This window comes from Salvelinus sp. IW2-2015, linkage group LG35 (assembly GCF_002910315.2).
Source record: "Salvelinus sp. IW2-2015 linkage group LG35, ASM291031v2, whole genome shotgun sequence".
NCBI classification, from domain to species: domain Eukaryota; kingdom Metazoa; phylum Chordata; class Actinopteri; order Salmoniformes; family Salmonidae; genus Salvelinus; species Salvelinus sp. IW2-2015.
Window position 1 is genome coordinate 15,202,910 of NC_036874.1, and position 72,089 is coordinate 15,274,998.

At 41.3% G+C, this 72,089-nt stretch overlaps 4 protein-coding genes and 1 long non-coding RNA gene across 6 annotated transcripts; all 5 read right to left on the reverse strand.

Moving 5' to 3' along the window:
* Window positions 1–1,373: 1,373 nt before the first annotated feature.
* On the reverse strand, window positions 1,374–9,714 carry LOC111958880 (protein OSCP1). The gene is made up of 10 exons (XM_023980196.2): window positions 9,516–9,714; window positions 7,871–8,025; window positions 7,001–7,168; window positions 6,829–6,909; window positions 6,187–6,290; window positions 5,453–5,581; window positions 5,133–5,202; window positions 4,678–4,817; window positions 2,560–2,623; window positions 1,374–2,180 (listed from the first exon to the last, which is right to left on the reverse strand). The coding sequence occupies exons 1-10, from the start codon at window positions 9,625–9,627 to the stop codon at window positions 2,055–2,057; spliced, it is 1,149 nt and encodes a 382-aa protein (XP_023835964.1). The 5' UTR covers window positions 9,628–9,714; the 3' UTR covers window positions 1,374–2,054.
* A 202-nt stretch (window positions 9,715–9,916) lies between these two features.
* LOC139023734 (PLAC8-like protein 1) lies at window positions 9,917–11,550 on the reverse strand. Its single transcript, XM_070437469.1, has 4 exons — window positions 11,461–11,550; window positions 10,764–10,911; window positions 10,483–10,619; window positions 9,917–10,222 (listed from the first exon to the last, which is right to left on the reverse strand). The coding sequence occupies exons 2-4, from the start codon at window positions 10,873–10,875 to the stop codon at window positions 10,124–10,126; spliced, it is 348 nt and encodes a 115-aa protein (XP_070293570.1). The 5' UTR covers window positions 10,876–10,911; window positions 11,461–11,550; the 3' UTR covers window positions 9,917–10,123.
* A 425-nt stretch (window positions 11,551–11,975) lies between these two features.
* Window positions 11,976–16,393, reverse strand: LOC111958881 (small ribosomal subunit protein uS15m). Its single transcript, XM_023980197.2, has 8 exons — window positions 16,110–16,393; window positions 14,760–14,825; window positions 14,603–14,678; window positions 14,323–14,371; window positions 14,043–14,127; window positions 13,878–13,936; window positions 13,007–13,198; window positions 11,976–12,501 (listed from the first exon to the last, which is right to left on the reverse strand). Exons 1-8 carry the CDS (start codon window positions 16,282–16,284, stop codon window positions 12,391–12,393), a joined length of 813 nt encoding a protein of 270 aa, XP_023835965.1. The 5' UTR covers window positions 16,285–16,393; the 3' UTR covers window positions 11,976–12,390.
* Window positions 16,394–42,995: 26,602 nt separating this feature from the next.
* csf3r (colony stimulating factor 3 receptor) lies at window positions 42,996–54,243 on the reverse strand. 2 transcript variants are annotated; one of them, XM_023980484.2, is made up of 17 exons: window positions 54,094–54,243; window positions 50,659–50,793; window positions 50,207–50,285; window positions 49,516–49,899; window positions 48,512–48,641; window positions 48,012–48,178; window positions 47,591–47,754; window positions 47,274–47,424; window positions 46,902–46,984; window positions 46,580–46,787; window positions 45,866–46,054; window positions 45,431–45,532; window positions 44,908–45,054; window positions 44,372–44,512; window positions 44,084–44,180; window positions 43,914–43,995; window positions 42,996–43,754 (listed from the first exon to the last, which is right to left on the reverse strand). In XM_023980484.2, the coding sequence occupies exons 3-17, from the start codon at window positions 50,271–50,273 to the stop codon at window positions 43,251–43,253; spliced, it is 2,616 nt and encodes an 871-aa protein (XP_023836252.1). In that variant the 5' UTR covers window positions 50,274–50,285; window positions 50,659–50,793; window positions 54,094–54,243; the 3' UTR covers window positions 42,996–43,250. The 2 variants fall into 2 exon arrangements, with proteins under 2 accessions (XP_023836252.1, XP_023836254.1); XM_023980486.2 differs by lacking the exons at window positions 50,659–50,793; window positions 54,094–54,243 and adding an exon at window positions 50,449–50,613.
* Window positions 54,244–61,393: 7,150 nt separating this feature from the next.
* LOC111959201 (uncharacterized) lies at window positions 61,394–62,311 on the reverse strand. Its single transcript, XR_011474848.1, has 3 exons — window positions 62,204–62,311; window positions 62,069–62,127; window positions 61,394–61,968 (listed from the first exon to the last, which is right to left on the reverse strand). It is a non-coding gene; the product is annotated as an uncharacterized lncRNA (long non-coding RNA).
* Window positions 62,312–72,089: the final 9,778 nt, after the last annotated feature.

Consider the following 72,089-nt stretch of genomic DNA (forward strand, 5'->3'; position numbering starts at 1 on the left):
AATAAATAATTCCATAAATATACATCTTGGACCATCTGTCATATTGCATCAAAGAATCAGCTGCTTCGATACATTATTGTGGTTACATTAGTGTTGTGTCACACTTAATCCATGAATCTATTACCATCCCATTTGATGGTGACATATTGCAATAATTCACATATAATATATTTACAAATAATTTGTCTTCCTTTATTTGAAGACACTAAAGGTCACCCTAAACATACTGTATATATTTATCCCATACCAAAACAAAAATCAAGGTACAGTAGAAATTTCTCAAAATATGTTTTAGGATCCATGTTTTTGAATTACAATGACAAGTGCACTTGGGTTTCTTTCATTTCCACCAGTCTCTTTAGGTCAAGGGTGTCAAAATAAATCCCTGGAAAGTCGTATGCTTGCTGTTTTTTGTAATTCATGACAAATTACGGCCTAGAGAACTAGATGAGAGGACGAAAACCCGCAGACACAAGGCGCTCCAGGAATGAGTTTGACACCCTCTAGTTTAGGTCCTGTTCATTACTCAGTCAGAGTAAATCAGATTAGGAAAGCCAGCAAAAATGTAAATACTCTATTACAGCAGATATGTGAGAGAAAACATCATGCCGTGATAACAAATGAAAGAGGAACTTACTATTTTCCTGGAAGGAAAAGTAACAAGAAATATTGTTTAAAATGTGACATCCACGGAATGTCAACTTTAAATACATTGATTGAAGCGGGATCAGCAGAGCAGAAATCATTAATTGAAGTGGAACAAATGTCCCAACGACTCCATTTGACGTTTCAGTGCGACCAACTAGTACAGTTGTACAGAACTGTTGTATCTGTAACTTTTAAAAACTCTTGAGATTACCACCATAATAGCACAAAACACAATCAACGGCCAGTTTATTAGGTACACCACCCTGTTCACAAAAACGGATCGCTCTTACAGACAGTGAGTCATGTGGCCTGCTATGTAAAGCAGACAGACAGGATTCAAGGGATTGAGTTACTGTTCGATTGAATGGGCAAAATGAGTGACCTAAGCAACTTTGAGCGTGGTATGATCATCGGTGCCAGGTGCGCTGTATCCAGTATCTCAGAAACGGCCGCCCTCCTGGGATTTTCATGCACGACAGTGTCTAGGGATTACCGAGAATGGTGCAACAAACTAAAAACAGCAGTCCTGTGGGTGAAAAACAGCTCGTTGATGAGAGGGGGTCGAAGGAGAATGGCAAGAATCGTGCAAGGTAACAGGCGGGCCGAAAAAACAGACAAATAACAGCAGTACAACAGTGATGTGCCGAACGGCATCTCTGTGCACAACGCATAACTCGTCGATCCTTGTCACGGATGGGCTATTGCAGCAGACGATAACACCGGGTTCCAACCCTATCAGCTAAAAACAAGAAGAAGCGGCTCCAGTGGGCACGCGATCACCAACACTGGACAATTGMGGAGTGGAAAAACATTGYCTGGTCTGACGAATCCCAGATCCTGCTGCGTCATGCTGATGGCAGTCAGGATTTGGCATAAGCAGCACAAGTCCATGGCCCCATCCTGCCTGGTGTCAACAGTAAAGGGTGGTGGCGGTGGTGTAATGGTGTTGAGAATATTTTCCTGGCACAGGTTAGGTCCCTTGATACCATTTGATCAACGTTTGAATGCCACAGCGCAACTAAACATTGTTGCTGACCAGGTGCATCCCTTCATGGCTACTGGGGGGTCCAACCTGGTACAAGATGGGTGTACCTAATAAACTGGCCAATGAGTGTATATTCAAGCTTATGAAGTTTCCACACTCTGTTTTTTGCAAAATGCACAGTCGGTCCTTGCTGAACAAATGAATTGACCTGCTCACGTCACATCAGCATCGAAAACCTTGAAAGACAAACAAAGATGAGGTTGGTGTTGTGTGTGCTTTTGTTAAACAGCTGCCATGTTTGCAGAGTGGGACAGACAGCACAGCAGAGCAGACAAGACACTGTCCTACAGTAGAACACACTGTTCCTAACCAACTCAGCCTTGAGCCCAGCCCTCGGATTCTGGTCACCATGGTAACACTGTCACAGCCCGTCCATCATGGCCAGAAGGTCATCCCCTTTACTGTTGGAACTCGATGAGCACGGCTCACCAGCCTCCTCCGTGAAGTCCCCCATGATCTTAGCCAGCTCCGCATTGGCTTGCTGGTTCTGAAAAAGAAGGCAAGCCACCAATGGCAGATCTGAAAGGTCTCGAATGGGGAGGGGCTTACGTTTGATTAMGGTACATCTTGTTAGACTGGCCCATCCTGATCGTAGTGCATCTCAGATAACCTACAATCCTTAGCCTGTCAATTACAGAAGCTATTCTGTAAGTGCTAAGAGATGACTGCACGGGTGGAGTAAGTCTCCTGTGACAGGTTTTCATGGGGGACCTGGTTACGGTTACACCACAGCATGTACAGTAGGACAGTCTCAATCTATGAAATGCTTCCATATTATCCCTTCAAGTTACATAAAAGCATGTTACATGGTTGAATATTTATCTAGCCTCTGTGACAGAAATAATATAGGTTAGAATGAACTTTACCTTAGTCGCTTGTATTTTTATGACATCATATGAAAACTCGTCTGGTCTCGATATCAAGGCCTCCCTGAGAAGAAGACAAATCCACATTATTGTTAAAGGCCCAGTGCCGTAAAAAACAAGATTTTTCTGTGTTTTATACACTATATGACCAAAAGTACGTGGACACCTGCTCATCTAACAACTCATTCCAAAATCATGGGCATGAATATGGAGTTTGTCCCCCGTTTGCTGCTAAAAACAGTCTTATGGGAAGGCTTTCCACTAGATGTTGGAACATTGCAGCGGGGCACTGAAGTCGGGCACCGATGTTGGGCGATTAGTCCTGGCTCGCAGCCGGCGTTCCAATTCATCACAAAGGTGTTCGATGGGGTTGACATCAGGACTCTGTGCAGACCAGTCAAGTTCTTCCACACCGATCTCGACAAACAATTTCTGTATGGACCTCGCTTTGTGCAAGGGGGCATTGTCATGCTGAAACAGGAAAGGGCCTTCCCTAAACTGTTRCCACAAAGTTGGAAGCACAGAAGCGTATAGAATGTCATTGTATGCTGTAGCATTAAGAATTCCCTTCACTGGTACTAAGGGGCCAAGCCCGAAGGAAAAACAGCCCCAGACTATTATTCCTCCTCCACCAAACTTTACAATTTGCACTATGCATTGGGACAGGTAGCGTTCTACTGCCAGCCGCCAAACCCAAATTCGTCCGTCAGACTGACAGATTGTGAAGCGTGACTCATCACGGCAAGGAACGCGTTTCCACTACTCCAGAGTCCAATGGCGGTGAGCTTTACATCACTCCAGCTGACGCTTGGCATTGCGCATGGTGATCTTAGGCTTGTGTGCAGCTGCTTGGCCAAGGAACCCCATTTCATGAAGCTCCCGAAGAACAGTTATTGTGCTGACAGGTGGCATCCCTATGACGGTGCCACATTAAAAGTCACTGAGCTCTTCAGTAAGGCCAGTCTACTGCCAATGTTTGTCTATGGAGATTGCATAGAGTGTGTGCTCAATTTTGTACACCTGTCAGCAACGGGGGTGGCCGAAATAGCCAAATCCACAAATTTTAAGGGCGTCCACATACATTAGTATATATTTCCACACAATGAGGTTGGAATAATACTGTGAAAATGACGATAATGCCCTTTTAGTGTAAGAGCCATTTTAAAAGACTGCCTGAAATATCAGCCTGTTTTGGCGGGATGGAGTTTTGGCTTGCCTGGTGACATCAAGCAGTAAATTAGTTAATAGACCACTAAGAAAGCCAATTCAAAACCTCTCTGCCAATAACAGCTAGTTTTCAGTTTCCCCTCCCCACTCAGACCACTCCCAGACAGTCCTAGCAACATTCTTGGTTGAGAATTTGCTCTGCTAAGAAGCTAGTTTTGTTTCTTTCTGACCATTTTTATTGGAAACAATCATAGTAAGGTACTTAATTGTACCTTTAATTAAAAGGTACTTAATTGTAATTGAAACTATTTGATAATGAGATGAAAACGGCTGCACTGGACCTTTAACGCTGATACTGATTCTTAACACTGACAGTGATTTTTAACACTAGTCTAACTTAACATAATTCAAAAATCAGGTTCAGTTCGTTTCATCATGTTGTGAGGAGTACCAATTTCGTGATATCCAATTCGTAGGTACAGTCTTGTCCCATCACTGCAACTCCCATACGGACTCGGGAGAGGCGAAGGTCGAGAGCCATGCGTCCTCCGAAACACRACCTGCCAAGACGCACTGCTTCTTGACACACTACTCGCTTAACCTGGAAGCCAGCCGCACCAATGTGTCAGAGGAAACACTGTACACCTAGCGACCGTGTCATCGTGCGTGCGCAAGGCCCACCACAGGAGTCGCTAGAGCGCGATGGGACAAAGACAACCCGGACTGTCAAACCCTCCCTTAACCCGGACGACGCTGGGACAATGGGTCTCCCGGTCATAGCCAGCTGCGACATAGCCCAGTATCGAACCCGGATCTGTAGTGATGCCGCTAGCACTGCCTGAGACCACTGCGTCACTTGGGAGGCCCGGTACTGTTGTAATTCCATATTTAATTTATCCACAATGACACAAAAATACAACAAAAAAATGCTCATAACATAAGAGGACTTACTCTTCTTCCTCATCTGTGGCAAAGAGGTTGACTCGGAAGCCACTGTCTGCATTTCCTGGTTTCTGGACTTCCATACCCCCCATTAACCTGGCCAACATGTTCAGCTCCTCTTTTGCCAGGGGGTTTGGAGCTGTGTTGACCTGTATTTAACAACGCATTAATTGCATGATTTAGCTGTTTAGTGCATTTTTCATTAAATTTAAGGCTGGTTTCCATTACATTTAAGGCTTAATTACAGATGACGCTTAGTCTGACTTGGACAGATTGATTAGGCTATAGTAAGGACAATGATGAAATAACACAGATATCAACACTATTTCGACCCTCTGTCAAAAATATTATATTATAGGACATACGGTAAAATGACATTTATGAGCAAAAATGCAAGGCCTTGCAGGATACATGCCTGTAAGAAAAAAAATACAGCGTAGTGGTTAAGCATAATTTCAACTCACCAACTTTTTCTGTGCAGAGTTTTTGGACGTCCCTGACATGTGTGTTTCTACCGGACGGCTTACACTGTACCTGTGGGTAAACAGAAGCCAAGCACTTGACAAGCTGAAATACAATGTAGCATCACGGGGGAGGCAAATAAACCTGTCACTGTGTAAATTACTAAACAATTTGCAGTGACTTTTAGTTACCATGTTGATTTAGGCCTACAGTGTATGACCATTGATCACAGTAGAGGAAATAGTAGAGAATTTAGTAGTCTCAGTGGGGGGTAAGTCCAGGAAGGCCAATGGTTGTCAATACAGTGTGGAGCAGCACATACATGTTGGTGCCCAGCTTGATGACCCTTTCTCCAAACATCTCAAAGGAACCCTCGCGGAGAACACCGGTGTAGTTCCCACCGTTGCGGAACTGCAGTCTCTTCACCTCTTCGCCATTGCAGCTGAACATTCTGATGGTAACAAACACACACACACAAAATATTCATCAAAAACACTTTTAACATCATATGATCCAACCAATAATTTCCTAAAGATAATTTGCAACTTCTCCTGTTTCCCAGAAGACACTTCTAACAATGCAAAGACGTTTAGCTAAGCGGTTGCAATGTACTTGTAACAGAGTGGTCACTAGTCTGATATCATCTGTCTAYACTTTCACATTGTTCAATCTCAAGTTCGCMACGTGAGCTTAAGTTCCTGAGACACAAWAAATGAGTTGTAAGCACGGCTGCACTCAATCCCTTGGCAAATACAACTGTGCTAAAAGTAAGCTTTTCTAAATTTAGACAGCTGCTCGTTCAACAACCTCAGTAATGCAATTAGTTGCAGATATGCTGGTCTAAATTAAGCCGGCAGCATCAGCGAAAGGAAAGCAAATTGATGCCATCAAAGAGCACAAAACAGCAAGCAAAATAAAAATAATTTTAAATAATGGATACAGCCATATTCAATGCATGTAATAAAATTTAGATTTAGCTCTATTGCAACAAACATGGCTTGGTTGGATTCGTGAGATTCCATGTTATTTGGGCATGGACAATTATAGCGGTGGTACCTGATAAGTCCTGGGATGTGTGTTCCGTGGGGCACAGGACCCGAGATCGGGAGGACAAAACGTCCGTTGGAATTCTGCACTTTGTCTTTGAGGAAGATGGACACCTGCAAATACAGATGAGCAAAACGTAGTGTTAATTGTGTAACACTTTGTATAATCTCTTGTGGACAGACTACTAAAACATAAATKATACTGTAGATCGGTCCTGATACAACAGGATGCGTGAGATAACGAGCAGCATTAGTTCCGGTGCTTTGGACAAATCAAGATTTCGCAGGTGTTAGCATCTGACCAATTACGCAAGACTTTAGTTCTGGGTTAACCGAGATTACACTGTGTATAATTCATTATKATGGGGTTATAATGCATTGTAAAGGGATAGTTCACCCAAATTCCAAAATTAAATACTGGCTTSCTTACTTTGTAAGCAGTCTACGGACAAGTTATGACAGCAATTCATGCTTTGGTTTAGCTTCCCTGGCACRGTTTTCAAATGCTAACGTTTTAGCATTTGACAAAGTTATGGTACTATTAACATTTTTAATCTCTGAAACCCATCAAAAGATGACACACTCCCCCTTCCCAACACACCCATCATCTGTCGAAAAAGTTAGACAAACTTCTGCGAGATCATGAACTCACCCTTATGTGCATGTCTTGAAAAAAGATGAGGAGCGTTTGCCGGATGAGCTGAAATTCACCACTAGACAAGGGTGTGTACATCTATAAATAAGAGCACAAAACATGCAATGAATAAGAGATCCTACTGAACACTTAGCTGAGGTTTGGGCAATTGAAGGGAAGTTTATTGTACCTCTATGAGCTGTCTGTATGTCTCGTCAACCTGGCTGAGAACGCTTGGGGTGTCCTTCACAAAATCCTTGATGGCATCCATATGGTTGAAGGACACAAGGAGGATATCTTTGGCCCGCGGGCAGAGGAGCACCTGGTACTTGAAGGCCATTGTCATCAAGTCATACAGCTGTGGGTATGAACAACAGTCATATAGATGATGATGGGTTATTGTTATGCTCAAAAATACCTGCTGCCAGTTCATAACGTACACCAGATGGAGCCATCAGCATATTTGAACAAACTAGGATCATGCTCTGCAGGTGGATTTATACAACATTTAGACTTATAAATCAGGATTAATACTTCAAAWTGCTGAAGATATTCTGTTTGATAGCCTATATAAAAGCACTTTTTAAACACAACAGATAGAACTCTTCAAAATAGTCAAGCAATGATGGTGCAATAAATGATGAAAGCTTTGAAAATTATAGGTCTACATGGGGTTTTAAGTGACTTGGGCAATTTCCCCAAGTACCTAGAATGAAGAGTATTAAAGGGTCACTGGGTAAAGCGGATGTGATTCTGAGAATGTGATAAAAGTGGTAACGTCATCATGACAGCTTCTCAGCTGACTCCAAAACGAGGTGAATGATAGTTATATAGAAGTTGTTAGATAAATCCCTTTCTCAGAAAGGGGATAACAACTCGATGGCCTTTCACTTCCAATAAAGGGTCCTTTTAATCAGGGATGAAACGGAAGGAAACAGAGGGATTACACATCCTTGTCCAATAAGGAACACCYATTTTTGTTTTCTGTTGCAAAACCTTTTGAAATGTTTTGGTACAGCGTGCCCTGAACATGAACCAGGTGACACGATTCCATCCATACCTTGTCCATGCTGGCCTGGTTGAGTCTCATGATGGAGGCGTGGGCCAGTCGGTCAAACACGGTCCTGAGGGCCTTCTTGGAGTACAGCTCCTGTGGCTTGAACAGCTCCTCCAAAAACTTTTTATTGAACATGGTGGTGATGATGTCATTCATAACTGGCAGAGTGAGGGCACAGGACACAAGGTTGAGGTCAGGTCACAAGTAGGGGACTGGAATAATGACGGTCTGTAAAGTTAAACTCATCAAGATGACATCATCAACATAAACATTGGGAGGTCTTTCCAACTTAAAGATATTTGATTTTTTTGTTCCACAAACAACTAAATCTGCTAAAACTGTTATTATTGGCTCTTTCTAATGTAGCCGTGCAAATTGGAAAGAGCCCATGATATAACGCAGTCTTGATAGAACTGGGCCCATATTCAACAAGTGTCTCAGTAAGAGTACGGATCTAGGATCAGGTCCCATTGTCCATTAATTATAATATAAAAGGCTAAACTGATCCTGGATCAGCACTCCTACTCAGAAGTATTATGAATTTGAGCCCTGGATTTAACTGTTGATGTTTGTAGCTGTGAAGGCGTCCCCTTGTTTATGATTATTACAACTGGGGTGTATTCATTACGGAAACCGTTAAAGAGCAAAACAGAAACAAACTGAGCAATCAGAACGAAATGGGGAGGGACCTACCTGAATTATCCAATAGAAACTGGGTGGGTGTAATTTGTGGAACGTTCCAATAGGAATCTGTTCGAAAAACTTCGTAAAGTACAAGGATGCCAACAAARTAGCATGATCAGTTCACCTAGCTAACTAGTTGTTGAAAAACGTAATTAAATAGCCCACTTCCTACCCTATCCTATTCTGCCGCTTTACAACTTTGTATGCGTTGTTTGTTGGCAACCGTGTTATTTACGAAGTTTTTGTAACAGATTCCTGTTGGAACGWTCCACAAATTATACCCACTCATAGAAACTCTCGTTTGCGTTTTCAGTTAGGAGTAAACGGTCTCTGTTGCATAACGTTTTGCAACAAACGAAATGTTTTGCAACAGAATCGGCGTAATGATTACACCCCTGGCAAAGTCTACCTTTAAAATCAAGAAGTTCCGTGCTCAAAGGACTCTACCTTTAAGCAAGCAGATATGCATTCTATAGGCAAGGCTTAACGTCCACCTATTCCCAATTGCCCTAAGAAAGCAACAGCCTGTTAAACCATCAGCAGCATTATCAGCTTTCAAAGTTATTTGAAACCSGATTTCTCTTCTTAATGAAGCCCATGGCTGAAATCTCTACAATCTTGGAGGCAGAGTGAATGAATATCTCTGGGCAAAGATTTCATCACGATTATTGCATTTGTAGAACACTCTGTTGGTTTCCTTGAAGGCCTCAAAGCAGAGCATGTAGGCCTAGTGATGCATTGCATGAAAAATATCAAAATACCTCTCCTTCTGTCATCCTCTATCCAATCAGCTACAAGTACAATGAAGAATTTGCAGGTTAAAACACAGGCAGGGAGACAAATGAAGGTTCTCCAATTTATGGCAACCAGTTTGTGGACATGACAAGGTCAGTGATTCACCTGTAGCTAGTTGAATTCTAGCCTAATACAGCCAGACAGTTATGCTAGCTAACTATAATGTTACCTTTCTTGGCTTTGTCAGCGGGAATATTCTGAGCTCTTAGGCGTTGATCCAAKATGTAGAGCATTTCTCCACCGAGATTAATAAAAAGCAGGGGTAGCGTCCTCGAGGACATATTTGTCGTATTGTGCTGGATAACTAACGTTAGCTAGCGAAATGTCCCTTCTGCTTTGTTTAAGCGTATGTAAGCTTCCACTTGGTTGCCAGGTCACAAAGAAAAAGGACCAATCAGGTAGCACGTAAGCTAACGTGCAAATATGTTTTATGTTTTGTGCAAATCAAAAATTGAAACGTTTTTGTGATGGCTCAACCGTTTATGTTCATTTATACCTCAGTGTTATGAACGTCCCTGAGACACTGGGACAGCAGCCTGTAAATCATCCTGAAAAAGGACCCAAATGCCATTGAAAAAACATAACTTTATTGTACATGTTATGTTCATTCATGGTGCTATGAATTCTTTAAGCAGTACTGTTTGAGGGTAGGGGTCAAATTTAAACAATACAAAAGTAAAAATGTACATAGTATAACAATGACAATTTGTATCAACAATATGTGACATGAGGTTAATTTAACTTCCACTTGAAAATGTCTTCAAATGACTGTACAAGTCAAACGTCCCCATTTCTGATGCGAATTTCACGGGCCATCCTGCAGGTCTCAAAGAATCCACAGCAACAGGTCATCAATGCATCATTGCATATTGTCCCCTGTAACAAAATATGATATTCAAATATGATGAGAATATTTGACAGTTCAAGTTCCTCAAACTAGGGAAAATCATGAGGCTAATTTATTTGTCAGTATGTGTACTGATGAAACGGTCCCTTCCTGTCTTTCATAATAAAAGGGTGAGACTGGCTGGGACAGGAATGAGTTGCAGTTCTCCCTAGTGGGCTTTAAAATGACATATTCAATGCATGAATGCATCACTATCCCTAATTTCTTTAGGCTCCTAAGGGTAATATACCTGAATCCCATAGGTCAATCTCATGTGGGTCCTCATGGCTGTCATGCCTCCTGGAACACAGGCCAGGCACACGTTCTCACCGTACTTGTTAGCTGTGTAGCAACTTAATGCTAGTGGGCAGATGAAGCCCAAGGCACCTGTATGACAACATTTTACCTTATTGTAAAATCCAGAAAATAGGAAACACTTTTTACTTGAAACACTTGACAACCATTAAACCCTATGGTATGGTACGAGGTAGGCCTACTTAGTAAGGTCTTATTATTTGTCTCAATACTCACAGACTAGGATGTCACTGCAGCAGGAGCACAGCCCAGTGCTCCACTTGCCCGTCTGCACATTTGTCCCATAAGAGCCTGCTCCTGGCTGGTGGGTGATGACTGGGTTTGACATGTCAATCAAATGGGGTCAGCTTCAGTCACCTAAAAACTAACCACATCCAACAGTTAGCACAGTGGTTGAAGTTTGATAATTTGCCCAATAAAGTAATAAAACAAAACTAGCAGCATGTTATTCCTTCGGGATAATTGCTCATAGGAAAGTTAAAATAAAAGTTCCATACACTGGTACTCAATTCTTTTATTTTGGTACTCAAGTTTATACACAGGTCCATTCATACCCTGAACCACCATCTTACGTCATATACTACAACCCTCTCATGTATTGCAATAGGTTTTAATATAATTACATATGTAAAATGGGATATTGTTGTATTGCCATTTCATTAAACAAAGACTAATAATAACTGTTGTATAACTGTCATGTATCATCAAAAGGACAAGACATGGTGTTCAATCTCTAAGAAACCACTTCAAATACTTTGTATACTCTAGTAAAGAAATATGCCAAATGTCATACATGTACATCACTTTCAACTGTTCCTCAGAAACATTTTAGGTAGTTGTTTATTGATAAGTAGTTACTCTATTGTAGCTTTTTCTACATATGTGAGAACAGAGGAAAGAGCATGTCACTTACCTATCTTTTCTGCAGCTCTGAACCTCTCCTGATCTGAGTCGATACACTTTAACAGGAAGCTACTAAAGCTGTGAACAAGCTCTGGTTACACACTCCTACTATGTTTCTCAAGACAACTCTCAACAGCAGTGAAAACACCAAATTCACAGTAGGACAGTTAAGCTGTTTAATGACCTCACCATTCCGCAGTATTATAGATTTCCAGGTCAATTCACAGGTGACAGATCATGAGTATAACATTGGTTTAACATATGAGGTCGATAAACACCCAATATCTGATGTTCTGTCAGTTCTCGTAAACACGATTGCAAGCTATGTTCAGGAAAGTCATCATATGATTAATCTTACACTTCAGTTTCAACCATAGGGCGTAATGTTCTTTTTTCTCATATCTTTCATTTGCATTTTAATCAGCATCAAGTAGAAGTGTTTTATCTCTTTCAATTGGGGTAGTTACATATCACCATACACAAGTGACTATATGTGATAAAAGTGAAAAAAAGAGAGCTAACAAATAGATTATACAATACATTTTATTAAATTATTAATTGTGGGTATATTTGACACTCTCAGGTCACATACGCGGAACACATAGACATTGCCCACACCGAAACCACATATCTGCGCCACTGCATTTATTTGTCCAAATGTGGTTTGATGATGCATCTACTTGCAGAAGGGACAAGAAGAATGAAGACTTGGTGTACTACAAACAATAAGTTATTCATGTTTCTTATTACAGTATAACAATACATGGGAAAATTCATTTTACATGGCCTGGTGGCATGGGTGGGTGGAGATTTCTCCTTAGGACATATTGAATGGTCGAAAAGGAGCAAACCCCGCTCACTGGGCCATGCAAAATGAATTTGTCCATTGAGAGCAAGACTGAATGCATAGAGTAAGACAGACATTGGATACTGTAGCAGTTTATTGGGTTCCTGTAGCTGCTGTCCTGGCTGGTTCTGCCAGCGTGGGGGGAGGGGTCTGCTTAATTTTCTTCCTTTGCTCCAGTTTCTGTTTCTGCACCTCTTTGAAGACCTAAGAAAGGACAAAATCAGATAAACCTACAGCAGAACGCCCAACAACAATGACAACAACAACCAAATTATAAATGTCTTCATTTGGGGCAGCAAAAAGCCTAGTGGTTAGAGCGTTGGACTAGTAACCGAAAGGTTGCAAGATCGAATCCCCGAGCTGACAAGATAAAAATCTGTAATTCTGCCCCTGAACAAGGCAGTTAACCCACTGTTCCTACGCCGTCGTTGAAAATAAGAATTTGTTCTTAACTGACTTGCCTAGTTAAATAAAGGTAAAATAAAAAATAACAATAAATCTTTGCTTTGACTTTTAGATTAAGTCATGCATTAGACTAATGGTAAAAGCCATGGTTCAACAGCCTGCATACAGCAGAAATATTAACAAGAAAATTGMTAGTCTGGTCCCAGATCTGTTTGTGCCGTCTTGCCAACCATACAGYACAAACCACTCTGGGACCAAGCTAGAAAATTGCACTAAGTAAAGTGAATGGAGTTTTGTTGTGTACCTTTATGCACAGGGCCTTCTTGGCCARCCAGCGTCGGGTGGCATGTCTGTAGTACTCYGGGGGGAAAGTGTAGGTGATGCCCAGCTGCTGGCAGACATGTTCAAAGGCGTCGTAGCGCGTTACCCTGAGGTGCTTGAGCAGCTTCTTCCTGCGGTCAATGGCCATGAGCATCCATCGCTTGTTCGCTTTGTCCTGATACAAAGATGGGGGGCCAAAACACAGAGTCACAGGTCAAATGGAGAAAAAATAAGCTTAAAAGATAACAATATTTAAGGCTTGATTCAATCCATAGMGCTGAAGAGCAGCACTGTAGGGCGATTGAAATGTAAAGGTAATATCTCATTGAGCTGACCAATGCAGCGTTCACCGTGAATGAAGTCTCCGCAAGAATATTRCCTTTAAATTTATATTGTGCTGTAACGCAGCTCTTCATGGCTACAGATTGAAACGAACCCCTAGTCTGGGAACATGTCTTTTACATAATAGAGGAGTTTTTTTTCTAATTAAAAATAGCATAGTGATTTTGAGACTGTCAAACTGTCTAAAAGTGAGATACAGTATAGTGACAGACTATACTTAACATTTTAGCTGTGCTAAAGGATAGTTATATTTTGCAATATGTCTGCAAAAATGTTGGATACAATGTTACGTGTATACGTTGTGACAGTGTAAATTCCCAGCATGCAGCAGCGCCACTACTACTCTGTCAAATATCATGGTGGGTGTATGCACAACACAGGAAATCCTGTTGACAAACCCCACACCAGACAGGGAGGGGATAGGAAATTGTGGAAATAATATGCATTCACGTCACTGTTACTATAGGGACTTAAAATTACACAGTCTTGCATTTACCCTTCGCCCATATCACCTTTGTATGTTTGTGCAGGTGCTCCTGGTAGTTTCGGATTTTGGAGGTCAAAATGGCCACTAAAAGGTCAAGAAAGGGGTTAAGAAATGAACAAACGATTACTGAAATAAGGTGGTTCTCAGAGGAAAAGCACGGTTGTTCACTAGGTCCAAAACAGGAACCTACCCTTGACTTCTGTAGAGTTGCGGTCAGCTTCATCCCTCTGGACTTTTGCAATCAGCTGTTCCGTTTTCAATTTCAACTTCTCGCTCTGGTGACACAGAACATGGTGTTTTGATTATGCAATATCCAGCATAGGTATAGAAAAATGGTCGTATCATAATGTAAACTATAGCAACTAACAGAGGTATACACAAACTGTAGTTACTCTATTGTAGTTATTCTTATGAGCACAAAGAGAAAGACTAGATGAATAGAATGTAGTAACAAGGTGAAAAGAACATACATGGCTTGCTAGTTCCAGTGTCAGAAGTCTTTTGACCAGGTCATCAGCTCTGTAAACGCATAATAACAGATCAGCATTAGGAAGAGATGTACTGTATAGTAGAGCTATAGTACAAAGGCAGAGTAGGCCTATATATTGTACAAATAAAGAATAACAATTTTAAACAACATCATCTCAATGCTGTAGTTGTTTGGACATGGGAGAGTTGAACATACATGAGCCATGTCTGCATGACATAAAATACATTTAATTTAAGTTTGGACAAATTAAATGTACATACGTTTGAGCGAGTGGAACAGCGGCATATTCCATTTTCAGCATTGTCGGAGGAAGATCACTCAACTGACTGTTCATCACTGATGRAAAAAAAACTTAGACAGTAAATATCAAACATCCAAGTGGTCTTAGATCAAATAGTTGACCTTGGTCCTCCATACCTGGCTTCTTCTTTCTTACGACACGGGTATAGTTTCTCACAGACTGAATGGTGAAASTCCCAATACCTGGTAAGAATGAAACAAATTATCATACAATACATAATTACTCTTAGACCATTGCTTTATGAACCATAGGATGGTGCCAGATTTATGCCTGCAACTACACTGAGTGCACAAAACATTTTGTGCACTCCACCACCCCAAGAACATCCAGACAACTTGGCACAACTGTGAGAAGCATTGGACTCAACAATGGCCAACATTCCTGTGGAACACTTTTCAACACGGTCTATGCACTGACGAATTGAGGCTATTCTGAGGGAAAAGGGATGGGGGGGGTGCAACTCAATATTAGGAAGGTGTTCTTAATGTTTTGTACACTCAGTCTATGTGCCTGCATGAGAAAGCGTCTGTAAGCATGTTCACCAGCAACATGGTTTGTAGTAAGAGTTGGGATATCTTACTGTGAACTGTAGTGCTGAGATAATAGAAACAAGAGCTGAGTGTCATGTTCTGCATACATGATCAAGAGTGGTGGAGTGAGAAAAGCTGCTGCAGACACATTGCAGGGGGCCTGTGGGGAAAATAACTCTCTGGTTCCCACATCCTTTTCATAAAAAACACTTACTAGCAGACTGACTGATTAAATGATGAGAAATGTATTAGTCATATGTCTGGGTTAAAATGGCATTACCTTCGCACCAGTCTGGTTAAAAAATATTCCTTTCATTTCAGCTGTTTAGATAGGTAGCTACTAGCTATAGTTATCACTACATTAGTATACAATAAGGATATATTTTTATGTAATGTATTTTTATAATGAAACCATATAGCTAGCCTAGTTAGTACACAGGATGATAAGGACAGTGAAGTGGTGAATTGATGTCCCTATACAAATAGAAAGCCTGTGTCACGGTGTACACAAAGAGAATAACTCGTGTACCTGTCTATCATGTTTGCTGTTGTTGTGATTAGCTATCTGTGCACTAGATATCCTAGCTAATTGCTGCAGTGCCCTCTCCTGGCCTACCCAAGGAAGAATTCTACTCACTACATGAYCAATGGAAAAGCACATTTTTACGAGGTGTTCTGATGATGATAAGTGGGGTTTCACACACAATCTACCTATTCCGTATTTTTCAGTAATGGTTCATTGATTCTTGCTCGGCGTGTGCAGCTAGCTAAGTTAGTTGACATGCATACGAGCAAGTGCAGAAAAWGAACAGCCGCGCGCATCGACAAGACGTTTCATTGTTGCATTGACTTATACGGCCTCCTTAGCTAACTAACATATCGCAAGCACACATGTCTACTCTGTGAAATTAGGAGTATAAATATATATTTATTTACCYGTCAATGCAGTCTCACTGTTGCTGTGTGAAGGCCCTGTGATGACAGAGGTGAATGCCCCATGTTTCAATTGGAGAGACGCACAGGTTCCTTTCAGCCTGGATAAAACACCACATTCTCGCAGAACGACAGATGTCGATTTAAAAACACTTCTTAAAGCCATGCTTGATAACATGGCTGATTCAGAGATGATTTAATATATGTCAGSTATTAATGKTCAAAATGTAACGAGTAAACAGCATTCGTCCCTCAMATGAGGATCGCCATTTTGATTAGACATAACTAATCAGACGGAGAAGTCAATTCAGGAAATGAGAAGGATGCTTGAATAATCGTACCGGTATGTTCAAAAAAGACTCTAGCGTTATTATCCTTGGTATTTACAGTATTTATTTTATTAACGTGAACGAGTTACATTTTTACAGAATCCTTTTTTTATGAAAGAGTGAAAAATAGTAAACTGTATAGGGCCAATACCAATACATTAAAGGTATTGCACACTCAGCCTATTTCCCAAGTAACAATACCCTTTGAATGACCAAAACATCAACCATAATATTTTCATGCTATTAAAATGCTCAGAATTTAAGAAATTGTACCTTTTCTCTCATCTCAAACTAGCAGGAAGCCTGAAAAAAATAAGTTGAGTAGGCAGGGAGCAGAGCCGGGTTGCCATGTCTGCAGTTTTCAGGTATTTGGGCTACATTGAAAACTATGCTGCTGGTGAAAATGTATTGGTCGCGGGTGTAGGTTTTTGAGCTAATTCTAAATTGCACTGCGGCCACCATGGCATCTCTTTACATATGTGTTTTTATTAATTTCACACTGCTACTGCGGACTATCAGGCAGGCTGTTGCTGAGTGAGAGGGAGCCGAAGGGGTGTGTGTTTTGAGCACATTCATTGGTGTTGAGAGAGCGATATACAGCAGGCAGACATGACAAGTGATGTGAGAACATCTAACCAATTAACTAGCACTAGCTAGCTACATACTTTTCAATCATAATTATTGTTCGCCTCATTCRTTGTATCCTGACCGCCCCCCCAGTCCTACACTCTTATAAATAAATGTTATTTGGGGTTCAAATGTAACCTTTTGCTTATTTGGACGAGATTAAAGAACCCTTTACTAAAAAGGTGCAATATACCAGTGAAGGCAAAGAACCAAACTCTGAAATGACAGCCAACTAGCTCCCGTTTAATTTGTTTTAGCTGTTTTGCATCGACATATCTATATTAATGATGCCGTTGTATGATTTCGCCTGGTTATAAAAATGGCTAGCTGACGTCCAACATGTTAACTCTATGGCAGGAGGGAGATCGAATTCGCATTTTGCAACATTGTTGCCGAGGTCKGAGTGTCAAACAACAAGGTTCATACAAACCTGTGCTGTTGCAAACTAAATGYTAGTTAGAAGCAATAGGAAATAATGTGTTGAAAAGCGTAAACTCTTAGGGTGCGTTCGTAAATTCACTCTGGCTATCTACTCCGATTTCAGAGCACTCTCATCTGAGTTTGCCGGAGTGAAGAATAACTGATTAATTTACAAACGCGCACCACACGTTGAATATGACCGTTATCAGTAAACTCCGTGAAAAAAAACACCATTCATTTGTTGCCAGCAGCACATTTAGTCACCAACGCCCTAGATAACATGAAAACAGCCAAACCAGCTCTGCTAGTGCGAGTAAAATGGTCAGAGTGAGGTGCTCTCTCGTTCTGTATGGAAGTAGCTAGCAAGATAGCCAACTTTAGCCAGTTAGCTTGGATGCTTAACTGCCGTTGTGAGGTCAGAACGCTCGTATTAACACTACTCCTGGCCAGAACTTCCAGTGTGCGCTTTGAACTGTCCGATAACAAAATGCTCTGAATTAACGAACATACAATCAATCTGACAACGCTCTGAATTTATAAACAGCCAAAGTGCACTCTGAGCCCACTCAGCACGTGATGTCCATGAACGGCGAATTTTCGGCTATATCAGGTCCGTCTGTCATGGAAATTATTTAGGCCAAAATTGTCTTCCCAAAAACKGTGCTATATTTAGTCCGTCCGTTTTGCTCCAAATATAGCCGAAGGTCAGCCGGTTCAACTTGCACTCATTGAAATGCATGAGATACACGAATACAATTATACAATATTGCATAGAGTATACATTWGATTTWWWWWAAAATTATATACACAATATAGTAAAATATATWKATWTWTWTTTWTTWWATCTAAGAGCTTGTAARATGWTCTGATATAGACAATGACTGAAAATTACCTGTAATTTCAAATCCWTAGTCTACAATTTCATAAYGGAATTTATTACAATTTATAACCGTCATGCCTAAAACTCGGAGGTGCAGAACGAGAAGCAAGTCATTCACCTGCCGTTTGTTCCTCAAGACGGACAAGCGGATAATTTTWAATTTCTGAAAACGTTTGTAATGTTTAAGGTTGTTATATTAATKATCAGTTTATGTTCATGTCGCAATTTTTTTTTTTGTTATAGGCTAACGTTAGCAACACTGCCTGGATACTTGCATGTTAGCTAGCTAGATAGTACAAGGCGGGAAAGCAAGGTTAACAGATTTGATGGTTGTAACGTAAACTGTACATCGCCTTGGTCCGTACAATTGCCCTTATTTTGGCGCCCCAAAAACGTAATACTTCCAGATGAACTGTAATGTCAATACCATTGTAAAGCACAATTTCTCCCCTTTMCAAAATAATCAATTACATGACCYAACCGCTGCCCATTTCTGCATAATTCAAGCAGGCAATGAGCCCCGTCGGGTCTTTTTACAAATGGCGGGTGGGGAAGGAGAGATTTTGTGTGGGAAAATTGTTTTTTTTCACTCTATCTGTCCAACTTATCACCTTATCGCCTCTAAAATGTAAATAAAACACTATAAAGAGTTTATATAATGTGTCATTATGTAACGGATGTGAAATGGCTAGCTAGTTAACGGTGGTGTGCGCTAATAGCCTTTCAATCGGTGACGTCACTTGCTCTGAGACCTTGAMGTAGTGGTTCCCCTTGCTCTGCAAGGGCCGCGGCTTTTGTGGAGCGATGGGTAACGATGCTTCGTGGGTGACTGTTGTTGATGTGTGCAGAGGGTCCCTGGTTCGCGCCCGGGGCGAGGGGACGGACTAAAGTTATACCGTTACATTGATGCTGTTGACCCGGATCACTGGTTGCTGCGGAAAAAGGAGGAGGTCGAAAGGGGGGTGAGTGTAACGGATGTGAAATGGCTAGCTAGTTAGCGGTGGTGCGCGCTAATAGCCTTTCAATCGGTGACGTCACTTGCTCTGAGACCTTGAAGTAGTGGTTCCCCTTGCTCTGCAAGGGCCGCGGCTTTTGTGGAGCGATGGGTAACGATGCTTCGTGGGTGACTGTTGTGTCTGTGTGCAGAGGGTCCCTGGTTCGGCGCCCGGGTCGGGGCGAGGGGACGGACTAAAGTTAAACTGTTACAATTACATACCTATTTGAAGGTTTGTGTCGAATTTTWATCGGGTTTTTAGGGCGGTGCTAAAGTGATCTTAGAAGTAAACAGCGGCTTTGAGAAGGATGATCGCATGCAATGATGACGCAAAAAATTACTAGGTATCCCACCCTTACCCCCTTCACTGTCCATTTCTTGTTTTTAAACGATGAGAGACGTGCTACACCTGGTGGAGAGAGATTGTAAGACAGAAATAGTTGCTTTATGCGTGCTGTACGTTAAGACATGACACGTCACGATGTAACGGAGGGTCCTTTTTTTTCAACTTTTCTCCAATACTATAGAGCCATTACCATGTCGATCAACGCTTGAATAGAAACCTAGTTCACACCCCCGATTTTGAAGTCAACATNTTTTTCAACTTTTCTCCAATACTATAGAGCCATTACCATGTCGATCAACGCTTGAATAGAAACCTAGTTCACACCCCCGATTTTGAAGTCAACATAGTCGCTACAGTCCCATTAGTTTTCTTTGTAGCCTTGTTTGAATGTTGCGGTTGCGCACATTTGTACGGAATGGGGTGAGTTTACGTTACTAACTGTTAGCTAGTTTACTGTATCGGTCTAACTAACTACGGGTAGCTATGTTTTCTAGTAACGGGTGTGGAGTCATTGTTTTTTTTGACAGGAAAATTGTATTAAAAAAATTGCTGGCTAACGTTAGAGTCTAACATCAACGTTACTCTCGCTCTGGGTACCTGCAAATGCTAGCTAGCTAGTTAGGCGTGAAGCTGGTTCGTTTGCTAACTAACTAGTATGGGTTAACTAACATTTAGAAGTTTGTCAAGTTTGTTTTTTCATATTTATCTTGCTGCTTTTAATCTAGATAASGGCAATCTATGGTAATTTCCTACACCACCTACTGCTGGGTGTAAGGCCAGTGTAACGGGTAAATTCATATTAGATCTAACGTTAATTTGCTTCACTAATGTCAAAAAGAGAGAGCAGGCCAGTAGTTGTTCAAGTGACAGAACAAACATAATAGGGTTTTGATGTGCATGCATGATTTACTGTATGTTTCATGTGCTTAAATGCTTGTTGCAGGACTATCCAGAAGTTCACCTAGGCGGTCCCAAAAAAGGCAGAAAAGCCGGTCTTGTTCTCCCTCTACCCCAGCCCAGGATGAATTTAATGGGGACACGCCTAGACGGTGTAAGAGAAACTGAAGAGTCGGTGTGAAATGTCAAACCTTTCACAGGGTAGAATAGATGGGATTTTCCTTATTGTATCAGGCATCTGCCTATCAGGATCATTATTCACACATTATATACTTTTTTCCTATCCATATCCTTGCTTTTAAGYTGTCCAGTTCACAACCAAATTGGGTTTTTATTTGTTTCAGGGCAATCCAGGTATTCAACTGGCCGTTCCAGATGCTCTCCTTTCCCAATTCACTTCACTTCACAGAAATCTTAATCGGCTAACCGGTCAAGTCCTTAAGAAGGTTTATTCAATGGTTTTGAATGTTGCACAATCATCCAGAGCTTCTACTAGCCAGTCCCACCTCCAGAGCACAGACGTTCTCCATATCCATCCTGTTACTCTACCAGACAAGGTGAGAGCAGTTATGTAGTAATTAAAGAGCACACACAGACAACATGCACACGACGGAGACGCGTTTGCTCATCGGTGCTAGTTTCCTTAGAATGAGCAGAAATTATACACATCATGTTCAGTCTTGATAACTGAAGATTAAAACTATCCTTAAAATATGTATTTTAGGGTTACAAAATTCAAGTGCTATTTATTTTTGCTGTTTACCTCTGAGTTGGCTTTGAATTTTTCAGATTCATCCAGGGCTTCTACTTGCCAGTCGCAACGGAGCCAAGAGCATCACAGCGCTCACCCTCACATTCCCTCCGCAAGACCAGATCTGTTTTCCCATGAATAATGCTAGCAGTGGATTCTTCCACGAAATGTGTACCTTTTTGATTATCTGATATTTTATGTATAAATGATGCACTAATTCAAAAGGCACCTATTTTGTGGAATGACTCAAAATTGGATCTTGTGTTGAAGTTAAACACTGAATCCATTAGAACATAGAATATTATTGAAAAGTTCAACTATATGTATTATTGCAAGTCAAATTTCACTTAYTTGCGAATAACAATCTTGTCTGTCAGGATCCTCTTRCGTGTGACAAYCCCATATTTCCAGTGTCAACAAAATGTTCTCCTTTCAGAAGTGTGTCCTAACTMAATTGGAAATATTGGAGGAGGTGAAATGTGTTGAGAGCAGAGCCCCAAGACTTGAGTTCCATGTCAAGAGGATGGAGACGGAGCAAGACTTTGAGAAGCAGCTCCAAAGTGTGTATGCGCAGAATCTGATRTTGAAATGTATTTATTTTTGACATTTACACTGTAGATTTAGTCAGCATTTTTCACACTACTTAAAGCGATACAATTAGTTAATTCCACTCTTACAAGCACTCTTTTTTTTTTTAGGTAGTCATACTGAGACAGTGGTTACTCAAATCAAATAAATATTTGACACATGCGCCAAATACAACAATGGCTTACAGTSAAATGCTTACTTACAAGYCCTTAACCAACAATGCTKTTTTAAGAAAATCCTTAAATATAAAAAATAAGACATAAGAATAACAAATAATTAAAGAGCTGCTGTAAATAACAATAGCAGGGCTCTATACAGGGGGTATCGGTACAGAGTCAATGTGYGGGGTCACCGGTGTCGAGGTAATAAAATTGCATAACTTCCGGCGTTTCAAACAAAGTCTCTTTTGACACAGATTGCAAAATTGGTAATAAGGACAAAAAGGACTGTGCCACAAGGTCATGGACAGGTATGTCATATCTTTAGAATGGATCCAATAAGAAAKTAATTTTAAAGGTATTGTTAGTGAAACAGGTGAATTAAACGCGCACACATGTTTAGGCGAGGCGCTGACTAGCGGAATAGAACACTTGAAAAATATACCCTGATGAAGACAGCTTGTGTGTCAACGTTGGATATTAAGTTATTTTATCTTAGCTCCTAGAGTGTGCTGCTCTAATTTTTCAATCGCTAGTGATACAAACTGTCTACCACAAAGACAGTAAATCCAAGAGCCTTATCTCCTCAGCAGTTTGAAAGTGTTCAATTCACAAAGTACATCCTATGTGGGCTTGACTTTCAGGCTCTTTACAAATGGCCTGATGACCTTGTTCAACTTCAACGRCCATCRCGCAAWGYGGGGATTAGGAAACACAACTGTGTACTCTGTTGTCAACGGTACCAACAAACATGTCATTATTCTGTAGTATATTTTGTATTAATAACTGGGTGGTTTGAGCCCTGAAAGCTGATTTGGCTAACAGCCATGGTATATTTTAAGCAATAATACATGAGAGCCCATGTGTTATGACATTTTTATCGTGGCTGAGTGTCAGCCATAAAAGCAAAGTCCTCTGGGTTTTGTTGTACCGTAACCACACATACATGGTTACGGTCTGTATCCAAGCACGCTGAGTTGCGTTGTGCATAAGAAAAGGCATTACTACACCCCCCAATTGCTTAAAAGGGTCACTAAGGTCACACAATCAAAATGACTTGCTCTGTCTGTTTTAATATGCTAGATTCATATTTTTTCTTCTAAACCAATTATTCATTTGCATGGTGGTGTTGGGTTCTGAGAATATGAAATATACTTATTCATGTTATTGAAGGAGAGAGGGTAATGTATAACATTTACATTATATCAGGTATCCTATTTAAATATTGAGTGAAGGGAAGTGATCAAATGTGCAGGCAATTGATAAGGGAGAGAGCCATGGATTAGTGATTGGGGGGGGGGGGGGGGAGGGAGATCAGGTCAGGCCACGTTAAGGGGAAAAAAAGTTTATGGCCGTATCACTTAGTGTCTGCCTTGCAGGAAAGACACAATGTTTGTACAGATGTGTAGGAGACTCGGAGGAAGGGTTAAATACCAGTGCTTATGTGACAAGGTTTGTCTATTGCAGCTGTATTGATCCTCTGGGAAGAATAAACTTGGTTAAGCTTCATAATTTCCGGTGAGTTTTTACTCTGAGAATTAGAACCTACAGTGGTAATTTGTGTGGTCCCTTTTTGAGAAGAGTGGTTTTAGGAGCTTGGCAATTTTGAATGCGGTGACGTTAATGGCCTTTTTAACCTATTGACGCGCAAGTTCTAAAAATTTGTAACGGCCTGCCCAGCGTAACATTTTCTCATTTTAATTATTTATTTTACTTGCTGTAGCCTTAAATACTTACAAATTTTTTCTTCGTTAGAGGACACTGTCATTATGCTGGTTTTGTTTAGCTTTCTGGCCTGTTATGAATTAGGCCTTATTATTACTTAATTTCATCACACAGCCTAGTAGTCCTGCATTTAAATGCAGTAAAGCGTTCTCTTGAATAATTAGCCTACAGTATACAATGGCCTAATATAATAATAGGCGTTATCATTTTTTTCATTAGTACAGATCAACTCTCTGCTACACCTATAATTTATTTTGTTTACACTGTAACATGCGATCAGAAACAAATATAGTAGCCTACAGCACTTGTTTGTCACATGCATGCAGCGCTGGCTCCTTCCTCTTTCTATGAGCTCAAGTCAAATGTCTTGCATACGTCTGACATTGCCTTGGTCTCCTGAGCAACCAGTCGGCTAAACATTCCCCCATTTCAAGTATCATTTAAAAAAAACTTGCGATCCCCACATACTGACACATGTTAAGCTACAGTGTTCAGAGTTTACCAATGAATGTGATTATAATAGTCTAGGGAGGAGTGAAAGAGAATACTTGCGCCATTCAAACAGCCCCTCGTCTTTTCTACACTGCATGCAAGTTTGAGCCCTAATCAATTGTCAGCACCTGAGGAGGACCACTTTGACCAAATGTATCTTGTAAATTGCTTTTTGTCTTTGATAGACATGGAAAAGCAAACACATTTATCCACTTATAAAGTATTCTGAATAAATGTAATACATTATCATTATTACTGTACAACACAAAATAGCCACCGTTGGTTAATGATAAACCGGTGGTTTGAGCCCAGAGTGCTGATTTAAGTGCCATGGGGAACCTGTAAGATGCTCCATATCCATTAGTCCTTTCTATAACTTACTGTGTTTATTTTGGTGTTACAGCTGCAGTCAAGAAATGGAACAGCAAGGTCACTGACCATGATGTTCGGGGAGCTGTGGTAGACCACCTCAAGTATGCTTCTGGTAGAACCGGGGGTGGTGGTTTCCACGTCACCACCTTTACTAACGCAGCAAAATATATCATTTTGATGGATAATTATTCAATGAATATAATTAATTATATTAATTTGAACTTAGCTGTATTTTGTCTTGTCACTGTACTAGATAGTATTCTTTGACTGAATATTTTATGCAAATACTGGAGTAATGTAATGAGTAGTGAGATTGTTAATTTTAAAAAATGACAGACCATTTTTTGGGTTACTGCGTCCATGTGTATAGCCTACAAGCAAAGAACATAATTTCAATGTACAAGTCGTTAAAACAACGACCTGAAAAATACACTATCGGTCAAAGGTTTTAGAACACCTACCCATTCAAGAGTATTCCTTTATTTGTACTATTTCCTACATTGTAGATTAATAGTGAAGACCGCAAAACTATAACACATGGAATCATGTAGTAACCAAAAAAAGTCTTAAACTAATCAAAATATATTTTATATTTGAGATAGCCTACAAAGTAGATTTTTTTTTTTTTTTTTAAATAAGAAAAACCCTTGAATGTGTAGGTGTTCTAAAACTTTTGACCGGTAGTGTACGTCTTTTCAACTTTCAACCGAAACTGGTCGTAGACGGAATACTTTTGAACAACATGTCTTTTGAACAACATGAAAAAGACGTATTTTCAACATTCAATTTCAACCAAAACCGAACGTAGTTTAGCCTGTCGGGTATAGTCGTCTTTTTAACGACAGTTTGCTGGGTGGGAGGGGTTCTATGTAGAACATTTTGGTCAATTAAAATTTGAACTGCCATTCTGTTTCAAAAATCATCTGCCATTCCAGCATGATGGTGGTTGAAGTTGCAAATAGCCTACCAGTAAGCAAGTTATTTTTCAATTTATTAAGGTAAGCAAAGTTTATTTAATTCAAATGTATGCAGCCAAAGTCATGATAAACTATAGCTAGGCTAGATAGATAAAGTTGATTAGAATCTGAGCCCTGTTTGTATGCTAACTTTGCTAGCTAGCTAACTCTTACAAATAAACATTTTGTATTATGGAATATGCCAAATTGAGCTACAGACCCAGCCTGACATTGGCTATTAGCTTGTTACTTTTATTTCGGTATTTCATTGTGGAGTCATGAGGGGACTGTTTCATGAAGCCTTTAGAAGACTGTTGCTGACCTCTGAATGTACATGATGGGCAGTGGSCTGACTGATTAAGTAGGCTACTGAATCACCGAGACTTATTACACTTAATCATTGCATGATTTTGAATATACTRTCTATGTTTTGCTCAGTTTGTCAGAAACCAACTATCAGAGACAGAGGATCTCTCTTTTGGCTGCTGCTAACAACAGCATGTAAGTTGTTCTTCTACATCATAATAATTAGTGTCTTCGGAAAGTATTCAGACCCCTTGACTTTTTCCACATTTTGTTTACGTTACAGCCTTATTCTAAAATGGATTAAATWGTTTTTTCCCCTTGTCAATCTACAAACAATACCCCATAATGACAAAGCAAAAACAGGTTTTTAGAAATGTTTGCTAATTTACTCCTGCGTTGTCTTGGCTGTGTGCTTAGGGACGTTGTCCTGTTGGAAGTTGAACCTTCGCCCCAGTCTGAGGTCCTGAGCGCTCTGGTGTAGGTTTTCATCAAGGATCTCTGTACATTGCTCTGTTTATCTTTGTCTCCCAGTCCCTGCCGATGAACAACATCCCCACAGCATTATGCTGCCACCACCATGTTTCAACATAGGGATGGTGCCAGGTTTACCCAGATGTGAAGCTTGGCAGTCAGGCCAAAGACTTCAATCTTGGTTTCATCAGACCAGAGAATCTTGTTTTACTGTAGGTGCCTTTTACTGAAGAGTGGCTATCATCTGGCCACTACCATAAAGGCCTGATTGGTGGGGTGCTTCAGAGATGGTTGTCCTTCTGGAAGATTCTCCAATCTCCACAGAGGAACTCTAGAGCTATGTCAGAGTGATCATCAGGTTCTTGGTCACCTCCCTGACCAAGGCCCTTCTTCGATTGCTCAGTTTGGCAGAGCGGTGCGCTCTAGGAAGAGTCTTGGTGGTTCCAAACTTCTTCCATTTCAGAATGATGGAGGCCACTGTGTTCTTGGGGACATTCAAAGCTACAGAYWTTTTTTTGGTACCCTTCCCCGGAGCTCTATGGACAATTCCTTCGACCTCATGGCTTGGTTTTTGCTYTGACATGCACTGTGAACTGTGGGACCTTATATAGACAGGTGTGTCCCTTTCCAAATCATGTCCAATTAATTGAATTTACCACMGTTTTTTTTTGTCAACCAAGATTGCGTAGCAGTCGGACGTGTGTTTTGTCTTGTCCCATGTAAATATCGTTTTTTGTTGTTGTATATATTTCGTATATATTTTAATATCACTTTCCATCTATGGACTGATTATACTCTCCTGCAACCCGCCTCACCCAATGTGGTACGGATCTGCTATTTTTATACTTAAGAACCGGAACCCCCATCAAAATCTAACTGGCTACTAGCTATTAGTCAGTTAGCCATTGCTAGGCCCATCTCCCGGCTAGCCGAAGAGGCCCATCAGCCAGGCCTTGGGCTACAATACCTATTTTACCAATTGGCCTGAACCCCGCCGTCGAGACGTCCCCTGAATGCCCACCCGCTAGCCGCAGCCCGCTAGCTGTCTAGAGCACATCAGACTGTTAGCTTAAGAGGTCCATCGGACAAATTCTTTGGCCACTATACCTATTTTTCCAATTGGCCTGATTTACCACACGGAGCCCTGCTGATCCGTCCTCTGWACCGGAACCCCCATCAGAAGCTAGCCAGCTTACTAGCTACTAGCTAGTAGTCAGCTAGCCACTGCTAGCCATCATCAGCTACCTTTAGCCTGGACAACTCTCGCCAGTCTGCACAGCTCGACTCAAACCAGAGCAAATCGGACTTATTTTTCTCCATATCTCCGGATTCCTACCGCAAGCTCAGAATTTTGATTTTYTTCACCTGGATCATCGCAGCTAGCTAGCTGCTATCCAAGTGGCCACTCCTGGCTCACGTCTCTGCCCCAAAGCAAAAACCAATTAGCCTGGAGCTAGTCTTGCTAGGCCCATCTGCTATGCCCATCTGCCAGCTAGCCGCGGTCYGCTAGCTGTCTAGAGCACATTGGACTGTTAGCTTAAGAGGCCCATCGGACAAATTCTTTGGCCACTATACCTATTGCGCCAATTGGCCTGGTTCACCACACGGATCCCTGCTGATCCATCTGCCAACGTAACAGCAMGAGGGGGCCACAACAGACTTTCTTCTGTTGCGATGTCCCTCAAAGGCCCTTCCGCTAGCTTGCTAGCTCCGGCACGCTAGCTGCCTGAAGCCACTCACTGGACTCCTAGGGAGAGGCATGTGTAGCCGAGTGATCATAATGTCAATATGCCTTGTCCATTGCTGTTTTGGTTAGTAATTGTTGCATTATTTCACGGTAGAGCCTCTAGACCTGCTCAATACGCCTTAGTTAACACTAGTTCCACCTCCCACACATGCGGTGACATCACCTGGTTTAAATGATATTTCTAGAGACAATATCTCTTTCATCGTCACTCTATGCACAGGTTTACCCCCACTGTATTCAAATCCTACCATACCTTTGTCTGTACATTATGCCTTGAATCTATTCTACCGTGCCCAGAAATCTGCTCCTTTTACTCTCTGTTCYGAACGTACTAGACGGCCAGTTCTTTTAGCCTTTAGCCATACCCTTATCCTACTCCTCCTCTGTTCCTCTGGTGATGTGGAGGTTAATCCAGGCCCTGCAGTGCCTAGCTCCACTCCCATTCCCCAGGTGCTCTCATTTGTTGACTTCTGTAACTGTAAAAGCCTTGGTTTCATGCATGTTAACATTAGAAGCCTCCTCCCTAAGTTTGCCTTATTCACTGCCCTAGCACACTGCCAACCCGGATGTCCTAGCCATGTCTGAATCCTGGCTTAGGAAGACCACCAAAATCCCTGAAATGTCCATCCCTAACTATAACATTTTCCGACAAGATAGAACTGCCAAAGGGGGCGGAGTTGCAATCTACTGCAGGGATAGCCTGCAGAGTTCTGTCTTACTATCCAGGTCTGTGCCCAAACAATTTGAGCTTCTACTTTTAAAAATCCACCTCTCCAGAAACAAGTCTCCTTACCAATGCCGCTTGCTATACACCACCTTCTGCCCTCAGCTGTGCCCTGGACACCATATGTGAACTGATTGCCCCCCATCTATCTTCAGAGCTCGTGCTGCTAGGCGACCTAAACTGGAACATGCTTAACACCCCAGCCATCATACAAGCTAAGCTTGATGCCCTCAATCTCACACAAATTATCAATGAACCTACCAGGTACCACCCCAAAGCCGTAAACATGGGCACCATCATAGATATCAACCTAACCAACCTGCTCTCCAAATACACCTCTGCTGTCTTCAACCAGGATCTCAGTGATCACTGCCTGCGTCCATAATGGGTCTGTGGTCAAGCGCCCACCCCTCATCACTGTCAAACGCTCCCTAAAACACTTCAGCGAGCAGGCCTTTCTAATCGACCTGGCCCGGGTATCCTGGAAGGATATTGACCTCATTCCGTCAGTAGAGGATGCCTGGTTATTCTTTAAAAGTGCTTTCCTCACCATCTTAAATAAGCATGCCCCATTCAAAAAATGTTGAACCAGGAACAGATACAGCTTTGTTCACTCCAGACCTGACTGCCCTTGACCAGCACAAACAATCCTGTGGCGTACTGCTTTGCATCGAATAGCCGCCGCAATATGCAACTTTTCAGGGAAGTTAAGAACCAATATACACAGGCAATTAGGTAAGCAAAGGCTAGCTTTTTCAAACAGGAATTCACATGCTGTAGCACTAACTCCAAAAAGTTCTGGGACACTAAAGTCCATGGAGAATAAGAGCACCTCCTCCCAGCTGCCCACTGCACTGAGGCTGGAAACACTGTCACCACCGATAAATCCACGATAATTGAGGATTTCAATAAGCATTTTTCTACGGCTGGCCTTGCTTTCCACCTGGCTACCCCTACCCCGGTCAACAGCCTTGCACCCCTCACTGCACTTGCCCAAGCCTCCACTATTTCTCCGTCACCCAAATCCAGATAGCTGATGTTCTGAAAGGCTGCAAAATCTGGACCCCTACAAATCAGCAGGGCTAGACAATCTGGACTCTCCTCTTCCTAAAATTATCCACTGAAATTTTTGCAACACCTATTACTAGCTTGTTCAACCTCTTTCATATCGTCTGAACGATCCAAAAGATTGGAAAGCTGCCGCGGTCATCCCCCTCTTCAAAGGGGGAGACACTCTAGAAAAACTGTACCCACGAGTTAATCTGACTCTGGGGAAGTAGAGGGGGCCTCATTGCCCAAATCTCAAAGTATCCCTTTAAGGTTGTCTGGTAGGGTTCAAACATACTGGGACAGTTCTGGGAGGATARATTCATACTATGCGTACTATACATACCATTTTTTAGCGGGAACACACCATTCTAAAAAGTGCACCACACATGCCAGCGGTTTCATGCTACAGAGATGAAAATATCTGTTCGAAATCTAGAAAGGGGGAGATCTAACGATGCAGCAACTAGCATTGGTTGCTAATATGACGAGGATTGTGTCTTTGCCTGCTGGACAATGAAAGACAGTTGATCTGAAAACCAATAGAAAAGGGCAAAAATGTATCTATTGTTTGTTTTATATTTAGAAATAAATACATACAACGTATCCAGATTATATCAAGCGTTCTATAACAATGCTTAACTYGGTGATGCYTTATTGTGGAAACAAACTCTAAAATGCCTGCGAAATATGTGGCTTCGATGCATATGAGGATATATAGATTCCCCTCAATGGCAATCTGAAGCTAAACTGCAGCCTATAATATTCGAGGAGATTTTGCTATTCTTGACTTTGCTATTCTGTCCCTATTAATTGAGCTTTTCTCTTTCTGAAAGAGAAGATGTTTGTTTAAACCCAGGCAGCTTTTAGGAAAGCACTTCTAATGTTGGGTTATTGTACAACAGACGAGTAGCCAGCAGTTGAAGCTTAGTTTGTTTCAGTAGAGCCTCCTGRGTGGAAAGGTAACTTTTGAACTTAGATTCAACAAGGATGTCTAAGATGTCTTTTTTCCCCCGTCTCGCCTAGGGAGGCAGAACGTCCAGGACCGGCCCTGATCTTTACTATAGAAGTGATTGAGAGTAAATTATGTTTTTTTCATKAAGCATTATTGTGAAAGTGTTAATAGAAGTCACATTACTCTAAAATAATWGTATTTTCAACTGGAGTATAAAAATCGAGAAGCCCAAACTGTTTGCCTTTTTTACTTCATAACCATCCCTCTGGAGCAAGACGGAATTTGCCTACATGTAAAAGTGTAGCCTAGGTTATATGCATATTGGCTACAGCATCTTATGTCCACACCGATGCTGACCAACATGAGGCGCCAGAAAATGTAGCAAAACTTTAATAAGACTTAATTCCATAAATAGGCTAAACAGTCATGTGACAGTTATAATGTAGGATAACTAATATACAAGTCGAAAGGCTTGATTCTGTTGACAAACTTGAGGCAGATTTTTCAGGTCAAATGGTCACAAGAGCGAAAGGCCAATGCTGTTGCGCATCGCACACATCACGCACTTTGCAATCTGAGCAGAAGCAGACAGCATTTTGAAACTATTTAACCATAAACGTCATTGTTTGAAACCTGGATGCTTTATAAGGCATGTGTTACCTTGTTTCAAATTTGCCTAGCCAAAATCAGACAAAATGTTGAGGGAACTGTTTTATAAACACTTCCTTATGCCATTGCAACTGGCATTTCTTTAACAAAGGGTATKTGATACCCTCACTAARTTTGAGCCCTGGTTTTAGTCAAACACGCCACACGGAGGTATTTAATCAATGCATGCGACAGTATTGGAGTATTTGGCTATACCGACATCTATGGATAGGATAGTTGTGTCTGTCAAACAGGTAGTCTTACCACTTACTTTTTGGAAGATGAAGAAATAAGCTCCAACTATCTATGTAATTCTATGTTTATGGCCATAAACATTTTGGTGGACACGTGCACATATAGGAGGTCCCTTACCAGGCAGAAGGGAATTTTACTTTAACACCTGCATCGGAGTGTTACATTGTTGCTATCACTATGCAACATACTACCTAYAGTAGGAAAACAAGTTTATTATTAATAATATCCTACCTGTTATCACACATGGAACGACCCCATAATTGTTACAATTACAATAAAAATAACACTTTTACATAAGATATATTTTAATATWTCTGTAGAACTGTAAAACAGAGTAATATCATTTGAGCTTCACGGCGGGCCTCGTTTCGCTGGAGCTGTGTAAAATAAGCTATAAGTCAATGACCCAGCCGTAACGAATTTAGTTTATTTATATATCAAATTTGATTGTCCAACATCAGCATGTATGTATTTATTTCGTCTCCACCTACAGTTGTGGCCAAAAGTTTTGAGAATGACACAAATATTAATTTTCACAAAGTCTGCTGCCTCAGTGTCTTTAGATATTTTTGTCAGATGTTACTATGGAATACTGAAGTATAATTACAAGCATTGCATAAGTGTCAAAGGCTTTTATTGACAATTACATGAAGTTGATGCAAAGACTCAATATTTGCAGTGTTGACCCTTCTTTTTCAAGACCACTGCAATTCACCCTGGCATGCTGTCAATTAACTTCTGGGCCACATCCTGACTGATGGCAGCCCATTCTTGCATAATCAATGCTTGGAGTTTGTCAGAATTTGTGTTTGTTTTTGTTTGTCCCCCCGCCTCTTGAGGATTGACCACAAGTTCTCAATGGGATTAAGCTCTGGGGAGTTTCCTGGCCATGGACCCAAAATATCGATGTTTTGTTCCCCGAGCCACTTAGTTATCACTTTTGAGCAAGGTGCTCAATCATGCTGGAAAAGGCATTGTTCGTCACCAAACTGTTCCTGGATGGTTGGGAGAAGTTGCTCTCGGAGGATGTGTTGGTACCATTCTTTATTCATGGCTGTGTTCTTAGACAAAATTGTGAGTGAGCCCACTCCCTTGGCTGAGAAGCAACCCCACACATGAATGGTCTCAGGATGCTTTACTGTTGGCATGACACAGGACTGATGGTAGCGCTCACCTTGTCTTCTCCGGACAAGCATTTTTCCTGATGTCCCAAATAATCGGAAAGGGGATTCATCAGACAAAATGACTTTACCCCAGTTCTCAGCAGTCCAATCCCTGTACCTTTTACAGAATATCAGTCTGTTCCTGATGTTTTTCCTGGATAGAAGTGGCTTCTTTGGTGCCCTTCTTGACACCAGGCCATCCTCCAAAAGTTTTTGCCTCACTGTGCGTGCAGATGCACTCACACCTGCCTGCTGCCATTCCCGAGCAAGCTCTGTACTGGTGGTGCCCTGATCCCACAGCTGAATAAACTTTAGGAGATGGTCCTGGCGCTTGCTGGAATTTCTTGGGTGCCCTGAAGCCTTCACAACAATTGAACCGCTCTCCTTGAAGTTCTTGATGATCTGATAAATGGTTTATTTAGATGTAATCTTACTGGCAGCAATATCCTTGCCTGTGAAGCCATTTTTGTGCAAAGCAATGATGAAGGCATGTGTTTCCTTGCAGGTAACCTTGATTGACAGAGGAAGAACAATGATTCCAAGCACCACCCTCCTTTTGAAGCTTCTAGTCTGTTATTCGAACTCAATCAGCATGACAGAGTGATCTCCAGCCTTGTCCTCATCAACACTTACACCTGTGTTAACGAGAGAATCACTGACATGATGTCATCTGGTTCTTTTGTGGCAGGGCAGAAATGCAGTGGAAATTGTTTTGGGGATTCAGTTCATTTTTATGGCAAAGAGGGACTTTGCAATTAAATGCAATTCATCTGATCACTCTTCATAACATTCTGGAGTATATGCAAATTTCCATCATACAAACTGAGGCAGCAGACTTTGTGAAAATTAATATTTGTGTCATTCTCAAAACGTTTGGCCACGGCTGTAGAGTGGCCTCTTTCCTCTGCTGTGGTGCTGCATTGCAGTCATCAATGTTTTTTTCTCGGTAGCTGTTCATGGTCCTGAAATCAAATCATCTGAGTTTGCTTGGACACCATCTCCAGCTCCTTCCATCTCTGGAAACTATCTAGGTGGTCATGCGACTGCTCATGCGAGCTGAGAAGGTGGCACTGATTGACCTCTCACCGGGATCTTTTATGTTTTTTATTCTGGGAGTCGGATTTAGCAGCAGCGCCACCACTGTCATCGGGGACGGGGAGCGACGAATCTGGATCCAAGATAGTAGGGTCTTTGCCAGCAGTGTTTGGAGGTGTGGTTAGGCCTGGTGCGACCACCTGTTCTTGTCCAGCCAGAGAGCTGTCATCACCGTGGAAGTGCATGGCTCGGACTCCTCCGGTTTGCCCTCTTCGCTGCTAGAATCAGCGAACGTGGGCTCGTCGTTCTCGGCAAATGAATGGCCTGTCCTCGTAGGCTTGTCATTCTCCACACCGGCTGATGGACATTACTGCACGCTGATCAATTTCACCAGCGAATTTCTTTAGTTTAGATATTGTGCCTCTTTTCTCATTGTTTTTTTAAAATATTCGCTTCCTGGTAGTTTTTGTCTCTTAGACATGGTAGAAAATTGTTTTAAATCTCTATAGATTACTTTGAGCTAAAATAATATCCACTAGTAGTAGCTAGCTAACGTAAACAGGCTAGGTTAGGCTACTGCCTTCATCACTAATYGTCTTCRTCACACACAAACTCATTTATTTGGCAGATTCATTTTTATTAATGTTTCACAATTGGAAAATCCCATATAAACACACACATCACCATAGCTACCAAGGATAGGGAGTGAACTTCGGGAGAAGCGGGAATGGGGTGGGGACGGGAACTGCAGCAACGCTATGAGCTGGTGGCTGGGGTGCCGCAGGCGGTGTAGTAGCCAATCAAGGGCACCGGAGAGTGGCAGCCAATTGCCAAAATGTGGCCTCAAATTCAAGTGCTGCCATAGGCAGCTGCCTAATCTTGCCTAATGGGAGGGCCGGCCCTGGTTCAGATTAATGATTTAGACATGACCTGCCTTGCTGAAACATTTCACAGAGAGGGTGACTTTTACCATCTCAATGAAGCAGTTCCGCCTGGATACAAAGGGTGCCAGGTAGCCTAGTGGTTAGAGCATTGGGCCTGTAACCAAAAGGTTGCTGGTTTGAATACCTAAGCCAACAAGGTGAAAAATCTGTTGATGTRCCTTTGAGCAAGGCACTTAACCCTCATTTRCTCTAGGGGTGCTGCTGTACTACTATGGCTGACCCCTTTTGAAAAGGTGCGGTGGAGACCTTGCTGTTTTATACAGTGACATCTTTATTTTAAACCCATTGAYTGATGCTGATTTTCAGTCTTTTGAGTGCCTTGCTTTTAAACGTAAACAAACAAATCCTCTCACTGTTATTCTGAGGATACTTAAATCATTCCTCTTTCAGGAACACACTCAGTCCACCTTTGAGTCTGAGCTGCAGTGAGTTGGCCCTCGATGACATGGTCAATCTGTATAACAGCACTCTGAGTAATACCCTGAACATCCTTGCAACTGAAAAAACATGTGAGGTAACATTACAATGCTCATTTCCTTGGTTCACTGATGAACTGTGCAGACTGAAGACWCATGGCCGCAAGCTTGAGAGACATTGGAGGAAGGTTGGCCTGACTGTCCACCTACTGGCCTATAAAGAGCACCAGGCAACCTACCCTGCTGCCTTAAAAGCAGCTCAATCAGCTTTCTACTCTTGTCACAATTGACAATTGCAAGGTAACCCCAGAACACTGTTTTCTACCATCAACTGCCTTTTCAACCCTGCAAACTCATGCTCTCCTGCAGCGTCATCTGAGAAATGCAATCGCTTCTCAGACTTTTTCAAGACARAGATTGAAACTCAGGACAAACATCATGGCCTCTAAAATGGCCTGCACCCGAGCCCCCAGCCCAGACTGCCCCTCCCATCAGCAACTTTACAGAARTCACATCCGCCGTTGTGCAGTAAATCTCTAAAATGACGGTCATCACATGCTCCCTTGACCCCATCATCTTATGTTTGCCACCACCCTGATCAACAAGTCCCTGCTGAGCAGAGAGGTACCATCGATCTTCAAAAAAGCTGCGGTCACCCCCTTACGAAAGAAACCCAACCTTGACCAGGACATCCTAACCAACTACAGGCCTATCTCCGACCTCCCCTTCCTGTCAAAAGTACTGGAGAAAGTGGTTGCAAACCAGCTTCAATTGCATCTGTCATCAAATCAGTTGTACAAGGTTTAACAGTATGGCGTCTGGCCCTTTCACAGCACTGAAACAAATCTGGTTAAAGKTACCAACGACCTACTGATGGCTGCTGATTCTGGATCTCCTAGCATCCTCTTCTTAGATCTGTGCTGCTTTCTGACACAGTAGACCACAACATCCTCCTGCGGCGTCTCAGAGAGCRCGCTACTGTCTCTGGAACAGCTCTGAAYTGGTTCTCCTCCTACCTATCCAATAGGAAGCAATACATCACTATTGGAGAGTCGAGATTGGAGGAGTCTGCAGTCACATGCGGCATCCCATAGTGGTTAGTGCTGGGGCCTATCCTGTTTTTAATTTACATGCTCCCTCTYGGACAAATCATTAAGAGATTATAACATCAACTTCCAATGCTACACTGACGATACCCAGGTCTATATTAGCATCAAACCGGACACCATYTCTGCCCTAGTAAAACTCTGAATGGAGGACATCAGGGCATGGATGAAAGAGAACATCCTCCAGTTGAATAGTAGCAAGACTGAAGTTGTGCTTATTGGGACACCCAAGCAGGTCACCAGTGCTGGAAACATCTTCTTTACAATCAACGGCCAGGTCTTCTCCAACCTAGGAGTCAAGTTTGATCCTTCTCTGTCCTTCAATGCCCACATTAAACAAATATGTAAAAAATTGCCCGCGTCATACCGTCACTCTCCCAGCCAGATGCAGAGAAACTCATTAATCTTCTCTCGAAGCGACTACGGCAATTYGCTGTTTGGGGGCCTCCCAGCCAAATCATTACAGAGGCTCCAACTAATCCAGAACAGTACTGCCATGGTCCTGACCAGGAAGTCAGACCACATCACCCCAATCCTGGCCCAACTCCACTGGCTACCGGTCAACTACAGAATCGACGTATAATGGTTATATTTAAAGCCTTGAATGGATTGTGCTCCACCTATATCAGAGACCTCATCTCGAGCCACCTCACACTCTCCATCTGAGAGCCGCTCCATCACTCAGAACTTTTAAAACGGGCCTTAAAACCCATTTCTACAGACTATTTTTCTCAGTCCTAGTCCCAATCTAAAATGTATTTAGCAACTAGCCTACTATTGCTATTTTACCTGCTTTGATTCTAAATGTATGTTGTTTTTATCCCTCAGTAGARCTTTGAGAACTCTAACGAAAAGCTTTATACAAATTAAATGTATTTTATTATTATTATATTCATGAGCTCGCCTCTGTATCAGGTGGTGTGACTCTATATGTGGTRGTGTGAAAAGACTGCCCGTAAAATCATCAAAGACCCCAACAACCCAAGCCATAGACTATTTTCTCTGCTGCCGCACGGCAAGAAATACCAGTGCATCAAGTCTGACACCCACAGGCTCTTGAACAGCTTCTATACCCAAGCCATACGACTGATAAATAGCTAACAAAATAGCTACACGGACTGAGTTTACCTTGTATCTTTATTGACCTTTTATTTCAGTGTTTGCACTGTCTCTATGCACACTCACAGGGCCCTACATACTCACACACACACACACACTCCATCATTTGGTCACTCACACATAATATGCACATACATTTATACTGACTCCACACCTGCACACCCACTCACCTACAAGATGCTGCTACTCTGTTTATCTTACATCCTGTTGCATAGTTACCTTACCCCTATAATTATCTACCTCCATGCACATGTAAATATGGTATTGGAACTGATTTTTTTTTTAAATTTCCTCTATATGGTATGCTTTCTTACTTACTTTATTGTGTATTTCAATTAGTTTTTCTTTTCTAGTAATACATTGTTATTATTGCATTGTTGGGTTTTGAGTTTGCAAGAAAGGCATTTCACTGTACTTGTGCATGTGACATTAAAACTTGAAACTGACAGCTCTTTGAAAAACCCCTTGTGGTCATTACCAAGTAACAAGGTAAACAATGGGCCACATGTCATTGATGACAAGGTAAACAATAGACCACATGTAATTCTGAGCCTAAATAGTTTGTCTCAACCCATTTTCTCTGCAAAATGTTCTCATGGTCAGCATCGTTGATCATGGATTGTTGGATATCAGACAAACAGCAATACACAATTGCRTTTCCATTCCACATAATTACAAAGCATTTGTTGACAAAAAAAGTGACTGCAAGAAGCCCAAACAGATATATTTGACTAAAACATAATTGTTTCAAACCTTACTAACATTTTTATACGATTACATGTGTCTCTATTATGCATGGTCTGTGGCATTACTTTGGTTTTAGAAGTGGGGAGGACATCATTTGGCAGGGGTCTGGGTCTCCCCCAGAAGTGTTTGGTGCATGAAGCTRATTTCCTGCATTTCTACACAATCCAATATGGCGTCTCTATTTAGAACAAAAAGTAAGAAAAATGTCCAGTCATCAAGCTAGGTAAGAGATAATTATTAAATATGTTTAAYCCTTTGACACGTACCAACAAACGGGGATAATCATGCTACAGTGGTCCCTGCAGCGTACGCTCAAACCGGTGTGATTAGAATGCTTATTTAGAACGTCCAGTTTCGATTGACACAACAGTGAGTGTTTGAGCTGGCCACACTGTTTTTTCACATAAGCACAGTCCTTACAAAGTTATGTCCTGAATATGACCAGTTCATTTTGGGATGCAATGTTCAGACGTTCACAGAAGTAGCAAAAGCATAACACAATCATCCAAACTGGAAAATGTAGGCTACATTAGTCCTAGCGCTAACTAAGGAAAGATTGACGTAACACAAGCAGTCATATTTAGTTAACTCTCGGCTGACAGAAACCACAATATGAATTATCTAATGGCAATTATTTACAATTCATCACATTGCGGGTGAGCTCACCATTGATCAAAATAATTGAATAAAACACTTTCTARAAATTGTAAGTAATCCGAAGATGGGTAGTTTGTGCGCGCCACCATGTTTTTTTTTCTTCGAGTCAACCCAAGATAATAAGAGGAGACAAGATAAGTTTGGTCTGTTTGCCTTGTGCATGTTGAGGGGGGTGTGTYATCTACGATCATTCACCTCCCTTCATTCACGTAGTGGTCTGACAAACATTGACTGTCACGTCTAATCCTGCTTCCTCCCTCTGGCACTCGACGTCGCCGTTCTACTAACCACTGGTCCTGGCAACTATTATTACGCACACCTGGTCATCATTTTGTCTGTGATTACTCCCCCTTTATATAGCCCTCAGTTGACATCAGTCATGAAGGAGTATTGTTTTCTTTCACGTTCTGTATGCGTCTCAGTTTTGTTTATCGGTATCGTTTCTTTACCTTCGGCACCTGACTCCCAGCGTATATGTTACATTTGCGTGACACCCAGAATGCATTGTATAATGTCAACAAACATGGCGCCACTGGCAAATAGCTTAGCATTAGCTCATCATAGTCAGTACAACCTTCAAAAAAGTATTTTACACACATCACAGGTGTCCATTACAGTCTTTGCAATAATTGGAATGCATTATTTGTAACCAGTACTTGAAATCGTGAAAAAAAACTGTAAATACATTAGGCTCCATACATATGCAGTTGAAGTCAGAAGTTTACATACACCTCAGCCAAATACATTTAAACTCAGTTTTTTTTCTCACAATTCCTGAGAAAAAATTCTCACAATTTTATTCCTAAAAATTCCCTGTCTTAGGTCAGTTAGRATCACCACTTTATTTTAAGAATGTGAAATGTCAGAATAATAGTAGAGAGAATGATTTATTTCAGCTTTTATTTCTATTATCACATTCCCAGTGGGTCACAAGTTTACACACACTCAATTAGTATTTGGTAGCATTGTCTTTAAATGGTTTAACTTGGGTCAAACATTTCGGGTAGCCTTCCACAAGCTTCCCACAATAAGTTGGGTGAATTTTGGCCCATTCCTCCTGACAGAGCTGGTGTAACTGAGTCAGGTTTGTAGGCCTCCTTGCTCGCACACACCGCCTGCAYGCCGGACTCCCACCAGTCTAGTCAATAACTCAAATCTCTCTCCCAACACAATTTCCTTCCCAGTTCACTCAACAACAAAAAAATGCCCCAAGGGACAGATTTGGAAACAAAAACAAACAAAACACATACCTCAAATATACATTCAAACACAGAATCAGCAAATCCTCCATATAATTAATCTCATAGGACTAATAGTACTTGAAGAACTATTTTTACTTGCACACAATATAGCTKGGTCGCCCGTCCTGTCTCTAGGAGTCCACCACCCTTCAGCACCCCAACCCTACACACCCTACTCAGCTTTAGGATCTTAGTGAAACATTAATTATTGCATTTCTTAGCCACTATAAATGCTTGGTTACACAGTTTCCTCAGATAACAGTTTGCAGTATCAACATTTCCAAGCAAACGAAAAACAGGGAGAAGGGACAATCTGTAAACATGCTGAGATAAAATAACATACTATTTGGCAGAATTCAGCCAGCCTTCACAAGACCATAACATATGCAAATATGTCCCCTTTTGTGTTTTACACCTCCAGCAGAGGAATTACAATTCTTAGTGCATGTAAATCAGTTTCACTGGCATATAGTACGTTCATAAACTGCAGCAATTTTTGTCTGAGATGATATGAACATGACTGGGCATTCAAACATATGTGTATCCATTCAGTATCATCAATARCTTCTACCTTGTTTTCCTCACATTTTTGTTTGACATGTWTTGTGTCATCGAGAAAAACCTCTTTTAACTCTTGATACAGTTTGRAAATCAACGTTGGAGGTTTGTTAGACTGCCTGAAAATAGCATCTGGCTTGTYCAGTGTTTGCTGCACAGAGAATAAAGTGTTGCATCTGCAAAAATGTACCCCACCTCCGTAACATACTGGTCTTCCCTGTCTGCCTGACCCTGCTGAGACCCCTGTCACCATCTGATCCTCTTAAAATGAGGCATGACAAAGAATGAGGCTATAGTTTACTACATTGCCTAGAAATTGGCCGAAATATTGATTGTCCATATTTCTTCGTCTGAAAATCTTCCCACTCCAAAAAGGTAGGCTACAAAAATAGCTCAAGAGAAAGTGAAAGTCTCTCCAACTCGTCTTCTTCAAACTACATCTAGCATATTGGCTGTATAACCTAGTAATAAATATACAGTGGCTTGCGAAAGTATTCACCCCCCTTGGCATTTTTCTATTTTGTTGACTTACAACCTAATATTAAATTTATTTTTTGGGGGATTGTATCAGTTGATCAGTTCCTCCTTTAAAAGTTGCGAGCACCGCGGGACATAAAGGTACCCAGCATCACGGCTTCAGCGCTCCAGACCACCACAAGGGGGGTTAGAGCACTCATTATGCATTTGGGTCCCAAGTTTTTTATATGACCAATCAAATCGAGTTGTTCCAATGACAAATTTTGATGCGAGCCACCCTTGCCTTGTGGCATTCAACAAAGATGGCTGACAAAACATTACAGCGGAACTAAATGTAAGTTGTCTTAACGAGTCAAGCAAAAAATTTACAATTGTTAGTTAATGTAGAGACAAACGTTGTGCATATTCTTTTTTTTGGAAGTTCATTTACAAAAATCACTATTTAGCAAGTTCTGACTAGCTAACATTAGCCAGCAAGCTAGTGTTAGGAGAATGAATTTGTAATTCGGGTTTTTAATGTTTTAAGTAATAAGTTACCTGTAAACTTGTTCCAAACATTTTAATAACGTTCCTAATCCAGCATAAGGTATCCTAAAACGTAAATAATCGATAAAATTTAAGACGGAATATACTGTGTTCAATACCGGACAAAAACAATGTGAAGCGCGTTCCAGTTCACACGCACCAAACAGTAGAGTCCACTTTGCTTGACACTTACAAAGAACAGCTCTACTTCTTCATATCTCAAAAGAAAAACATCAACCAATTTCTAAAGACTGTTGACATCTAGTGGAAGCCATAGGAACTGCAACCAGGCTCTATTAAATAGGGCTTCCCATAGAAATCTAATTGAAAACACAGTAACACAACAACAACAAAAATTCTGGATGGTTTGTCCTCGGGGTTTTGCCTGCCAAACCAGTTCTGTTATACTCACAGACATTATCTTAACAGCAATTATATGCATATCCTAGCTTCTGGGCCTGAGTAACAGGCAGTTTACTTTGGGCAAGGCTTTTCATCCGGACTTGAAAATACTGCCCCCTATCCCTAAAGAAGTTTTAAGGTAGGGGGTGGGAGTGGGATGAAGAGATCGGTCCCACAGACCTCTACTGTACACCATAACAGTGAGGCCTTTAATGTTAGAGCTGTTTATTACTGTGTCAGTGTGAAAAGTAGATAATTAACTACGGAAACTGACAGATCAATAACGTTTCGTTGCCAAACTCACAAATATAACTCACATTGCACTGAAAAAACTGCCTTCCCGACCGCTCAGAGGCATCCGCATGGTCCTAAAGCACACTATTGATGTTTTTTSTATCAACTGGCAAAGATAGAACTGGGGGGACAAAAAATTGAATTTCAGAATGTGGGGGGACATGTCTCCCATGTCCCCAGTGAAAGTTGCGCCCCTGTGCATGGGAATACTATGGGAAAAGATTTCAAAATTAAAATCACTTGGAGATGATTTTCTGGTCTTTTTACAGTCTTATGTCCAACAATGATAATGCTAAAAAAAGAAATATAAAACAATATGTTTTTTTTTGCTCAGACAACTTGGGGGGCCAAATAAAACCAACCATGGCCCAAATTTGGCACACGTGCCGCTAGTTGGGGATCCCTGCCTTAGAAGCTTAGACATAAGGGAATGTACATGAAAACAGCATACAATAACATTTCTGGACAATTTATTGGTGCCTCTGTATTAGCATTATAAATGACAATATGTTCAGAGTTGTATGTATTGATCAGACATTTATTTTATGCTTTACATCAGACCAGAAGAGACAAAATATTGATCAACATGAACACATATAAACTTCATTAATTACTATTTTTCAATGCACTTTTTTGTAGCACTAACATTCACAAACTGGGCAATCATGTTGTCCCTGTCTTGAAAACATCATTGGTGTTGAACATGTATCTGCCATTCTGTGACATACATCTCACATATCTTGCATACATTTCAAAATCTCAATACCACTGATTATTCACTTTGAACATCATTCATTTCCAAAGCCCTAAGCAAGGGAAAGTCATCCCAAAGAATGCATATCTCTCCCCTTCCTGGGCCGTCATTCAGGCATTCTCTAAAGGAAACTTGCTCCCCAGATGTCCCACGGACGGGAACATTCTGGTAGTCCTTTGGGCTAGAGGGCTCCTCGAGCTCCTCCTCCAGGAGTGGCTGTGTGGACTCTGAGCGCATGTAGGCATGGGATTGGCTTGGTGGCTGAATTGAGTATGGGCTATCAAAGACCACAGTGGCATACGGAACAGAGTGTTGGTGTGACCCTATGTAGCTAGGGCTGAGGTCATGGGGGGAGCCACATATGGACTCACCCGGGTCACTGGTGTCACTGCAGCGGCACCAGGGGTCATCGGTGATCTCGCCACCCCTCTTCTCGAGACCCTTCTTGGGCAGGTCCAGGAGGCTGAGATGGGAGAGATAGACCAGGCTGGATTCCTGCATGTCCTCAACAGGGGGAATATCCTTCAAAGAGAAAAATAAACATGTCTCTCCTTGGTCAAACYACAGAAACATGAAATAGAATAGAATAGATGCATAAATGCCTAAAAGATTAGTAACCCTTGTGTTTAGGGATTATCAACACACATTACATGGCTTGTCATGATAATCCTAATACTGCACCTGCATTGACTCCAATGTGGTCCACCTCTTGATGCTGCTGTTGGCAGGGTCGGGGATCTTGGGCCAAAAGCACATCTTCAACCTTCGGATAAGAACAGAAACGTGTATTGTTTTTAAATAGCACAAACACACAAGTATTTACTGACATGAAGTCAATGTTGAGTTCTCACCGTTCATGTGTTGAGAAGCAGACCAGAACTGAGATAATGATGAGCAATGACAGCCCACCACTAGAGGAAATAACTATCAAGATGATAGCAAAGGCATCTGAAAATATATGTATTTAGATTTAGAACATATGTTTCAGACAATTTCCTGATACAGTATCTGACCTCACATAGGGTGGAGCGCCATGAGTCTGGCAAGCGAAACTAGTCCTCAAATAACACCGCACATTACTTTTATTTTAAAGCACTTCACTGATTGACTTTGCTTTTTGACAAAATTCTAATACCAACCTATTGGTTCAGTTTTGAGTGTAACCTCTGATCCGTTCAGACTCCCGCCACCTGTGCTAACCATAATAAAGGCTTTGTATGAGGATGAACGGTCRAGCTCTCGTAGAACCACCCTCCTGTTTTCCAGCTCAGCAGTCACAACTGTAAAAGAGTGACACAGCAACTGCAGTATGAGTTTACATGTTCATTTATTTAACTAGGCAAGTCAGTTGGGAATAAATACTGGTAACACTTTATCTGGAAAGTCCATCTGTAGATGCTCCACTAACTATCTACTAACCCTAGCTCTAAACCTAATCTTAACCATTACCCTTACCCTAACCCTAACCCTTATTCTAAACCTAACCATAACCTTAGAAAGCAGTTGATCTTATGACCATCTGTAGAGCATCTAGACTATCCAAATACAGTGTGACCTAAATACTTGTTTACAATGACAGCCTGGCAAAATAAGGCTTTTGTATGAACTTTCAGTCATCTACAGTTGTATCATCAATGGTGAATCATCAACAGCATCACAATAAGCATCTTTCCACCTTTGGTGTTTCCCTGCTCATCCCAGTAGAAGATCTGGTAGCTCTGCACGATCCCATTCCTCTGGCATAGTGGAATCTCCTCCCAGGTAAGCTCAATACGAGAATGCAACGTCTCCCTCACCCTCAGATTTGGGGCGGCAGATGGGGCTGCCATAAACAACGGAGAACATTAAGGACTATATGGATTAAATGGCAATAAAAGTAGTGGTGATTACCATATCAATTATATAATGTCATTAACCTAATAGTGCTTTGATTTGTTGGTATTGTCATGCTGACAAAGAGCTATAATGTAGGCGCTTGATATAAATAGAGTAGATTAAGCTTATAGTAATGGTGGTAGCAGTACGCGGAAGTGTAATTTGCTATATGTCTCCAATAGAGGGAAGCATTGTACCACCTTTCATCGGTATGTTTTGCAGCTAATTCACACATCGACTCAAAGGAAGCTTGCCACACCTCCCTTGATCTTGTAAAGATCTTACAAAGTCCAAGCTATAAGGGTTTGTGTTTACCGACTCACCCTTTTGTCTAGAGTACGCCTCGACGGTCTGAGGAAGGCCAATCCCGTCCTTATACCTAGGATACACAGAGATCCCATAGGGATTGTATGGCTCGATGCTCTCTGGAGACAAGGAGAAAGAGATAACAGTGGATCCAAGTTCATAAATTCATAGTATGTGGATAAATCCTGCAAAGAAAAAAAGTCTGCACAAATCAACTCAAACAACAAACTAGAGAACACACTCGCTCACAAGCTGATACCGTAGCTGCAATTCAATGGAAACGTTATTGTCCCTGCAGATAAATGAATTGTGCAGCCAGGAGAATTGTACATAAAAGACGTACATAATCCTCCCACAAACTTCTAACACAGAACTAGAGACACATGACAGGTGAATGAAACCACATAGTGTACATTATGAATGTATACCGTCATAACTGACATAAACCATACCTGATATTAGAGTGCTGGATTGATTCCTGTCAATGTGGTCAAACAAGACGAGGGCAGGGTCCATTTTCCACAATGGCCTCCACTCCACCACATAGCCTGTGACACTGGATGAATGTATGCTTGTCCACTGGACCAGTAGAGAGCTCTCATCATGAGGAAGGACAGTGACGTCAGAGACTGCTGCCAGACCTGGAGACAGATAGAGATTTTTACCACACAATATGTCACAGGTAAGCTTAAACACCCATAGGTTGAGTCCCAAATGACATCATATTCCCTGTATAGTGCACATAGGACTCAAAAATAGTGCACTATATAGGGTGTTAGGGACACTGACATAACACACATACACTTCTGCTTATGCATATATTCTGATTTCTAAATTGACCCCTGGCCTAGATCAGAGGATTGCATAGGTGGATGAAATATGGTGACATTTCCACCCAGCCAATCAGAGGAAGCTATTACCATAATGCTGATATTTATGCAATCATCTCAGATCTACAGGAGTGCCTGCCTTGTAGGGGATGCTTTTGAATTCAGCAACAGGGATATTTTGTTTTTCGCTCTATACTGAAAGTGCTCTATCTTGAAAAATGTACTACTGACAAACTATTTATTGGGATTTTATTAACAGTGGACTAATAAACAAAATGCTAAAAGATTGAGTAAAATATCCCTTTATACACAATCTAACTATTAATAAAGTTTTACCCCTGTGTTGAAACACTTCCACCTCCGTAGGGCTGGATGTCCCTGCAGCGTTCCCAGCGCTGAGGAACACTTTCCTTGCGCCCTTAGGAAGCTGGAAAACACAGTGGCTATCCAATGTGACGCACAACTGTCCCTTTTTCGTGGGTTGTCTCTGGCGCGAGACAACATAGGAMAGGATCTTGCCATTGGCACGGAACTGCTTCGATGGCTACAAAAGGAAGAAAGGAGATGAATGAGGAAAGGCAAGTTGTGTGGACCACTATCACAGGAAACAAAGTTTGTGATGTGTCAAATTTGAATGTGTTCTGTGTGTCGTTCTCACCTTCCAAAACAAGTGTACACTGAGAGACTTTTGACTCTGCTCCCTAGATACCTTCATCCAAGAGTCGAGTCGTCCAGTGGGAGCTGAAGAGAAGCAGAAGTGTCCATTTTGAAACTTTGTTGTGAGGAGAAGCAAAGAATTCTTCCAGACTAGACAGGTGTAGGCTATACATTCACTTCCAAAGAGAATAGTGTTAGTCAATACATACATTCTACCAGACCTGTAAAAAGAGGGGTAGAAAATCTAGGACATTTCATTAGCACAGAGTGAAATGTAAGCCCAATGAACGGAGGAATAAGAAATAGATTAAAAGACTTGTACCATGGGAGTGATAAATGACGTTACATTAAACAGAATTGATGCAGGACATACCCCTCTCAAGCGTGACTGCAGTATWGCTGTTACTCCATTCGCTCCATGGACTCTGGTGATACCTGACCCGTATCTGGATGTGGTACTCTGTCCCGTGGAGCAGGCGACACACCTCCATGGGTCTCTGGCGTATCAAGCGTTGCACTGGGACCTAACACACATGCACGCGCACACACACACAAACATACATGCACACGCAAACACACACACAAACACACAGTAATGTCATTATTTTTATGGCTACCTAGTACAATCAACATAATTTTTGTTCAAACGGTTGCAGTATGTGGACACTTAGGAAATGGACATTCTCTTACTGGTTCTTCACTCCACTGCTTGCTGTTTGCTGTTTTCAGCCGCACCTCCAAGGTCACAGTGGTCACCCACGCTTGCTGTTCAGAGAGACCCCAGCTGAGCCTTAGGCAGCCATACCTGTTTGTCTCTGCTTGGACCTTCAGAACTTTTGGAGGGTCAAACTTGGCTGCAATATGAGAGTTATATTAGAACTCCTATGATGTGAATAGCTTCATCTCAATACCATGCCACAAAGTACTTGTGCATAAGGTTCTGTGTTTTAGGTTTAAAGAATACAGTGAGCTTCAGAATAACTATCTTTTTTACCGTGTCTGTATTAGGACAGCTTCAGAGTCACAAGTGACACCAAGTCGGTGTGACTGAGGTTGTCCTAATACGGACACCATATTCTGTAAATCACGGCCCAAATYACTACTTCCTTACCTGACTCCATCGGCTCCAGAAGCAAAGGTGTTGAGGTGGCTTGACCCAAGGCGTTCACCGCCTTGACATATATTTCTATCTCTGAGAAGAGAACAAAGCCGGTCCGTGGTATCTTGTAGTGATGTACCCCTGGCGGCAGCATGTACGTGTTGCTCTCTGGTAAGTCCCTGTTAAGATGAGGAAATAATAMAACTTCTTGAGCAAATCACAGTTACGCATCTTCCCCTTTAAGTTCTTTGGATAACCTCCACACCTATGCATAGTGATATTAGTAGGTTGCCACAGAAAGCATTGTGGAAGTAACATCTAAACTGGTTCTCTTTGGATAACCCCCACACATATGCAGGCATTTATATTACAGTGGCCCTGAGAGGCAGAGTAGCTAGATTGTCCAAGAAAAAATAGCATCGTAATTACAATATACATTTACATTTGACATGTAMATGTAAATCTAAAAATACAACAGATGCACTTGTTCTCCACCAATAGCCACTTGTTACCTGATCTCAGTGTAGAGAGTGTACTGTGTGGGCAGGTGGGTGTCCTGTCCTGGGTCCCATTGGCATGAGAGGGTTTCCGGTTTGGTCAGGTTAGTCAGGCAGCTAAGGTTCTGTGGTGCTTGGGGTGGAACTATGAAAATAACAATTATTGGGGTGAGCAAAACAGTGTAAAAGTTAGTTAGCGCTCAACCCTCAGAGCCTGGGAGATTCCTGCCTTTCTAGGGAGTTTTTCCTAGCCACCATGCTTCTACATCTTTCTTGCATGMTGTTTGGGGTTTTAGACTAGGTTTCTGTATAACGACTTTGTAACATCTGCTGATGTAAAAAGAGCTTTRTAATTACATTTGATTTGATTTTGGAACAGAAAATGATCACATCTTCAGAACTGCATTACTGAACTGTTCATTATCAGTTCAGGTTTTTATTCTTTATCTGAGGTAAAACGTATGTTGAAAACATGTAAAGGTAGACTCAGCGATATGAAGTAGACGCAGAAAGTAAACAGCATAGTGGGTMAATTTTTCTCAATGGCTAGGAGAGTTGAAGCACGAGGCTCAACTTCACAGCTGTTTCGGTCGTGTGGCTACACGCTGTGACAGYGTGAGGCGAACCCSTGCACATGCACAGACACTGTGCCTGACTGTGTGAGAGCGAAGTCCACCTTTTAAAAACATTGGAATGAATTCTTATTTYATGCTCAGATTTCTCAGAACTGCTCCTTGAAATGAAAGTACAGCATGTTCAATACTAGATGTTGGACATGAGGGAAACCAGGGAGGTGTAGCACTACAAGACAAACCTGCATTTTTTCATTCCAACATTTAAAAAAAKAAAGAAATGCCATTCTTTACCATGGTCCCATCTGTAATATTTTTATGTGGGGTAAGGGATATCCCTTACTATGAATGAYAATGGAACTATGGTAGACTATACATACAGCACACCACTGAACAGGCATAAACAAAACAAAGAAAGAAACAAAGAAAGAAAAAAACGTCTCTCACATCCAGCTCTTATCTCCACTGCTCCTACGATCTGGCACGGGAAGGTGTGGAGGACACAGCACGTGAGATATCCCTTGGTGTCCGTGAAGCTAGGTATGAACACTGTTGAGTTCCAGCCACTCTGATTGGCCACCGAATATAAAACGGTGGAGATCCAGMCACTTTCATTGGCCGCTGCAGAGGGTCTACCACTCTCATTGSCTGCTGCAGGACTGCTGGGAATAAGGCGTTGRTTGAGGTGCCAGACAATGTGGTTGAGGTGCCAGACTGCCCCCTTTATGAGTGGGCAGTCATCTCTGATGATGCAAGAGGCAGTCACCGGTGACCCCAAGGCCACCACAGGGGTGGAAGTGTGTACCCGCACAGATGGAGACGTGTGAACCTCTGTCAGGAATGGAAAGAGAGCCAAGAGCAGATCAATGCATCAGCAACATTGAGGGAGAAGGTAGAAAAGGGTCTCTTTAAGCCACCAAATAAAATGCTTATCGTGAGATACAGCTCCATATTTCTTACCTACTGTATATTTGCATGTCTCAGTGAAACTCAAATTACACTGATCACTTCAAGATTTGYAATTCAAAACAACATTTTTAAGACAATGGGATGTGAAGTGTCTATTCTATTGTCTGTGCTACTGCTGGCAAGGTGATGCCATTTRGAGAAGGTTATTTATTACAAAKACAGCACTCACCATCTTTCGTTCCGTTCACAAATGCCAGCAGCAGCGTGGCAAACATTGTTATCCAGGCTGATGCCATGGTGATACAAACCTGTGAGAGGGGAAGATGTGAAATTAGTGATTTTGAAGAAGAATGGGTGAAAGTACATTGCATTCAATGGAATCAAAACAACATTTGAAATTCCGGAGCTCTTACTGATGGAAAACAGTGTATAAATTGTAATGGAAATGATAATGACTATATTTTTTCTAACCTGTCTACCACTCTCATTGCCTGCTGCAGGACTGCTAGGAATAAGGCGTTGCTTGACACTACAAGGTACTGTTTGATACTACAAGGTACTGTTTGACACTACAAGCTGACATGAGTGAAGATGCATCATCCACAACTGACACGGAAATTACGAGGGAAAAAAAGATTAGACAGCTGTCTATGACAAACAAAAAAACACGGGGATACTCACAATTCCTCAGTCATAGGAAATTTGTTAATGACTTAAAGACTGATTCTAAAGTCTAAAGATCAGAGTGCGCCAATCACCAATGGCAAGATGGCCATCAGCCGATTCACTCAGGTCATGCTTGTGTCTCTATATGTTCTGTGAGGAAAAAAGAGAGGTCGGTTATTTCCTCTCTGTCATGTGGGACTGTCCCCTTCAGGTACACTGCAGCAAAACATTATGCAATGCAAAATGAAATTTGAGTGCTTCTTATTGGACAAGATCAGCTTGTCCCTCTTCTTTTTCTTCCGTTTGGTGCCTAATGAATATGACTCTTGTTTTTACACCCCTGTGTTATCTCCATGCTGAGAAGGCACATACTGGTGACAGGCAACTGAAAACCACATCCTTGTGAAACCTCTTGTGAAATGTAACTAGGCCCTCAGGGCTAAGATGGAGGATGGCATGCCCAATGAGAGTGTGTGTTCGGAATTAGATTATAGCTTGTTTGAGGGTGTTGACATGTACATCCTTGATTTCTCTCTCTCTCTCGTTCTCTCTCTTGCTCTCTCTCTCTCTCGTTCTCTCTCTTGCTCTCTCTCTGGTTGCAAACCTCTCAAACCTGCCTGCCTCTTTGCCAGTGGACCAAGGCCTTTCAGTTTCTTATTTATTTATTTTTGTTACTTTCACCCCCTTTTCTCCTCAATTTTGTGGTATCCAATTGGTAGTTACAGTCTTGTACTATCGCTGCAACTCCCGTACGAACTCGGGAGAGGCGAAGGTCGAGAGCCATGCGTCCTCCGAAACACAACCCAACCAAGCCGCACTGCTTCTTGACACAATGCCCACGTAACCCAGAAGCCAGCCGCACCAATGTGTCGGATGAAACACYGTGCACCTGGCGACCGTGTCAGCGTGCACTGCGCCCGGCCCGCCACAGGAGTCGCTAGTGAGTGATGTGACAAGGACATCCCTGCCGGCCCAACCCTCCCTTAACCCGGTCGCGGCCGGCTGCGACCGGGCCTGGACTCAAGCCTGGACTCAAACCCAGAATCTCTAGTGGCACAGCTAGCACTCAAAATGCCATGTTCTGCAGTTTCTGAACAGTTGCCAAATAATGTATCACTTAATATTTAAAATCACTGAAATAGGAAAATAACTGAGAAAATGACATCCTTGTGAAACGTCTTGTCACCCTCTGGCAATGGACCAATCACAACCTTGCCCCCATTACTGTTATTTGGCTAGAATACATATGCCAACTAGGTGAAATGTAACTAGGCCCTCATGGCTAAGATGGAGAATGCCATGACCAATGAGAGTGTATGTTGGGAATTAGATTATTGTTCGTTTGAGGACGGTGACATGTACATCCTTGAGATCTCCCTCTCTCCCTTTCTCCCTCTCCCTTCCTCCCTCTCTCAAACCTGCCTGTCTCTCTGCCAGTCTACCAAGGCTCTGCAGGTTCTGAAACGTTGACAAATTATTTATCATCACTTAATATTAAAAATCACTGAAATAGGGTAATAACTGCGATAGACCAGTGGAAATTGAAATGTGTTTCTGAATTTGGTTACCCTTTGGTTACCATTCAGCGGTCTGAAAATCAAGTAATAAATTGGCTGTAGATAATCTGAAAAACATTTAAATGAATAGAATGACAGTAAAACAGTTATGCCATGTGTTTGCTGAGTAGTTAGATGAAATTSACTACAATTGTGTTTATTTTCCACTTTGATGACACATTTTCTGTACTGCTAACATTAACTTCCAGTCATTTTTGCTCGTATTGCTGGTCCCATTGTATTGATTTTTCCGCAATTATGCAAAGAGTTATGGGATATTAGAATCCTCTTGTCCTAACCTGTATATTTTTGACCTAGAGTAGGGGACGGAAAAKACGTCTRCTTTCCAAATGGCACCCTATTCCCAACATTTGGGACGCAACCTATGTAGTGGATGCGTGATGCGAGGCCATTGAAGTCTTCTTCTATTTACTGCTTATCAGCTGTCTGCATAAAGGCCTCCACTTCGCTCTTCCTCCTATGCAGAGTTTGCAGGGAGCTAATTGCCTATGGCTCCTAAATGTCCCTTGCTGCCTTGAGAGAGAGAAAGTGACAGAGAGATAGACTGACAGACAGAGCGTGTCAGGAGAGAGAGCGAGAGAGTGACAGAGAGAGACGGACAGAAAAAAAGTTRTTACATTTGGAGTGATTAATTTTGTCACCGGCTAGCATGTCGCTCTCTAGCGTCATTATTTAGTATGCTTGTGAACGCAAATGAGAATGCCAATTTCCTGTTTTCGATTAAAGGRAAGCAGGGTTATGATATATTTTCCTTCTATAGGCTAACTTATCAGYGTAATAMAAATATGTCAGGATGGTCAATAAACAAGCCTAATTTATGTAAAATGTTTGAGTACCTTTAGATGCCAGGTCTACAGGCATTCCATGGAATGGTTGGATTTTATAATGTAATTTACAAGTATGGAGTGGACTTTTTTGCCCAAAWAGGTTGTTCCCCAAACTACCTATAATGGCACATTATTCTCACAAAAGTATGTTATTGTTTCAGAGAGATTTTGACACCCTTTGTTGTGTAACGGATGTGTTGCAAAGATAAAATATTTCAACATGTTCTATACCTTGTTCCTCTGTCTCCCCTTAAACGTGTTCTTCTCTTAAGCCATTGTGGTAAATGTTACAACAGTCCCTCTTTCTCGATTAGGCAATATCCTCTAACAGGCTGACAAAGTTAAAGCKATGACTATTTCTCCTTTTGTTTCTCTTTCTCCGTTTTCCTCTTTCTTGGTGAACATAGCATAGATATGTACAAATCACTATTTGACAATCTGCCCTTTAATTATTTTCGATTAGAGGTATCTTCTTTGCTGGAAGGTGACCTGAGACACTAGACCTCTCAATGACTAATAATTTCTCATAAAAACAACAGAGCAGAAAGAGGAAAACAATCTCTTTCACATCCTCTTTTGCGTATACTGACAGCACATAAACATCTTATACCTATCCAAGAATGAGAGATATACTCTGTTTCTTCCATTAATATTCCAAAAGAGTATAAGTAGTATGAGTGCAGATAGTGATCAGCTAGTAGTGATGCCAAAATTGTTGTATAATTGTCACATTAAAACTGAAAAGGTCATGATGTCAGGTCGGATTCAAAACATTTCAAGTTAGATACATGTACTGATGATATGTCACTAAATCCTATTAAATTACCAATAAGTAAATCATTTGACATATCCACACAGTTGAACAGGGAGATTAAATGTCCTAGTCTGAGCTTCTCACTCACTCACTCACTCACTCACTCACCAATAACAGATATTGTGTTTTATTCCCCCCCCCTCTCCTCTGTTAGATTCAAGTGAATCCGAAGGTTTGGTAGGTAGCATGATTCAGCGATAAAGAACATCAATTAGAGAGCAACACCACTCACCACACAGCCTCAGCACCCAGAAAGACTTCCATCAGACTCTGGTGTAGACAGGATCAGATGGAACAGAGTGGCGAAATGGAGCTCAGGTTCCAGGGCCACTGAGTTGAACAGCCAGCCACATCCTTATTTTGAATTCACCATATACAGGAAAGATAACATGACGTGGGGTGGTGGGCCACATAACAGGAGAGATAGGGAAGTCAAGTTAAACGCCTTGAGATAGATTCATGAGTCATCTTGGAAACCCAGAAGAAAAATCTCACGTGATGGAGTCAGATGCTCGATGTTATGTGCATTTGTCCACAAGAGATTAATAAATTAGTCAAACTATTTGAAATATAGATTATTATATTTTAAGTTTGAGTATTTAGAATTTTCACAGGTGTCAATTGTCACAGCCTTCTTCAAAGAAAGGSAMGCTAATCCAACTCTTGTGGAGGACAAATTTGACATTTGGGAGCTGTAAAGTAAATGAAAGACTGTCAAATTGATATAATTGATTATTATGTTATCTTATAAGGGCACAAGGCGAGACCCAGATGCAGACACAGGAGGCAGATGGTAAGAGTCTTTGAAGTTTATTAAATCCAAAAAGAGGTAGGCAAAAGAATGGTCGTGTACAGGCAAAAGCTCAAAACCAGTTCAGGGTGCAGGAGGTACCGAAGGGCAGACAGGCTCGAGGTCAGGGCAAGCAGAATGGTCAGGCAGGCRGGAATGGAGTCCAGAAARTAGGCAAGGGTCAAAACCGGGAGGACAAGCAAAAAAAAAAAAGCATAGAAACTGGGTACGGGAAAACACACTGGTTGACTTGAAAACATACAAGACAAACTGGCACAGAGAGACAGGAAACACAGGGATAAATACACCAGGGAAAATAAGTGACACCTGGAGGGGGTGGAGACAATCACAAGGACAGGTGAAACAGATCAGCGTGTGGCATCTACAGATACCATGCATTACTTGAGAATGGTTTTGCTTTGAGCTCTTTCATAGAACATTCTGTAAAATGTAGGCATATAAAGCACCTCTTAAAGCTTTCTCTGAAGGCTACCATTTTGGGTTCCATGCAGTCTTTTTAAAGAAATGATTGAGGTGTGATCGAGTGTTCTGAGRAGATATGTTGTGTGTGCTCCAAGCATCATATTGAACCCGTCTTCCTTCCTAAGCCAAAGGTGATTGTTTTCCGTTGCGTATTCAAATTGCAATACTACTGTATGTGCTTAATTAAAAGAAGTAGCGACTGAGAACAGAATCGTCCCTGGCCTTTCTAACACACCAGCCCATTTTCTTCCCCCTTGAGGCCCCCATTATTAGCCAAATAATGATCATTTAGAAAAAAATAACAGGTTAGACAGGCCTAACAATGGACCAGCTTAAAAGCAGTGGCTGACTGTTTTCACTCWAATTTTTTTTGTCAGATAGGTTGTTTATCTCTGTTTTTGGTTAGCTTTTGTGAACTCATTCATTAACAAGTCAAGTACCTGTGAAAGCACAGTTGCAGTGGTTGTTAGATCTATCCAGTGGAAATAACTGCCATTTCCTGTTATCTACTTCTTACAAGCAAACCCTTATAAATGGCAGCCAAAAACCTATTCGGGGCTCTTTCAATGGAAATACATGTCCACACCCACACACACATGCCGGGGCAGGCGGGAGAAGGTGAGATTAGATGGGAGCATTCTAGTCAATTTTATTTGTATTATTTTATTTAACCTTTATTTAACCAATGATCTTTTGTAGAAAACATATCAATACACTCATAACAACATAAACATTACGAAAAACTTATATTCAAACAAATAAGCCTCACGTATAWAAATAGCAATTCACTTTTATCTTTATGAAATTTGACACTCTCTCATTGCCCCCCATATAATAACTCCTCACTTGGTCTTCTTAACGCTACAGTTAAAGCCTCCTCCCGCATGCCTCCGGAGTCAATCCTGTCGCGTTGCCTCTTCCTCTCTGGTATGGCCTGGTAAAAGGCTGCTATATTTGCTCCCAAAGAGAAACATCTGAAGACAAATAGGAATGAGGTATTAGAACTATTGACTGGCCATTAAAGCTCTTCCTCTTCGTCACATTAAGACAATATTTTTCATAAAGAAACATGGCTTCAGATTCCAGTAATATTGTACAGAACACCAATATCTCAAACCTGATAGAAACCTAAACATTTTGAAATCCGTTCATATGCAAAGTTTTATTGCAAACAAAAAACACAAATTTTCATAAATAACTATTTAGCAAATACGTTAAAATGGAACTTATGAGACTATGTTGCATATCTGCAGTTCCCTTATCTAGGAACAACAGAGTTCAATATGACCTCCTGTTCTTGAGTTTCCTCCATTTTAAGCTATATACACCACTGTCTTCTCCAATGTGTAGTGGCCCCTCTCTGTCTGTCTAACCTTTTGTTGCTTTGCTAATAGAAACAGCTATTAAATATGATTGTAAACTGTGCCTTGACCCTCAAGGGCACTCGGAGCCAGTCGCCGTGTCACGTTTATTAGCTTATTAAGTTGTCAAATGATTTTGTGTCGGAGACCTCGGTTTCAAACATAGAGGCTCACCCACTCAACTTTTCATCTAACTACCATATCCCTGCTCTCCCACTCTCCTGCGTCCTCACAAACCATAATGAAACCTAACTGTTAATCAGAGGGCGCCAGAGAGAGAATTGCAGGAATGCATAACCAAGTCATTGGGTGAAAATCAACAGAGAAAAGAGAAGTAGACACTGATTAAAAATGCATTAACTGATTATCGTGCAGTTGACATATTTTGCCTGATCATTTTCTTTAATCGGCGTTAATGAACGGCGTGCTCTCAATCTACTGGGTGTTACATGTTACATCTCAGTGAAATTAGCTCGGGGCCCCGAGTGAACCCGGACTGAGGATGAACCGTCCTCGCTTGATTGGGAATCCTGTGTATGTACTCTATTTTACTGCTCACTGATTGTCTCTCCCCTTTARCTTCTTACGCAAGTTAACAGAGACTCACCCAAAATTAGACATTGCAGGGTAAATATTCGGCAYCGTATCTTTTCCAGGACCCTTTTCTGGTGAAATACACAGAGTGTACAAAACATCCCTGTGGAATGCTTTCAACACCTTGTAGAGTTCATGCCCTGATGAACTGAGGCTGTTCTGAGGGCAGAAGGGAGTCCAACTCAATATGAGGACAGTGTTCCTAATGTTTTGTACACTCAGTSKATATTGGTAATAGATACTTGTCAAAGCTCTTATTGCAACGGGTAATGAACCCATAATGTATTCAAGATAAACCCATACACATTTGAAGCTCCCCTCATGGATTTACCTATACATTTTTACTATACAACATCTACAATATGTGATYCACTTGGTTGACATCAACACATAGTTTGTCCCCCCGACCCCTGCTGCTTGGCTGGTATAGTGTTTTTGAACTGGAAATAGTTAGAGGAAATAGGACTGTGGCTGCATGCACTTCATAGCTGTCTCTGAGAAGCTTGGGGATAGAAATGGGGAGGGTGAGAGAGAGGGAGGGAGGGTCAGACAGGCTCAGACTCACGCTCCTGCTCCTTACATGCACCCAATCCACTCCTATCTAGTACCTGTCAAACGCTGGCCGCAAAATGGAATTGACTATTGATTTCCCTCTTACCACAGGTCAGTGGCACTGGCAGCCTAGTGGGCTCACAGAGAGAGGCTGCTGTGGGAGGGAGGACAAGAGGAGGAGAGAGGGGACGAGGGAGGTAGGGAGTGAGGGATGGATGGGGGGATAGAGGGGATAACCACAGTCTTATTAACCACACTGTGCCTCCTGGGATTGTGTGTTAAGAAGATAATTACRTTTGAAGAGGTGTTTGAGGGTTTGTTGACATGATCCAGGAAAGACAAGGCGCATTCAAAGAGTCAAATATGTCAGAGAATGTTGCCCAAAAACCAGAGCAACAATGACTGATTACAACGCACAACTGACTTCAAATGTTCAGACAGGTTAAAGATGGATTTTTAAGCCTTGAGACATTTGAGACATGGATTGTATATGTGTGTCATTCAGAGGGTGAATGGGCAAGACACAMAATGTAAGTGCCTTTGAATGGGGTATGGTAGTAGGTGCCAGGCGCACCGGTTTGTGTCAAAAACTGCAATGCTGCTGGGTTTTTCACTCTCAACAGTTTCCCGTGAGTATCAAGAACGGTCCACCACCTAAACGACATCCAGCCAAACTTGACACAACTGTGGTAAGCATTGGAGTTAACATGTGCCATTATGGAATGCTTTCGACACCTTGTAGAGTCCATGCCCTGTGGAATTGAGGCTGTTCTGAGGGCAAAAGGGGGAGATGGAAGTGGGGGAGGGGTTGCAACTCAATATTAGGAAGGTGTTCCTAGTGTTTGGTATACTCAGTGTATATGGCCCATATAAATTCCACCAGCGTCCAAATAGCACCCGATTTTCTATATAATGCAWTACTTTTGACCAKRGCCCATGATGTATTGCACTATATAAGGAATAGGATGCCATTTGGGACGCAGCCTCCTTCTCAGGCAATGTCCACACTCATGTGCCTGCCCAGAGTAGAAAATACAACATCCTTTACATAATAAGCTCTGTCTATAATATTKTCCTTTCCTTTCCCTAGTTATGGGAATGAGAGGTGCTCCACTGGAGGGCTTGGAGAGCCTGTCACCTCTCTGGAAATACATACACACACTAGAGCGAGTGCACACACACACACACACACACACACACACACACACACACACACACCACAACACACACACACACACACACACACGGATGGCTCCCCTGAAGCATGAGTCACATGGTGTGTGAGAGTGAGTCACAGTACTAATAAAAGAGTGTTTGTCGTGTTTGTGAAACAAGTGTGCTTAATTAGCCTCACTCAGGTTAGGCAGAGGTTGGCTCCAACAGCCCCAATGTAGTCTCTCCTTGTGCTGTACGAGGGAACCGGGTCATTAATTCATTGACCGAGAGGAAACAGAAGCATACCGGTGGTGTCGTATAGTAAATACTGTATGGTGCTAATATCGCTGTGAGATTGATTAGACAATTAGTAGTTGACGATTCATTTTCTTTGCTCTGTCTTATGTGTTGTTCCAGGGATACTCTGTCTCTGTGACAGTGTAGCTGTTGTCACGCTTCAATTAGAGAATGTGAAGTCTATGCCCCCACATGCATGATAGGTTGAGATTACATGAGAGGCACAGGTACAAAAGTTTGATRAGATGATATTGTGAGTGACAACAATTAAGAGGTTCATAAAAAAAATGTGCCATCAAAATACTGTAGGTATAATTAAGAATGTAGTCTTCCATGGGAGTTTTAACACGGGGTAGCTGGCCAGCGTACACAAAATATTTGGCTTCTGGGTGCAGAGATGATAAAGCATGTAACTCCGAGCCAGGGGRACCTTCACCAAGTTTATTCCACAGAGTCATCCAACCTAGTGGATGATAGGTCCCTCCCYCCTTCACGCCTGCCCACACACCACCCATTTGACACAAGATGTATTACCACACTTTCCTGCCCACCCCTCCTTTAAAAACCCAGTTAATTGCTTCACTTTGCTCTGTCACTTACTTTTCTATCTGCTTTCTGGACGAGCATTCATAGCTGGCTCTCTTTGCGCATCTGAGATTGATTTATGGCGCGTTCTGTGTAACCTTATCCGTCTCTCCCTCTTTGCACTCCTCAAACTGCCTTTCAGGGAGAGATGAAAGCTGGGAGTGACATGTGCGGTCCTTTCACTGAAGGCAAATGGAATGGAAGCCTTGCTTTAATTAATCACACCAATGGCACATTCAATTGGGTTTCTCATGCCTGCTCTCCATTCAAAAGRCAGAAAGAAATGTGCATACTGTAGATTGTCCTAAATGTCACTATATTGTCCAGRATCTACTAAACATATGGCCAGTGGACTTACATCAACAGAAGACCAAATTTGAGGTCTGAAAAAAAGTTGCAAAGTATGATTTTGGAATGTCATGTCCCTTTAACATGTTGTAAACTGCCTATACAGTTAATTCAAACATCTTGACACACCGTAAGATATTTCCAAAGAACTCTGCAAAGCAAATGAATGTATGCCTTAGTTCAATTGTTTAAAGTCAGAAAACACACCTTGAGCCTTTGAAAGATCAAGTCTACTTGGTGAAATTATCATAATCCTGTTGGTAAAACAAGAGACTGAGATTATGGTATTTGCCAGGGGGTAATATGTTTGATTCACAGCACTGGTTGGACAGCAGTGCAATCCAATATGACACCAGCTTGMTTGCACCAATAGATGGCACTCTGGTAGCAGCAAGCCTTCTGAGATCAGTAAGCTTGGACACATTTGACAGTAGATCATGTGAGTCCTACAGCAAATAMACTTGAGGTTAATGAAGTGTAGGCAGAGAGGAAGAGGCTAAGAGAGAGGATGTACTCTGCKCAAATGCTGTCCACATTAAGCAGATCATGAATTATTAAGCAAGTGAGTAGTTTTTGTATGGGGGCCAATAAGAGTGTTGAATTTATTCAAGATAACGTATTGTTGCTATTTTGATACGTGACACTTAACCAATTTAATATACGTTTTGAACTGCTTGGCTTGTTACGAGTGTACAGGTATAAGTGTGATGAACATGATATCCTGGCAACTTCGGGGACAATAAGTAGACCAGAGCCAGCTGTTCCTTCTCTCATGTTAGCATCAAAAAAGAGGTGATCAAAAGTTGTAGGTCAAAAGCAAACTGAACAATTTATCAAAATGACATTGTTTCTGTTCAAAGTGTATCTTTTAAACTACACTTCTGGTGCATCGCTTACTGCTGGATAACTGGTTTTAAACCAACATTCTATAAATGTAGCATATTGTTGTTCTTTACTTGGTCTATCAGTTGAATTTTGTAGTAGTAAAAATTATTTAAAAACACAATCTCAAAAACAGACATTTTATTTGAAGGATAAACACTGGGCAGTGGGGGAAGAGCCATAACCAAATAGTGATTCAGAACAGTGCTGTCATGGATAAGTAAATGTACTGGAATTCAAACACAGCTTACATGTTTTGCCCTTAAAAGTGCACAAGGTCACTGATTTGCTCACCACTGGTATGTTTGTCTGAGGAGCCAATGGTGGTTTGCAAAGGAAAGTTTGTCCATTAGGATCTTAACCAACAGGATCCTGTTTTTTTCTGACACTTCATTTTCAGCTCTTTGATCACAGAATGGACAACACCAGGGTCTGGGAACATAATTTTCTTTGCTCTGGGGCTGATGAGTCCACTCTGGGATGGTGGAGAGGATAAGTCTCTACTGTGGCCAGGACCATAGGATACTTTTTCCATAGGGTACAGCACCTCTGCTCTGGGGTCGTGAAACCACACTCTGGGCTGTTCTACGTCTGCTGGGGACAGGCTGAACTACAACAGGCTTATAGTAGCCTCGATTGTCCACTTTCTCTGAGTACTCAAACTGACTAGGGGCTACCATTACATTTGATCGAGGCGCAGAATTCTTGACTTGCTCAAAGTTGGGCTTGTGGCTGCTAACAAGTTCTCCCTTGGGAGTGTAGACAGAATGGCTGACAGAGGAGTCAGTCAAACTGGGATCAGAACCGTGGTAGTTTARTGTAGACGGTTTGGGTTGAAAGCCTCTGGCGAAGACTTGTCCATAGGCCCAGTCAGTTGGATAGCCATCCCCTTGGATTTTACTGTTGCGCAGAAGGATAGGCTCAAACTCAGCCTCTTTGGGCCCATCATTATTTTCATAGTGGGTTTTTATGGGATCAAAACTCCTATGGCGTGTTGGTCGAATGTTGTAAGGGACAAACTGGGTCCTAGGGAGGTCCAAACCCAGGGCAGCTGCTCGGGCTAAAGTGAAAAGACAGCAACAAAMCAGAAATGTTAGTGTAAGTATCTWACGSCAAAATATGACATTAAGCAACTACATTGGAGGACATGCACAGGGTACCTCTTGCCGTGTTGGCACACCAGGAACCTCCAGCAAAGACAGAGYCAATCAAAAGGACACTGCAAGAGATAAAGAAATTCAATACAAATGCATGATCTAGTAAGATAAACATTTTTAAAGAGCCACAAACGTTACCTTAGATATATGGGCAGAGCTCGATGCATKGTTTCAGTGGTATGGACCCAAACTACCTGATGACCAAATGATTCAARCACCGTACGACCTCTTGACATATGTAGCCACTCTGAGCCTCAACTCTGCCTGTCTTGATTAACTAATTATGGACAGCTGGTTGTCATGGAGACCGAACCCAAACATTTAATTTACTCAACCATTAGGCAAATTGCTTCATTACACCAGCTGATTAGATAGAAATGTGTGCTCAGCGGCAGTATTGTGGTGGTTTAACCCATCGATATTAAACAGTGTTCTATATATATATGGTTTAACCGTCCATTTTTGTTGCATGCAAGTAAGCTGTAAAACATGATTTGAATTGAACAGGTCTTTTGAATGTGGAATGTTACAATCTTTACGTATGCAGGATAAAAATGATAAAACGAATCCGATAAAAATGATCATTATTACAGACTATGGCTGCGTTTACACAGGCAGCCCAATTCTGATATTTTTCCACTAATTGGTCTTTTGACCAATCACAGCTCTTTTCACACAAGAGCTTTTTCAGAGCTGATCTGATTGGTCAAAAGACCAATTAGTGGAATAAAATATAAGAATTGGGCTGCCTGTCTAAACGCAGCCAAAGCATCTCAGTTGAACTAGGATCAGTTTCGTTTTTAATTTCAGAATGAATAATGTGAATACGGGCCCCGACTTTCATATTCAAATTGGTAAGAATGAGGTAAAAAGCTGAGTAATCATAGGTGCGCACAATTTTCATGATTCCCAAATATACACCGTTTCTCTTTTTTTGTTACCATGGCAATGTGATGTGATCCACAAGCTTCCTACGACAGTGCTTTCCTATGGTAGAACCTTGTGTGGATGCAGTAATTGCATTTTGCAATGAAATGGACAGAAAATCATGATAATGATTAGACATTAGACTTAAAGACCCACAATCGCCTCAGATGAAATGAACGACAGATGACCGACCCCCCCCCTCCTTGCAAGATATATTTGGTAACAGCATGCCAGTAAAAAATAAATTGTTTCAAATAAAAGTCACATTAAAGCCWTGTTTTGGTGTTACTTCAGCGACTTCGGAAGACTGTATAAATCTAATATGAAAAAAAAAAAAACATGATTCATTTTATTTCATTACAGGGAAGAAAATACTTTGCTTTGACTCGTGCAGTGTGGGGATGTCTGACGATAAAGCTAAGGAGACCAGCAGAGGCATTTAATAATTCACCCAAATTATTTCTGTCAGGACTGACAAGCTAAACGGCGGCTTGATTTAATTCTGTAATTGCACGCTCACCTTTACCCTAGACCCATACTTTAGTAATTAATAGGGCTTACCGTTATTTGAAATGTGGCACCGCAGGTAATGGAATTCAAATTGAAGATGATATGAAACCAAGGATGTGAACGCTTGCTGAGCCAAGGAGCTCACATTTCTCCTGGCCGGGGTGTCACTGGGGAAGAGATGTAGCCAAATCTAATGGAGCAACCTTTGGAGGGACCAAGGATGGCCTACAGTATTGTTCCTTTATAATCAGAAAGCATATTTACATTGCCATAGGTTAGATTGACTGTACCTACATTACTCTGTGTTAATAGGAATATGTTCTTAAAGGAATAGTTCAGGATTTTGGCAAATAAGCCCTTTATTTACTTCCCCAGAGTCAGATGAACTTGTGGATACCATTTTTATGTCTCTGCGTGCAGATTTCTTACTAGCGTTTGCACAATTGCAAACTAGCGTTAGCACAATGACTGGACCTCTATAGTAACTGCTAGCATGCAAGTAGATACCATAGATGKMCAGTCTTTGCGCTAAYGYTAGTTAKCATTGGCTTGCGGAACTACCTCTAATTTCCTTCATACTGGATACAGTGACATAAAATGGTATTCATGTGTTTATCTGACTCTATGGAAGAAGACAGATAGAGGGCTTCATTGCCAAAATCCCAAAGTATCCCTTTAATTGACTTGCCTGGTTCTTAATGAACTTGCCTGGTTAAATAAAGGATCAATAAATGTGTATTCAAAAGTATAGCCCAAACCAACTTCAAATGTAAGTATCCTTGTGAAGGAGGGGRAAAAAAGAAAGTAAATTGTTTCACCTTCAGACTGCTTTCCCTTCTTTCCCTCAAACTTGTGATTGGTGGACAGTGTTAACACAATTCATATCCCAAGTGGAGGTATAGCGAGGGGGCTTATTTCACCGACATTCCTGCATGAGCTTGGCTGAGCCCTTTGGGGGTACAGTGTCAGCCGTGGAGAGTTGAATCTGGTCCCCACACTCTGGCCCCCYTGGCCTCTGTCTCGCCTCTGGGGACCAATTTGTGGCTAGCCAGGGTATTCGATGTCACCTCCACAGGATTGGCCCTGGAAGACACTTAGAACCATACTTCTCTGGTTGACAACCAACCACATCTATTATGGAAATAAAAAATAAAGGACTGTAACTGGACTGTATAGGGCACCAAGTAAAACCCTAAATTCCCGATTAGACACATAATTATAACTCTCTACCAGAGGTTTGTCTTCGGCTARTTTTCCTAAACCCATGTTAATATGTATGAAAATCAATTAGGCCTTATAATAWSCTGTCCTCTGAGGATTGAAACACATCAAAGCCCATAAGCACACAATCCAATTATGAGTGTTTACTGTGTGTATTGAATTGCTGAACATTGCCCTCTTAAGCCCCAATCCCTGAATTAGTAAACAATATTTGCCCAGGTGTGTGTTTTGCAGTGGTTTTGTGTGCGTGTGTATGTGTGTATTTTTTTTGCTTTGCTCACTCCATCGCTGCCCACTGAATTAGGCCTGAGGAAGTATTGGAGTTTTAACATTGTCTAGCCTAGTCCCCCCCCCCTACTGCCCTTGGCAGCTCCACATAACCACTGGTCTTCCAGCTGATGACTCATTATTACCCTCTTGTTTCAGGGGATAACCTGAATTTTGAACTTGTATTAACATCTTCCCCTACTCCTCCTCCCCCTCTTCCTCTTCATCCCACTACCTGAGCTGCCTGCCGGTGTGGTCATCAGACACCAGGCTCTTGGAGGCTCTAGGGCTGAAGCTAGCCCACAGCATGAATTTCAATCAGCAGAGGGAGGGAGGAAGAAGAGAGGGAGGGGAAGATGAATAGAGATAGAATAAAATAGGAATAGATGGTATTGGAGAGAGRAATGGTGGTAAAGTAAGAGAGAGCGAGAGAGATTGTGTGGGTGGGTGAGTTTGAGAGAGAAGAACCTATTTTGTCTTTGCATTACCGCATTACCAAGTCATCCAATTCATCCTGTGCTCAAACAACATTCATTAAAGTGAAAAGCAAGATATCGGGCCGGCAGAGTCTCGCACAGCAATTCATTTGGAAATCTTATTTTCTACCCTTCTCGTCTCTAAACCGACTGAACAATGACTGTTGGGACACAATCTGTCGTCATCCCTGTACTCTCCAAATGAGTTGAGGCGAAGCGCGGTGTTGAGACACGGCAAAGAGACAACACAGTGATAATTAACAGTGACAATGTGATGGCTCCTTTATATTCTGTCCCAATTAGGGAAGAAAACTTGTTGTCAAATATCACCAATGATATTCCAAAACAAATACCCCCCTCATGGCTGGCTGTTATGTGATGTGAGCCAGGGTGCAGCAGGGATGCAGTCACCTGTCAGGCCTAATTTAGATGCTGTGAATTCCACATTTGCACTGTGCTACCTTCCCCCATCCTCCTCCACCCTCCCTCAGCGTAACTTTGCATTCCGGGACTAATTAGTCCAWACAGAGGGCATGAGACTCAAGCAAGAGGCGGATAAACAAATAAACATTAATCAATAACGGTGTCTTATGTTCTTTGCTGTATTACTGCCATCTAAGAAAATGTTATCAGAAWAATTCTCTAGATGCATGGCTACAGCATGGTACTAAATATTGTAGTTGGAGAATGGCTGGCTGAGATACGTGGTGAATGCTGTGAGGTTATGTAACAACTCAAATKAACTCATCATCTGTTAAAATGATGTACAATCTATTAGCTTAACCAGTCCAGGTTAGATCATTTGGGTATATTTTTGTTCTATGTAACATTTATTTGATTTGATTTATTTAACCCTTATTTTACCAGGTAAGTTGACTGAGAACACATTCTCATTTCCAGCAACGACCTGGGGAATAGTTACAGGGGAGAGGAGGGGGGATGAATGAGCCAATTGTACACTGGGGATGATTAGGTGGCCATGATGGTACAGTATGAAGGCCAGAATAGGAATTTAGCCAGAACACATGGATTCTTACAAAATGTTAAAGGCCATGTTTCCCACATATGCTGACCATTTATTGGCTGCTTTTCCTTCACTCTGCGGTCCATCTCATCCCAAACCATCTCAATTGGGTTGAGGTCAGGTGATTGTGGAGGCCAGGTCATCTGATGCAGCACTTCATCACTCACCATCTTAGTCAAATAGCCCTTACACAACCTGGAGGTGTGTTTGGTCATTGACCTGTTGAAAAACAAATGATAGTCCCACTAAGCGCAAACCAGATGGAATGGCACATCGCTGCAGAATGCTGTAGTAAACATGCTGGTTGAGTGTGCCTTGAATTCTAAATAAATCACAAACAGTGTCACCAGCAAGCATCCCCACACCATCACACCTCCTCCTCCATGCTTCACGGTGGGAACAACRCATGCAGAGATCATTCACCTACTCTGCATCTCACAAAGACATGATGGTTGGAACCAAAAATCTCAAATTTGGACTCATCAGACCAAAGGACAGATTTCCACCAGTCTAATGTCCATTGCTTGTGTTTCTGAGCCCAAGCARGTGTCTTCTTCTTATTGGTGTCCTTTAGTAGTGGTTTCTTTGCAGCAATTTGACCATGAAGGCCTGATTCACGCAGTCTCTTCTGATCGAATCCCAGAGMTGACAAGGCAACAATCTGTAGTTCTGCCCCTGAACAAGGCAGGTAACCCACTGTTCCTAGGCTGTTATTGAAAATAAGAATTTGTTCTTAACTGACCTGCCTAGTTTAAAAAAAGATAAACAAATAAAAATGCAATACTGTTGTCATTTACACATAAGAATCATGAAGTGGGCTAACTGATACATGAATCCTAAATACAGGTAGGTTGCCATTTTATTTTGTTAATCKGCAGGTTTGTAATCTGATTTATTGGAGTCTGGTGGAGATGGATGCAACCATACTCTAAGGCAGGACATCAGTAAGACATTATATAATTTTTTCCTGTACATTGCATGATACCATTTCAAGAGCTAATACTCTACTCATTTAAAACTTCTTAGGGCTAGGGGGCAGTGTTCGGATAAATGACGTGCCCAAAGTAAACTGCCTGTTACTCAGGCCCGGAAGCTAGGATATGCATATAATTGGTGGCATTGGATAGAAAACACTCTGAAGTTTCTAGAACTGTTAAAATAATGTATGTGAGTATAACAKAACTGATTTTGCAGGCGAAAACCCAAGGAAAATCCATCCAGAATTTTTGGGGGGAGATCACTGTCCATTTCAACGCTTGTCTATGAGATATACAAATAAATAGCTCCCAGATTGCAGTTCCTATGGCTTCCACTAGATGTCAACAGTCTTTAGAAAGGGTTTCAGGCTTGTTTTTTGAMAAATTAATTAGTAGTTGTAGTTTTTCAAGGTGGTTCTCATTTTGACTGTAGTCTTGTGGCRCGCGTGGATAAGGGCGCGCACCTCGTTATTTATCTCTCACCTCGTTATTGAACATACTACATTCCGTCTTACATTTKATCGTTTATTTACATATTAKGGTACCTGAGAATTGATTAGAAACGTTGTTTGACTTGTTTGGACGAAGTTTATTGGTAACTTTTGGGATTCCTTTGTATGCATGTTGAACTAGTGGAACGGGGGATTACTGAATCAAACGCGCCAACTAAACTGACTTTTTTTGGGATACAAAGAAGGACTTTATCGAACAAAAYGACCATTTGTTGTGTAGCTGGGACCCTTGGGATTGCAAACAGAGGAAGATCTTTAAATGTAAGTGATTTATTTTATCTCTATTTCTGACTTTTGTGAGCCTCTGCTGGTTTGGAAAATGTTTTTAATGCTTTTGTATGTGGGGTGCTGTCCTCAGATAATCGCATGGTATGCTTTCGCCGTAAAGCCTTTTTGAAATCTGACAACGCGGTTGGATTAACAAGAATTTAAACTTTTAAATTATGTAGGACACTTGTATGTTCATGAATGTTTAATATTACAATTTTGTCATTTGAATTTGGTGCGCTCCAGTTTCACCGGATGTTGTCGATTTTGATCCCGTTAACGGGATCCGTGCGCTAAGAGGTCATTTAAGGAGTGGAGAAGGCAACATACCTGTCTACTCCTGAGGACTCTCTCTCTTTCAAGCAGACTCACTACCTCTATCCTTCTCTCTCCAGGTGCTAAAGAGACAGAGACAAGGACCTCCAGAGCCTTTTGACCAACTACCTGCGATCTCTCCAGAGAACAGAGAARTAAGCTCCACTCATAACAGTATACTTGATAGCACTATGTAAACCTCCTTCACTATGGCTGTCCGCCTGTGTGATGCTAGCATATTATCCAGGGCCAATGGTTAGTTTTACTGTACTCACTCCACAACTCATGCTCTCTCCTTCCTGTAGAAGTCTTAATAAAAACGAACATGTGTCCATCCCCCTATCCCCAGGTGAGTCTGCTGGGCCGTGGGACTCTAGAGCAGCACATGAARAAACCTGCCACCCTGTTGTCAGCTATCCACAGACCGTTCACTAAGCAAGGATGGATCTATCAAGGCTTTAACTTGCCACATTTTAGGGATGACCAAATGCAAAAAAGTTTTGTATAAACAGCTCTTTTTCATTTTTCAACTGTAAGATTACGAAACAATAACTTTTTCATAGAATATTATTTACATTGATCTTTACATTTTTACCAACTTCAGTGGTAACTTAAACATCCAGACAAATACACTTAGAGCTTATGATTCAAAAGGTCTAAAATAAATGCAAGTCGCAGGTCCAGAGTGAATACATTAGTATATCATGTATATCATACACATCACACAGGTGTGTCAACTAAAACACACATACCAGACAAAATTAAAGAATGGGACAAGTAGACAAAGTGAATATAAGTCAGTGAYTGCTTCCGTAGCAGTTTGTATGAATTTAAGTGGTTACGTACAATACACGTTGACAGAATGGCGAGACAGAGAAAGACTGTTGCTATACTCCCAGGTAAGGCCCTTGCTTCCGGTACCATTGTAGGCCCCAGTATTTAGTCATGTCACAGCATGCAGTGGCCTGATCACCAAAGCCTTTCATCACCAAAGCCATGTTAGCATTCGCTGCACATGTTGCTGAACAATTCAACCCTTTTATTAGTGTCATATTGCCATCAACAAGTGGTGTTTATTCTATTTTTATTGGCAAATGTATTTTTGCAATATGCCATTTAAAAATCAACAGTAGTGAAATGACAAGGATTTAAATGAAGAAAGAGTCAATGGACAAAATACAGTATTCATGTTGCAAAATCCTGTTTTGTCAGACATACAGTGCATTCGGAAAGTATTCAGAYGCCTTGACTTTTTCCACATTYTGTTACRATACAGCCTTATTCTAAAATKGATTAAATAAAACAATGTCCTCATCAATCTACACACAATTCCCCATAATGACAAAGCGAAAACAGTTTTTCACAAATTTTTGCACATTTATAATACCTTATTTACAAACGTATGAAGACCCTTTGCTATGAGACTTGAAATTTAGCTCAGGTGCATCCTGTTTCCATTGATCATCCTTGAGATGTTTTTTAAAATATATTTTTTTATATATTATTTTTATTAGGGGTGGATCAGCTTAACATTGCGGAAAGAATGTTGTTTCCATCAATGTAATCATCTGCATTATTTCCAATCTCCCATATTTTTGGGGGGTAAATATATATATCCATATACATACAGGCATGCATAGATATACACATATATACATACAACACATACCTATATAGTGTCGTGGAAAATTGCAAGATTATGTTATAATGCTTGTATTGCATTATAATGGTTGTTTTATTCGACAGAATAGAGTATTGTGTGTGTGTTCCACTGAGGATGGGCCTCTATGAGATAGCACTGACAGAGAAGATTTTCGATGTCTTTGGGTGATAAAACCTAAAGGGCATTCCAGAGAACATGAGCTAATGGTTCTGTTCTATGCCATACCAGGGAGAGACGGTTCCCTTTTGGAGTAAGGGGGCCAGACACTGGTCTTTACAATGAAAACTGTTGACACAGCAGTAACTGTCTGCTATGTTTTATAGATATCTTTCATACAAATCTTAACCTTTGTGAACTGTTCCTAAGATCTGTGGTTCGTCAGCGTAAGTTGAGAGGGGTGTATCTTGGCTATAAAAGATCTTTGTACTTTTCTGTTGGTACAACTCTGACTGGTGTGTGAAGTTTGTAACTCTCCTCATTTGGTAAAGCAGAAATATGACACCACAATAGACATACATACTTTTTTTAGAATATACCTTTATTATTCCCCACAAACCCTACCACACTTCCCCCAATTGGAGTAAACTAATAAACAATGACACTTAGGGTTTCACCTTCAGTTTATATATCTTATACACATTTTACAGACACAATCTATTTTACAATAGTTATATTTTGTTTGTTTTTAGTCCTTCCACTATTTCTGATGTCCATCCAGTTTGATTTCTATTTGTAACTGTGCTATTTCACCAAAGTTCTGAACCTATATACATTTTACAGACCCTGTATGCTTTACATCTTGTTATTACTCCCACCCTTCAGCTCCATTCAACCCCTCCTATCTATCTCTCAACATCATCCAATTTGGATTTATATTTGCCATATATTTTTCAACTGTGCAGTGATGCTTCACAAAAGTACTGAACCGTTCTATTCTCATAGCTTCTACAGATTGTACATTTAAAAAAAATGTTTTGCTAAAATAATTATTATATTATTGATTGATTGACTATGGCTTTTTAAATCACCCAGTATTGCTATCTGCAGCGATAGTTCTAGGCAAATGTTGCAATTCTTCAGCCATTCCTGGACCTGTGACCAAAAACGAGCTACATATGGACAATACCAAAATAAATGATCTAATGACTCTGCCTCCTCACAGCAGAATCTGCAGAGCTGGAAAGATTGTATCCCCATATATATAACATTTTATTGGTTGCAAGAATTTTGTATAGTAATTTAAATTGAAAAATGTGAGTTTTGAATCCGCAGTGTTTGCGTATCAATTCATAAACCATGTTGCCCTGGAATGGTACATCAAAAATCTTCTTCCCACAATATTTTGGCAATTTTTATGGCACAGCTGTCAGTTTGTGGTGTCTCTTAATGAAATTGCCTATATGTTTTTACTTATCACACTTTTCCTTAACCATTTATTTCTTTTAATACAGGGCCGACATACATAGTTCTTTACTTTTTTCCTCTTTACTGCCTCTTCCATTCTGTGGTATGCTGCAATAATTGATGTAATTTTGGGTAAGCAGACCATTTCCATATGTCTTGTTACTGTAGGTGGGACATAACTCCACCAGTCCTATTTTATGAATCATTCACTAAAATATTACCTTTTAAACATTCTTTCAAAAACATATGTTTTTTTATTATCAATTAGTATATTTGAGTTTAACCACAATTATTGTTGTATTATTTGTTCTGTCTTTCAGGTTGATTAAACTGAATTCAACCAACTTTCTAAGGCTTGTTTAAAAATAATTATATTTTGGAGATTATTTTCCTTTTCAAACAACCACAAGTGAGAGCTGTAATCTAAATAAAGGGAAAACCCTTCTTGAACATAGGATGAG

Bases quoted from the DNA above. Each gene is read 5' to 3' on its own strand.
- LOC139023734 (XM_070437469.1), bottom strand. From the start codon at position 10,875: ATGTCAAACCCAGTCATCACCCACCAGCCAGGAGCAGGCTCTTATGGG. The intron at 10,620-10,763 runs GTGAGTATTGAG...GTTGTCATACAG, and splicing joins CTGCAGTGACATCCTAGTCT to GTGCCTTGGGCTTCATCTGC. The intron at 10,223-10,482 runs GTATATTACCCT...ATTTTGTTACAG, and splicing joins GATTGACCTATGGGATTCAG to GGGACAATATGCAATGATGC.